At 37.6% G+C, this 72,089-nt stretch overlaps 1 protein-coding gene across 1 annotated transcript; it reads right to left on the minus strand.

Annotated features, from left to right (window-relative positions):
• Nucleotides 1-27,867: 27,867 nt before the first annotated feature.
• tmem161b (transmembrane protein 161B) lies at nt 27,868-48,808 on the minus strand. Its single transcript, XM_079251061.1, has 12 exons — nt 48,618-48,808; nt 41,432-41,535; nt 39,659-39,739; nt 38,295-38,392; nt 38,012-38,168; nt 35,853-36,004; nt 35,689-35,749; nt 35,068-35,208; nt 34,435-34,548; nt 32,057-32,231; nt 30,427-30,523; nt 27,868-30,333 (listed from the first exon to the last, which is right to left on the minus strand). The coding sequence occupies exons 1-12, from the start codon at nt 48,618-48,620 to the stop codon at nt 30,038-30,040; spliced, it is 1,479 nt and encodes a 492-aa protein (XP_079107187.1). The 5' UTR covers nt 48,621-48,808; the 3' UTR covers nt 27,868-30,037.
• Between the last annotated feature and the right edge of the window lie 23,281 nt (nt 48,809-72,089).

The following is a 72,089-nucleotide window of genomic DNA, read 5'->3' on the forward strand; positions in this document are numbered from 1 at the left end:
ATATAAAAATGAAGTTGTTGACATTGTATGTATGCAAACAACGCAAATATGTCAACATACAACTATTTTACCCAACATTGTATTCATTTGCTTGTTTTCTTGAGTGCCTGTAGCGTTCAAGTCAATATCACAACTTCTGTACACAACACATTACTTTGCATAAATATGAGTAGCCTCGAATTGAGGCAAGTGTTGGATGGGCCAAACGTGGACCAGTCTCCTTTGGGTATGGTGGCCAAGAAGTGCAAAACAATATTATAAAGTGAAACATTTTTGCATTGTCATGATGCACATTTACATCCACTGCACACATTTACATTGTTGCAGCATATTTGCATAACAGAAACCCTGTTTGCATGTACAAATGAAAAAGCAGTGCATAAAGACTTTTACTGAGCACAAAGCAACTTTGCTTTTCAGAAAAAAAAAAAACGACTGTGTAAAACAAAAAGAACTTTTACAATCCTTGATGCAAACTTAACATGTGCAACTGCAAAACACTTTTACAAAGTTCTAAATAAATTGACGAAAGATTTTTACCAACGACAGGCACTGATGTGAAAGACTTTTGCAACCTTTGGGACAGCTTTATATCTCACACACACTTGAAGAACTGTGTCTCTAAAGCAAACCACCAAGCACTCATTCAGGAATACAAAATGGAGAAGTTGTCCTTTGTAAAATATTTTGCATCTTGGTAACTTTGTATCTTCAATAAAACCACCATTGTTACACTTTTAAAGTTCTATATATCTGTGAGGCCATCGGTCACAGGTGGTTAAAGAACAAATCAAGCCTGGACTTTCTTCTGTTTCTCTCATAGATACCTTCATGATCTCCAAAAGTGAGGCCTTGCTCATGAGGACCCAGCTCTGACGACCCTCTAATCCTGTCTAAATGAACTGGGAAGAAGGGTACTCTGTGCCATCTCTGACTTCTGGCTATCCAACCCTTCCCGGTATGTGATGGGATTAGTAAAAGCAGACCTCTGGCACCCCTGCTGTCTTAGTGTGGAGCTGACCCTGCAACCCTATGGCCAGGTGGAGCTCTGCAATGGGTGGATGCTCAAGACAGAATTAGCATCTCTTCTTCTCTAAATGAGGTGTCTTGAGGGGCACCAGGTAAGACAAGTCACTAGGGGTCAGCTAACCCCTGTGGTGTGACACAAAAGAGGCCGAAAATCACCTGCCGCTTTACCGATCAAATGAGAGCTTATGGGGGCTCTTTTCTTGTCAAATCTCTCTCCATGACTACTCAGGAAGGCCAGACACTACTGTATAACCTCCCCCTGTCTTGCCCTCCTATAGACCCAAGACCCTGTTGACTGCTAACACTCCTACACTTCGGCCCAGGTCCCCTCACAGTAGCCATCAAGCTCTTAATTCCTACTCTCAGCCCATCACTAAGTACTTTGCGCATAATGGACCTATAATCAACTTCTGTCCAATAGAGCCTTTTCTCTCTCAGCATGTCTGCACTCATGTTGAGCTTGTATGTCGGGTTGCAATGAAATGCTAATTAGACGTCATATCTACAGGAGTAATCTTTGTGTTCACGTTCAGTGCTTTTAATCCATCCATAGTCAAGCAACTTGATAATTTGCTGATAACATTATGAGAGTGGTCGACGGAAAAGGCTAAAAGTATCTCATAAAATATAGTTTTGTGTACAGACTTGGAAAAAAAAAATCCAAAGCTGACAAGAGGGAGTAATTTGTATGTCCATGGAAAATCTTCTGTGGCTCCAAGGTTAGTGGATAGATCTTGTTCTATCCACCAAATAACCTCATCAAACTGCACTGGGCAACATGGTAAGTGAGAGGTGTGGTGATCCAGGTGCCTAACACAATGCCCCTTGTCAGTCAGCCTCAGTCTTGGGGGCTGGAGGGGGGTAAGGAAGGGTGCAGCGGAGGCAGCCGCAGACCCTTGGGTCTCTGCGATTGGCCTTAATCCACCAGCTAATAAGTTCAGAGAGGACCCATATGCTGCGGTGCAATGTGTAGGGAGGGGAGTGTTGCCTCATGTTACTTACACCAGGCCGGTGCTTTCTTAGGTACCGCCCTCCCACGGTCTGTTCCTTTGTGCTGGGGGATCAGCCCTCTCCACGCTGTGAATGGTCCGAATTGATTAAACCCCACCGTATAATTGTCAGCAAATCCTAGCGAATCATTTCCCATCCATTTGAAAAGTACAATGTGCATTTCTCTTTTTCTCTGCACCTCCTTTCTTCTTCACCATCCCCACCCCTCAGTGTCCTTCTCCTCCTATTTTTCTTCCTTTTGGCATGGTCTCAGGTTTGTTCCTGCATGCCACTCTCGGTCCCCTGCATAGCAGTGAAAGCAGAGGCAGGAGGAGGAAGAGGATAAGAGAAGGCAGGGGTGAGGAGCCATAGGGTATGCTTGGCTGGACTGTTGGACATAGATGAAAGTGGGCAAACAGGGCACATGTTTTCATCTGTGGCGTAGGCTTGAGAGTGGGGTGCTTATCTGAACCTGTGTCTGCCTAGGCACAGCCGGGGCCAAATCTGGTCACAGCAGCAGCTCAATGTCAGGTAGTTTTGACTGAAGTTTTCCAAACAACAGAACCAGTTCTTTGAAAAAAGATGCCATGTAATGCAAATAATAAGTAAAGGAAGAATTCAGTCCAAAAACCATAAACTGATGGGTCACTTAAACTTGTGACATAATATAAAAATGCTGTTCAAGCTCAAATAAAGGATACTAGGCTTTCTTCTTCTGTTTCTAATCAAGCAGTTTTTGTAGCAATAGAAAAGACAGGTTTTCGAAAGGTAATTTTATGCTTTTTTATTTTCTTTCCTTTTGAGTTGGCTTGTCTTTCCCATAAAAACACATTGGTTGATGTCTTTCTGAATAAATAGAGGAAAGTCGAATTATTTTGTGACACACTGATCAAAGACCAATCGTTCCATTTGACATTTGTTACCCTTGTGATCCATCCAAATGTTCAACAGCCTTTCATTGATCTGAGTGGTCCCTAGACGGCGGTTCAAACCTCTCTGACCTTGCTCATTTAACCCTTAACCTCAGCTATAGGCTGAGAACATACCCTAATCTAGGGATTCAGTGTATCTTCACTATGTCTTTCAGAGAATTTATCAATATCAAGTTTTGAACCCACATTTAGCCCTTGATTGGTTGAATTTGAAGTTCCAATGACATTTCATGGCAGGAAGTAATGATTATTGAATCCACTAAAGAGATTGCACTATATCTCACATTGGTGTGCATACAGATCTATTAGAGATCTTTTTTACAGGATCAAGTATATACAAGCAGTTCCTGTCATCATAATGTGCCTTAACTTTAACGCTTGGTTTTCATTACAAGCTGAAGGGTGTTGTTTGTGAGGGTGATCTCCATGTAAAATGCTTATAAATGAACAAAGGACATGCATCAGATTTATGAACTCCTCGGCGTTACAAGGAGACATGGGCAATGCAGCATCTCATCTCTGCCCATATAAAGGAAGAGGGTTTGCAGGCAGTGGTAGTGGTGCTGATACTGATGAGCAGGAGATCAGGATCAGGATTAGGTGTGGAGGTAGCGTGCTGCTATGCAAGAGGTCATAGTTTGTTTGCTTTTGGATGCATCCAAACAGATTAGTTGCCAGTTAAAATTGAAACGAAAATGCAAATGTGCATGCATAGTTAAAATGTTAATTTTGAATTTAGTTGTGAGGCAATGTTGCACCTCTCGACCCTTATTTCCATGCAGAATACTCCATATTGAGAATCCGAAAATGCAATTTTAAAAGACTTTCCTTTTAAAGACCCCAAGCAGAAATTTGATTATTGTGTCTCACTTACAGTTCTATGTGTATAATGACCTGCACAGCATATGCTTTCCCATTTTTCTAACACTTTCAGTAAAGAACAGCTATGATGTGTTCTAATTGTTTTGTCTGCCTTAGAACTTAATGCATTGGTCTGTACTGTGACACCTCTCCAAAAACCATCATTGCCATCTGTTGTTAGGGGCAATGAACATGACTTATTGAAGTGATGCTGTTGTTGCACAGAGAACATTAATCTATACGAAGGCATATATTTATGGCTGCAGTTTCTTGACTATTTGCTATTGATATGATTTATTCGCAAAGTGTTTCACCTTTTGGTCATATTAGGCACTGATGGCCAGCTTAGTATCACAGCATGTGTAAGGGCCGTTAATCTGTCACTTGTCCAGGCCAACTTTCTAATAATGTCCACTAACTAACTGGGAGTCAATCAGGAAGAGTCTCCTGGGAATGAGGTCATGTTATTTAGTTTGTGAACTCTCACCCTAAATGACCACAAAGATCTGACCCGACATGTGCCGTTGTACCAGCGAGGTCACCAATAGGACCCTGTCAGCTTTTAGCTAGTAGAGTAGGACCATTGTTTGTATACAAAGTGACCAGCTGTTTTGCCGTCCATCACTTACAAATTTGTGACCCATAAAAAAACAAAACGCTATGACCAATTTATTAGGAATTCAGTTGGTAGTGATCATTTATGTTAAAGTCATGGGAATTTAATGTTTGCAATGTTATTACTTTTTAAAAAAAGTATTTCTTTCTAGTTGCACATGGATGTAAAACTTTTAAAAGCCAAATATAAATTTAATTGCTGTGTTGTACAGTTGAGACAACTTGTAATACTTTATATTAACAAAAGATTTGTTTTACCCCACTCCCACCACTCATTGCTCACTCTTTAATCCAGAACCAGGTTAAGTCAGTTGTCAGTGGTGAGGTTAAGTCAAACATTACTTATTACCAATCATTCCCTTGTTAACCCCACCCTACAACGAAATGACCCCTGAGCATTACACAGTGGCCACCGTGCTGTGTCCACACAGTGCTGCAGGCCCCCAAACCCTCAGAGGGTTAGGTGTTGCTGACCATATCTTCATTTGATCTGCTTCTCCCATATGAAGTGGGCAGTGGACAGATTGAGAAGTCAAAAGGTCAGGGGTTAAATGACCAGGACTGTTTACAAGGCAATTGGGAGATCAGACAGCAGGCTATTTGAAGTTCTTTGTCCTCAACTTGGTAATGACACTCTTAAAGATGATAGTATATCTAAAATGTTAAGGCTATATAACATTAGCTTCATTATGAAGAATTATACATAATGATTAAACCACGTACTGGCAGGAAACTTTTGTAATGTCATATAAGATAGAAATATAAGGAACTACAACAGTTCAAACAAGTCCTCAAGTCTTCCACACCTCAGCTTCTATATATTTTCTCACATGGGTTATGAATCTGATTAACACAGGGTATGCTTTTCTTTAGACACCCTGTGTTTACATAAAGAGGCCCAGTGGGACCAGCCTTTGAGGTCAGGGGGTCGAACTTTGGTTGTCAGAGAGCCTTGTGACATTTCTTTCCCACGTCTCCTGGCAGCCATTGTCCGCAGCGAGAAGCCCCAGTTAACGTTTGGCCCCGGGAGGTAGAGTGGCGTGAGAGGGAGGCCTAGGGCATTGGACCCTCAGTGGGTCCCTGGGAAACGGGCGTAACCAGGCGGGGCTGAGGCGAGCGGGGACAGCATGGGGTCATTTTCCGGCTTGCTGCCCCTCTAAAGGGCTTGGAGCACAGTATTGGCCCCTTGAGGAGTACTGGTGTGGAAGACAGTACAAAGGGCTTTGTTTGTGTGTGCATTTGTGTGTGTGTGTGTGTGTGTGTTTGTGTGTGAATGAGAGAGAGACAGAGAGAGAGATAGAGAGAGAGAGACAGATATGACTAACTGCTCACCTCAGCAGATTTGTCAAAGTGTAGAAATGATCATTTTATGCGTTGTACAGATTCTGGTCTCCGGTTTATTAATAAATTATTGTATTAACATGCAAAACAGGCGAATAATGCACTTTTACAAGGATAACAGCAAAAGCCAGTCACCAAAAAAAGCACCAGGGTGTGCAGTTGCAAACATAAGGATGATGAAGTAATAGTGGGAATTAGTGCTGGTGGAAAATAGAATAAAAATATCTTTTTCCAATATTTTAAAATAAAGAAGAAAACATGAAGATAAAAAATGTAGAATAGTTAGAATAGCAAACTTAGTGTTTTGTAAATGAGAACTAATTTCTTAGATCATACAATGGAGATAAGTTTTAGAAAAAGCATTAGTAAATAGTAAACCGTCTGACCACAGATGCCTCAACCAACCAAACTTAAATTAATTTGGAATTATACTCAATATTTTAGACACATTTAGTGAATGTGTTTATTTAGATTGCAGAATGGTTTCTAACACATTAATCCCTGCATCTTTGCACCTTTTTCTCACTGAGCAGATGCACATTTACATTTGCTTCTTGTTGACTTAGGATATGATTTGGAGCCAACACGCACAGCTATTGAATAATAACTAGACATCCTCAAAATGAATAAATAAAACATATCATCCTGCCATTATCACCCGCCTTCATGATAGAAAAAAATAAAACCCTTCTACTCCTACGTAAAATAAGGTCATCCTTTTTTAATGCTATCCTGCATGTATCTTTTTGAGTCTCTGCTGGTTTCTCACAAGTTTGCATTTTGTGTGTGCGCGTGTGTGTGTGTGTGTGTGTGTGTGTGTGTGTGTGTGTGTCAGGAGCAATGATATACAGCAATGTACAGTTGCTGCTTTGTTGATCTGTAGGGTGTGTGCTGACTTAAAGAGATAATGGCAGAGAAAGACCTTTTTGGCAGCAGACGCAGATAATGAGGCTGAGAGTATACACTAAGAGGATCAGCCAATAAATTTTCATAGATTATGATTCATTGGTTGCTTTAACATCCTTACTTTTTTTAAGGAAAAAAAAGTACAAGTTACGATTACTGCAAATGAAATCCATACAACTTAACCTTCTTATTATTTATTGAGGACATTTAGTCCATTTAGTTCGGTTTACCATTTGTGAAGCAATTATGAGCCTTTACCTACACCTGCAGTATGCTTATGGTTGATGGAATAAATAAATAAATAAATAAAGAAAAAAAGTATAGACAGAGATTGGAGTTTTTAAACATGTAGAAAATCTGACAAGCACTGTGTGTTTGTCTCCAATAGACCATGCAAGCTCTTGAGTGCTATATACACAAGTTTCAATAAAATGTCCATTCATCCCATTGTAAATGTACCTTGGCTGAACATATTACCAGTAGCAGATCAGCCACAAGAACTAGCCTGATAGAATCTCTCCACTCTTCCAAATCGCAGACAAAACATTGCAATCTGCCGGCTGATTGCAGCTATTTTCTTGCTTCTCTTAAGCAGAATTGTTTCCTGGCCCCTCACGAATTGAGTTTATCAGGTGTTGAACAATGGAATAGGGATGGTTTATCAGGTATTAAACAACTGAATAGAATATTCCAGAAAAGGTCACAACTTTTTGCAAAACTCAAAACCAAACTTTGTTTCAATTTTACTGCGGGAAGAGGGGCAAAAACCTTTAGACTGGAAAAAAAAAGAAGAAGAAGAAAAAGAAAAGCAGAGAAAGTAGTTCTGGGTGCGTTGATTCACCACAGTGTTCCCACACATCTTTTGTCAAATAGCTCTGCTGCGTAGGAGGGTGCCATTTTATTTTTAAATGTATTTATTCATGGATCTGACATTTTAAACCTTTGTATGCTCGCAGAGCTACAAACTGAGCTAATTTGCTATCATACATCACATGTCTCAAGCTCGTTCACATTCCACAGCCTGTTAGATCTGAAGACTATTCTCTCGTCTCACCTCCCGCATTCCTAAACCCTGAACCTGAACTCTGTAATGCTGGCACAGACTTGTACGCATACCCTGCTTCTGATGGTAGGGTAAATATTTACATCGCAACCAGATCTCATAGAAATACATGAAATAACCATGAGGTCTCAACACTTATTTACGGTTGTAACTTTTCATCCAACCAATCGAGATGCGTGAGCTATTCCTTCAGCGCACGCAAACAACATGAAAACGTCATAGCTATGGGGTTTGAGGGCTCGCCCAGAAATCAATGCTACCACCAACTCTATGTCTGAACAGCTGGACCTACTTGATATATTTTTGTCAGCTGAAGCTGAAAAAAAACATGTTGTTTATTGATATTTAAACAGAGAAACCAATAAATTCAGTCTGTGGTAGTATGTTTCGACAGAAGTGCATGTTGCAGCAAAATTACGTGCCGCAAACAAGCTAATAAGAGCTGAGCCCTCATGGTTATTTCAGGTATTTCAGTGAGATCAGATTGCACATCGACAGTTAGCGATGTATGCGACCACTGATTTTCTCTTTCGATTTGATACCAAGCAAAATTTAAGCCAGTATCGGCAATAACGATCCAATACCGATACTAAATATATCTGTAGAATCACTGTCAAAGCAGGCTACACTCCGGGAAAAGGAAAGGATTATTCTCCTGTTGTGTAAACATCAACCTAAAACCCTAAACCTTGTAGACAGATGAAAACAGCTCCACATTTTCTCCCTCTATACCTGAATAGTGGCTAGTATCTGATAGTACCTGATAGTACCTGCCTGCACCATCAAAGGATTCCAAGAGCGATGTCACTCTCCTCTCAACCTCATCATAATGTGATTATAATAGTTATTTTCAACTGAATTTGAGTTATTGTTGATAAACTATATATTTATCCCAAACTACTAATATATCAACACTCAAGCAAGAAAATAGATTATAAGACATGACAAGCTGATATCAGAGATATTCATATTTCTGTATTAATCCGGACACCACCACCAGCAGTGATAACAGTGGTGCCCCCTTCAGTACCCTGTGTGTTGTGTGTTTGCCCAACAGTTAAATTCTTTGGGGTGTTTTTTTGGTGAGATGAATAAGGCCAAAGTTCTGAAGGATGCATCAGCGTTCAGCAAACAAAACTTCCCCTGACTGGGGCAGCAACAGTGGTCCAGTGAGCAAAGTTAGAAACAGGATGCAAAGTTAATCGCAACAAGCTGTTGAAGAGGTTTGCTTTTCAATTAAGGGTGCTGAGAATAGCTGCTAGGAGGAGAGCACCTAGCCACAATTGCCATCTCTCTGGTCCTGTCGGGTCTGAGACGATATCACCGAGGTGCTGTTCTCCTCAAATAGGAAAAACCCTGTCAATATTCATCTGTTTAATAACCCTGCATGTGCTCACGGTGCCTTTTGAAGACTGTGGGGGTCTGCATTTCCCTTTGATGTATTTTCATTGTTAGACTCTCTATCTGAAATCTTTGGAGATGGAATTGGTGACATTTTCTCCTTTTTCATTCATTCAATCCAACCTCAAAGGTTTCCAGCTGTAGTTCTGTAGTCCGAGATGCTTTGTTGTGTCAGGGGAGGGCATTCAAGTTAGATGTAGCTTCCTACAAGGATTTCTATCACTGGGTAATAGGGTGCCATGAGATTACGGCAAAGATGTTACAGAGTGAAATTACTGTATATATACAGTTGCACACGTGTGAGTGTTTTTATATATATATATATATATATATATATATATATATATATATATATATATATATATATATATATATATATATATATATATATATGGGAAACTGTTTCTGGTGGTGTATGCCTACATGTATTTACAGGCACACTGACATTACATACACAAACACAGCTCAGTTTTGGCAGCTGACTTTTGTACTCATAAATTCACCAAAACCAAATCGGCATCTAATCAGATGTGATAGTTCCACATCAGGAATTGTTCTTCTGTGGTAGTTGGTAGAGGTTCATCATCACTGCTACATTACACCCTATTTATCATCCATTTATCTCCATTTATATCTTGCTATTTTCTTTTATTGACTAATCTTAACCACTGTGTTTACAGTAACAAGAGGACCCGTCATGAAGCAGTTTCCAGGTTAAGTCTTGTTGCAGTTGTAACCAACAGTGCATCATTTTCACAAGTTTGACAGTAAAATTGAAATTTAGCCAAGAACTGTATGTACCCAAATGTGATATTGTGACATTGTACATATATAATAGCATAAACGGTAATGTGGGATCATGTCTGCAGGACATTACAAAGGTAATAAAATTTAACAGTGTGCTTAGTGACACAATGGTAATTTCTTTCTCTACAAATTTGGTTACTGTATTAAAACATCAGAGCAAAAGGTATGGGTAGATCCAGTAAAGTCCAAGAAGTTTGCCCTATATAGGTTCACTAAATGGTCTTCAGTCTGTTAAAAGCTTTTTCTGGCAAGTTAAAGCACATGGCACAGCTGCTTGCTATTTTTCCCCCTATTGTGTAGTTTCAAAGAGAGGCAATTCGCTACCTGTTTAGTTTGAAGCAGCATTGCAATTTGATAGAAATACACAATCACAAATCACAATCACAACAGACACAGTTTGAGTTGAAAAGCCTTTTTGTTGTTGTTTGTTTAGGAATGTTCCTAACTCCTAACTAAAAGAAAATGCCTCAAAAGTAGCTAAGTGACAGTCATGATAAGAGCCAGTCAAGTTTTCTTAACGCTAAAAGAGGAGCTTCAGTGCTTCCTTTGGTATGTCTTTTACTGCAGGACACATTGGGATATGGTTTATGCTGCTATAATTGCTGGATGTTTTAGTTGTTTCTAAATAGCTTTCTGCTCGTGTAAATGTGGGTTTATATTGCATAAAGATAAAAGATGTAAAACCAGACAGCAGAGGACTTAGAGACGGCCAGCATCCAAACTTCATTAGGATCGACTAATGCAAATAGGAACTTGGAAGTAACATAACAAATAAATATAAATAACATATATGTGTGGATTTTTGGACTGATTTAACCTTAAACCTTTCAGGGTCCTGATATTACCATCAAATGTTGGTTGACTGAGGTATGTTGACATGCATGTTAGATCTAAATTGCCCATAGGAGTGAGCACGAGTTGTCTGTCTCTTAATGTTGGCCCTGCAATGGATGCATTCATACACCTAGTTTCTCGATATGTAATAAGTACAAATAGCAAACTTCTGATCATTGTACAGAAAGTTGAATGTGTGCATTTCATTTTCCTATATTATACATATCAAAATATTCAAAATGATCTGTAACATTATGCCAGTTACACTTACTGTAATTTCCAAAAGCTACATTTTGAGGCACCAACTGTTTTAAGCTTTTAAAAATAAAAAATAGATTTTTTAGAGATGTCAGATATTATTGTCATACTGATATTATCGGACAATATCAACGTTAAAATGCAATACTGGAAATTATTGGTATTGGTTTTTAATAACAAGACTTTTCCACAATATGCACATATTTCATATTAAACTCTTCAGCTTCATCTCTTGTAACTAGAAAACACAAATTATAAGAGATGTCATGTATACTTTTCCAGATATTTGCGTTTGTTTGACACAGGTCGCTCTAAAAATATCGGTGTCAGTTGATATTTGTATCAGAAATTAGGGGTTGGTCAAAATGAGTATATTGGGTATTGGTAAAACAGACAATATTGCACATCCTTATTAATCTTCTATTGAAAGTTAGTTTTTAATTTGTCAGTTGTGTGAGAGTTCAATAGCTGCATTTATTCATTCATTCCTCATTGTTGAACACATTTGTGTCAAATTAGACTCTGATGGAGTCTGATTTTTTTCTAGAGGTAAAATAAAAACAAAACAAAATAGCCAACTCTTTTGACAAAATCCAAAGTCAGTCTAACTAATCTCCCCTGTGCATCTTAAATAGTACTCAACCACCTAAAATATGCTTTATTTGATGGACTTCACTAGCACCACACTAGACCAGGCTATTTCTTTGCAGAATGAAACTTTGGCAAAAGTATGAACAGATGAGAAGAAAACAATCTTCCCAAAGTTTGTCTATTTTACTGTAGCTTTGAGAAAATAAAGGAAAGTGCTTTTCCAATGGTAGCAATCATAAAAATCATCAGCAAAGTGTCTTGTATTTCATTTTGACAATTACTTTACAGAAGGTTGTCATACCAGGGTTTTGTGTGCATAAAAATACAACAAAACATCCCGTCAAAAACTACAAGCAGAGCCTCTTCGTTAAGCCAGGTATGATATAGAGTCTATGCAGAATGAGCAAAATCCCGTAAAAATGAATATCACAGACTTTCCTTCTCCATAAAGTATCTCTCAAGGTCTGTCTTGAGCAGGGCATAACTGCAGAGCCCACGCTCATGAGCATGCGGCTGTAATGTCAAACAATTTCCTCCATTTCTCATATTCAACTAATTTGAGTCTTCCTGACTGTCTGTGGTGCTGTGTGCTCTATACATCTTCACCCACCATCCCCTCACATTTTCACTCCGTGCACTCTCACTGTGGAGGACCTATACACTCTCAGATAAGAGGAAATGAAGTCTCGTCGGCATAATTTGAAGCGCTGCTTTGAAGCTGCATGTGAAATAGCAGCTCCGCTCCTGTCTGCTCCTCTGCTGCTGGTAAAATAAGGGTCCTCTCGTTAAAAGCACTTTACCTGTGCTCCCTCTATGGATCATTGCTCTCATTAAACAGATTGGGGGTTACATTCAAATTACAATTACTCCAAGCACTAACTGTTAATGGGCACAAGGGTTGAAAGAGTAAGAGAAATGTTTCTGACATTTCTTTTTATATCTGTCTTTGAGCTGCAACACATCAAAAGGTGGAAGGTGAAGCATAAACTAACCCAAACCACAATAAGAATTCATTTCAGCTGTGTAAAATACTGAACTGTACCTGATATCATGTCTAAAAAATTCAAACTTCACGCTAGATTTTAATCTTCTTGTCAGCAGGGAATTGCTTCTTACACGTGATAAAATAGTTCAGATGAAGAAATACATTTTTTCTGCAAACTGAACGAGTGAGTGCATTTCAGTCCTTATGTGACCTTTCAATACTTACTGAGTTAGTTTTCTTGAATATGTAGCGTACATTATTGTGTGTTAGTGCACGCATGTGTGTGAGTTTGTCTGGGTAGTGTTGCATGTGTAGACAGAAGAGAACACCCCCCGAGTCCTCCTGCACAGAGCCAAGAAGAGAGCAGGTTAAATGCTTTTCTGTGTACCACAGAGATCCTGCACATGCATGTGTGTGTATGAGAGTGCGTATACATATTCAGAAACAGTAACTATTCCTAATTTGACACTTGACAGATTTTATTATATTTAAGTAACTGTTTGAACTTTGCATCACTGTTCTTCAGATAAAAAAAAAGCTCTTTAAAACTCATATGCACATTGTTTCCTTAGAGAGTTTATTTAATTTAGCAACCTGCTGACTGCCTCAGGAAAAGCGGCTTGTATATCAAGTTTTTCATGAACCACCAAAAGAAACCAGAAAGTGGATTCCTCTTCTTGATGGAGGTGTGTGTTTAAGAAGAAAAAAAAATATATACAATTTTCAAAATTGTGCATACTGGTGAGCACTTGTAAGGTGGCGTGTTATTTATGTGTGTGGTTTTACTGCATGTGTGAGGGCCTCTGCTGGTGACCGCCTTGGGCAATAACACAGGATATAATCCCATGTATACCTCTAGTCTCTTAGCTGCCTGCGCAGATGTAGAGGAACGTTTTAGCCCCTGCAGTGTGCCGTAGGGCACAAGTGCTCACCCTCCCCTATTGCTAACAGACAGCAGCTTGGTGGTGCAGTGCCAGCAGTTTCTTCATGGCTTTCCTCCATTTGTGTGTGACTCTTTCTGCACTCAGTATGTGTGATACAGTTCAATTTATGGCAATGAGAGGTGGCTCAAGGAGGGAGAAATTGACTTTTGACAACCATTACATTAAAGTATGCACATTTTCACAAATTCGTATCAGTCTGGAGGTGACTAGCGCTTTCTTGACTGAAAATCAAATCATTGGCGTAATGTATGGCCTTATCTTGATTGGCAGTTGGTTGTGCAAAACCTGAGAAATATAGTAGGTAAAACATACTTATAGAGAAGCCAAATGTCAAGAAGACATCTTTAGTGCTAAATTCAGGCTCCATGAGAAGCTATCGCATCCCACATGACAAATGAATTCAAGGGAACATCCTGACATGAGTGCCTTTACTCTCCAGGTGCAATGAAATCAAATCACTCTGAGAAAACTTTGAAGCAACCAACCTTTTGTCTGCTCTTAAGATATTTGAATCACATTTTCTGATAAAATCTTAACACGTATCTTTCCCCTAAAAGGTTTGGATGCAAAAGATGGTCCTGCATAGTGATACACAAATAGCCTAATTTGGGAAACTCTTCTTAATTGCTGACATCTTTAATCATTTCTTAATCATGTAGACTTTTTGTGTGTGGATTTGCTAGAATACCCAGAAATATCTCCTAACATCTGGAATTGTAGATTTGGTAACACTTCACAATAATGGTACAAACCATATACTTAAGTGATGTGTAACTCATGATGAACTAATGTATTTATTAATGAAGACTTTATCATGAATTCCTGTTGCTCATCATGAACTAATGATGATCTCAATGTTGATTCATGTGTTTAATTGATCCTAAAATGATAATCAATTAATGCACATTAGTTCACTATTAATTCATCAATATGATGACCTATTTGCCAGTTTAAATAGAAACATATTTAATTCCCTGCTACTGATTTGCTTTTCATTTTTATTTATGCAAGACACACTCAAAGAAGTTCGTTTGGGTGAACATGGATGTAAAAGCCCTTTGAGTAACTATTAATAAAGGTTAATTGTAGGTTTTTTGTTTGTTTGTTTTGTTTGTTTTGTTGTTACTATAGCAGCTGTTTTTGATATAAAGCATTTCCTTAATATACCAGTGTCTTATCTTTACTAAAATATACTTCATTAATGCTGATGATGTTTTAATGATAATAAAACCCTAATAATCCCTCCAAGCATATCCATGTTACCCCAGTGAACTTCTTTGAGTGTGTTTTACTCTCAATAAAAATGTAAAAAAAAGTAGCAGGGATTTGAATGATATATTTGTATCTACACTGGCCAATTTGTGGACATATTGATGAATTAACAGTAAACTAATGTTCATCAATTGATGATCAATTAGGGGTCAAGTAATCACATGTATTAGTATTGAGGTCATCATTAGCTCATGATGAGCAACAGGAAACCATGATACAGTCTTTATAAATTATTGCATTAGTTCATCATGAGTTGCACACTGCTTAGATATGTGATTTGTAGCGTTATTGTAAAGTGTTACTGTTGTTTTTAAGATGAACTACGTATGTTTTTATCTAATTTAATCATGCTAGAGATGCCTTTACCCTACCCGATAGTATATAAGCATGTGTTGCCATGGCGTTGGGCATATACTATATTCAGAAGTTGCAAGAGCTGCATTTAAGTTACACTTCCACTGGTTCTTTCTTTCATTTGCTGTGAAATATGTCAGATCATATTTCTTTTGTGCCTGTGTCTTTATCCTTCTAGTTGGTTTATTTTCGTCATGGCCTGACCTCCTGTTGAGTTTATCGAGAGTTCTGATGAGGTTCTTGATAAAAAGTAAAGGGGTGACAGGTGGTCTTCATGATGGCTATCCATCTACTGCCTTATGTCTCACCATGGTGCAACCCTACTTGTCTGATCTCATCGCTGTCCATGCTCGCAATATAAGACAACAGAAAAGTAGATCAATAGATGCCCTAATCGATAGTTTAGATTGAAAATTTCCAAAAAGGTCAGTGCCAGTTGATTCCCACATTATCAGAGCACAACCTCTGTGCTGCTGGTTGTGGTTACTGTTGGTCATTAACGATGAAACCCTGCAGGATACTGGAACCCCTGTCTAGATTTGATAATATCATCTAATCCTGATTATTAGCTCCACTCTGGCTGAAGAGACAGAGGATGACATTTTCATCATCTGTGTGTGATGTGTTATGATTCAATATCTGCCCTCACACCCCTGACCCTCTACAAAGGTTCCTTGTTAGGAGAATCTTCGCTTTCCCCCCTACTGCTCCTGGTTGTGGCTGCTCAGCCATCATTAGTGAATGATGGTGGTGTGTGCAGTTGCCACACCACAAGGTTCTCCAGGGGGCCTTTCCTCGACCTGTATGGGGACATATTACAAAGAACAGTTCTGGTCCACCATTCTGCTCAGCAAGACGTCCACCTGTGCTCTCAGCTTTGCAGGGGAGGAGGACAAGGAAACGTCAGATTTTCTCCTCTGTCTGTACTGGTGAGGAGCTTGAGAAATGCGGTGTCACAGGGAAATAGAAGTATTTTAAGTATTAGAGTGTTATCATTAGATGGGTTGTAACTTATGTTGATGGTGCACATTTAAGAAAACAGTTTAAAAACTACAAAATGCATGAAGAAAATTATATTTCAAAGCTTTAAACAGTGTGATGGATATGATATGAGGCAGGCTGTTTCCAGTTTGGCCCAACAAACAATAAACCTGAGTGACTGACCAGCATCTTTCCAGAACATCAGAACATCTCAGATATCCCAAGAAATTAAAATTCTTTCTGAAAGAGTTCTTTCTGTTTTGTCTTGAATGTCCACCATAGTAGTTTGTTTTCCTACTACTTGTCCATTTGGGCAACTTCCTGAGCTGTTACAAGCATCATAATTGGATCCTTGACACTCTGGCAATGGTTCACAGCCTTTGTTCACTTCAAGCCAGACAATGGAAACATATATCTGTTTTTTTTTTCTTTTTTTTAATTGCAGATTTTTAATTAATTACTTCAGCTTTACTTTGCAATTATAATTAGCTGGTGTGAGTTTTATAGATAAACCTGATAAAGGTTGACATTTGTCCAACCATGTGAATCATAACCATCAAATGTATAACAAATATGAAGCGCCAACACTAAGTAAACAATCTACAGACATACAAGTACACAGCATCTTTTGACCCTCTATATCTGGTTTGTCCAGTGCTTCTCCCCTGAAGTGGCATTAGCATAAATCTCCAGCCTTTAGAGGTAATGATAGCATGAAATTATGGCAGCCTCAGCAGACCTTATTCCCCCTCTGCACACTCCCTCCCTCTGGGTCCAAGGCCTCAGCCTTCAACTGAGACCTTCTCCCATGCCTTCTTTCTATCCATCCTCTCCCTCTCTCTTCCTCTTTGCCTTCCAGTCCCATTCAAAGGGAATGTGTAACTGAATTTGAAATTGAGTGCCCTTCTTTCAAGGACCACAGCTAATGAGACGTTTTGCCTTGAAATCCAGGCTGGATGGGGGAGACCCTGATGGGCAAGGCCTGGAGATGATAGCCACCCTGTACGTCAGGTGTTAGGTTGTTCGGATCTCTCAGCACTGAAAAGGGGAAAGGTGGTTCCTTTTTAGAGTGTGAAATAAGTATAAGCTTTCATAGAATGAACGCTCCTCTGTGGTACATCTTGGTTTGCCATTGTGAATCCAAGCACAGACCTGAAGTATGCCTGCGTGAGCTATGTCTACAAGAGGAGAAAGAGGCAACACTATTCAGGTTTTTTGCTTATTGCATACGTAAGTTAGAATTAATGATAGGGAAAAAAATAAGCCCACAATGGTCTATAGAGAATTAAGAAGTGAGCTGATGATTAGACTGATGGAAGAAAGCGCTGTAGTGGGTCTGAATGAGTAAAGAGAGGATGGAGCCTGGAATGATAGAGGAGTGAATCAAAGAGATGGGAAAGCGGTAAGGCCTATAGAAGCAGGTATACTTGACAGTTTGCAGTCCAGGGATCATCCAAGTCTCTCTGCATGGGTGCAGTGATGAAAGGAATTGTCCAAGGGATTCTTCTTTTAATCAGGGGCCCTGAAGAGAAAACCTTACAGCCTATGGGCCCCTGGCCGCTGCTAGCCACTGTCATGCTAATGAAAGAGGCTCAGGGTGTGAATAGAGAAGCTAGCTTGTTACCAGTGTGCTAATTAATGCATGTGTCAGGTGTGTACGAGTGACGAGGGAAGATTTTATGCATTTTAATGAAGTGTCTGCATTTGTGTGAGAGTGCATATACATGTCGGGATGACAAGGATTTGAGGCACGGAATGAGATGGATGTGTGACCAAAGCAGCGGCTTAAGAGTGCAGAACACAGCGGATGAATCTAGACATATTTTGGAGATTATTTGTGGAAATTGCTTGATGGAAAAGCTCGACCTTTAGCCTGCCTTGTATATCTTCTATCTAGATTCAAATTTAAATCACCAATGTATCACAGATCCAATACTGTGGTTTCTCCACCAGTTCCAAACCTTAAAATATGGCAGATATTTACCTCCACCGGGGAGGTTATGTTTTTGCTGGTGTTTATCTGTTTGTTTGTTAGCAACTTTACACAAAAATTACTGAATGGATTGTTCTGTTTTTTTTCTTTGAGAATGAGTCTTGGTTTTAATAAAGATTCCATTCAATTTTGGGAGTGAAATTAGTTTTAATAATTTATACATACCATTTCAATAACTTCCTCATCTGTAATGTGTATTGTCTTAGTCTTTGTGTGGTAGGGACAGTCCTGTCCATATGCTCTTCCACATCACATTAACTGCTGCTCATCAGCACCCATAAAGCCACAGACTACTTCATGACAAAAAAAAAAAAAGTTCTTGGAGATGTGTAAAGGGTCTCGCTCCAGACAACCCTTTCACTTTTGTTCATGTTCCCACAGACAGAAACACGGGAGTAGTTTTTGATGGCCTCAGGCGCAGCATACGGCCTTAGGCTGCAGCATTGTCTGAGCTGTTTGGGTAAGATAAAAAAAAAAAAAAAAAAAAGCATTGTTGCATGTGTCACTCAGACAAGACGTAGGGGCGTGTGTCAGAGCAAAAGGAGAGCCATCAAAATCCATGACCTTTTAATTTGCTGGTGGCCTCTCCCACAGATTTCTTTGCTGGCCAGACATGCCCTAGTCTGTGATTTGGGACTCTATCAATTTCTTTGGTATTGACCAGGGACATGTTTGGAGCAGTCAGTTTAAAGTGACTAATATAACCCAAGAGGACAATTTATAAGTAGAACGTCGTTGTATATCTTTCATTGTCTCATATGAAACATAATTTCTGCGGTGGGAGTTGGAAGGAAAAAAAAAGAAAAGGTTAAATGTTTCTAGCTTATGGTGTGTGAATTGTGAAAGATTAGTTAGAAGATTTATTTTCTGGAACATCAACACAAATATCTCAAAGGAGCTAACCCAGTATGGAGGTGATCCACTAATGAAAGATGCTCTCTTTTTCTTCATCCAATCAGATTAGCCATAATTTTCTACGGCCTCTTTGGGTATTTTCAGCGTTGATTTTCCCTTTTTCAGTTAAATCAAAGGTTTCAGGTTTGATGAGAAGAAGTAGCAGCAGATGCGCCTGAATTTTGCAACCATTAAATATGTATGGATTTTTGTGCTGTCCGTTCCTGAGAGTAAAATGCAGAGCTCTTAATAACAGAACGCACCACATGTCACTGACTTACTTCATGAGTAGGAGATACAAAGGTTCCTATATTTTCTTCACACAAGTACAGCCTCGCATATAGCACCCTACCCCCAACCTTGTCCACCCTGTAAAGTGCCATTATAAAAATGTCAAGGGGTCCTTCTCTCTCGTCCTGCCCGTCAAAATCATGTGCCATTATGCAAATCACTGTGTGAACACACATTTTCCAAGATTTACATAGGCTATATGGGCTGGAACTCGATGGAGAATGAAGATTATTGCAAAATTAATCTTGGAGAGATATACAGTATATGTAGATTTATGAAAATAAGAATAAATAAATAAAACACTGTAAATTATGGGACATTTTAATAACATTGCACAAATATAGAGTATAGAATAAGTGATGGAGTCAAACCAATTAAAGGAACTAATTCAATGTTGATATTTACTGTAAATTGTTAAATTTTCAAACTAGAAATATATAATTCAGAACAAAATAGAAAGAAAATGCATGCATCTAATTTATATATTTATTTTCTGCTTTGTATTTATGTATGTAGGCCTATATATAAAAATGTATGCTTTGAGCCAAGAGAATTTCATGTAAATGACACATTGCATGTGATGCAAAACGGTAGCTCCCTTTCATTTTAGCTAATAGTGTAGTTTGATCAATTTTTTATTTCTACATTTTGTTGTTTCACTGGTCTTAAAGGTCTGTGTTTGGAACTCCGAACAAATGGAAATAAGTGTGTGTGTGTGTGTGTGTAAGGAAAAAGGGAAAGGATATAAGAGACAGAAATGTGTCATTATTGGTGGAAAGCACGTGTATACCTGAAATAGAGGTCAACCCTGAAACATACCCATTTGCAGGTTGGATCATTAAAGTCATTTACCATGACTTTCAATGTGCTTCTTCTTGACAGAGGTCCTTCAATCAAGAGCAAATGAAAAGAGCTATGTGTATCCTTCTGCTGCACCTGCACAATACACAACATCACTTTACAGAAAATCAAGAAAGGACAGATAACTTCACTGCTCTGTGACACATCAGGGTATCCATTAGCCGCAGGAAAGAGCAGAAGAGAGCAAAAGACACAGGGGGGCAGAAAAAAAAAAAACAGACACAGGGCCTTCTGTTTTGACAGCCATGAACTAGAATATTGCTCCATTGTTTGCTTCTCATGGATGCGGTTTGAGTGACAGTGAGTGTGATGTACACTGACATGTAGAGCTGCTTCACATTTCCTATAATTGCTCCGCATTGCCCGAGCTTGGCACACATGTAGAGCATGGTAAGAGGCGCCTCTTTTCAGGTTGGAACAGAAGGTGCTGTGATTTGGCATACAAAAAGAAAAGGAGGAGCAGGGGGGGAGAAGAAGAGCATAAGGAGGAGGGGAAGAGGTTGAAGTAAGGCGTTCTATAATTTCACTGAAGGACAGAGAAGTGATGGCCTTGTTTGTACAACTCTGTGGCATAATAACGTCCTGTATTAAATCTCTGGCCAGTTAGAGCTTTGTGCCAGCGTGCTAGATATATGACATTTGGGGACATTCTATCAGTCAATGAAGCAAGGTGGTTTTGTGGAAATAACCAAATTCAGAAACAAAGAAGGGGGTGCAAGGGGTACAATACAGTGGCAGACACAGCGTCAGTTTTGATTCATGGTGTGGTGGAAAGCATTGAGATTGGAGGAAATCCTTGTGAGGGAGGGGAAAAAGCCTCTATCCTTGCTGATGCTATTTTAATTAAATTGTTGCTAGGTTACACATTGCAGAATGACAGAGGTGGGTGGTGTGGCACAGGCGCCTGGGCAAAGGGAATAGCGTGTGAGTGTTATTTGTGTATATGATGGTGTGTGTGATGGCACATGTTCCTGAACAATGAAAGCAAATCCCCCCCTTTTTTTTTTCTTTTACATGGATGACCTATAATAAGGATTTCAAATGTGAGACATATTGACATGAGATACAGCGAGAGCGATTTTACGCTCCCTAAAACTATCTCTTGCTCTCTCCTCTTGCCGTCTCCTGATATCCGTCTGTCTTTTTCATTTTTTCCACACAGATCAGAGGACAGGGGGAAGCCCCCTTTCATCTCAGTGACACTGCTTTTCACCTCCGCTGGTGACGAGTGTTCCTGTGATGCCAGACAGTGCAGAATGCCACAGGCCTGCGTGCCCTGGCAACCACTTCTGTTTTAGATGCCCCCTCCCAGACATACTCACAAATACACAAGCACATACACACCTCCTCCAAGCCTTCTTTAGCTCTCCACTTCGAGCCGTCGTCCACAACTCTGACCACACAGAAACCCAGACGGGGCACTGATGGATGGGGCTGCAGAGAGCAGAGAGTCCCTTGATGTTGGAAATAAATCTGACAGGCCCTACTGGGTAAGGCCAAGCATAATCTCTCTCATTGACTTCATGCTACAGGGTGTATGTGTGTGTGTGTATGTGTGAGTAATGCCCCCCCCCCCCCCCCCCCCCCCCCCCCCCCCCCACACACACACACACACACACACACTCCATTTTCTTTATTTTTAACACCCTCCTCACCTCCCTTTTCCCTCCTCTCTATAGCAACAAAGATGATGCCATAATTTACACATTTGCATTGTAGAAGATGAATGATGGCTGCTTTTTTATTCCGAATGAATTCACCTCTACTAGATAATAGTCTATCTTCATAGGAACAATAAAAGAAATGCCTTCAAAAGAAAATTCGGATTTTCATATTACACTCTCCGTCTAATGTGCTAAAAGACATTCAAGAAGAAAAAAGAAAAAAAATGATAATGATGAGTGTTCTGTTTTTCTTTAGCATTTCCCTTTTCAAATGATCAATTGAAATTTTGCAGAAGAAAAAAAAAAAGTAATCTTTTTTCATCCATCAGTCGTCTCCTTGGTGTCAGCCTGCTTAGTGGGGAAAAACACATGCATACAAACACATAAACACACCTCATTTTTCAAATGTTTCTTTTGCAATAACATCTATTTTTGATACATGCACAGCATAAATATGTATTACTTGTTTCAGTCAGAAATGGCTACTTCCCTTGTGCGTTTACACTTTTGTTTCCCCTACAGATAGCGGCGTAAAAGGGGAATGAGGCTGCAACAAGTTAGACAGAAGGATCAGTGTCCTGGCTAGTGTCCTTTGGAACCACTCCAAAGGACTCCAGTGACCCTTCAACCTCCTCCTCTGATGGGATGCTGTAAGAGGTCAGAGGTCGTTTGAAGTGACAGGATATCATCATGTAACCTTCTCACAGACACACAGGATCAAATGGCAAATACAAGCTCTAAACAAAGCCATATTTTAATTCCAAATTTTCTGGAACTGAACTGAATTATGTTTACATAGTTTCTGTATTTATTTCATATATTGTAGAGTCAGGTTCTTCCTACCTGACGAAAATCAGCAACTTGAGTTAATAAAGAAGCTGAAACACCAAAGACATGGGCAGATAGAATAGCTTTTTAACCATCACACAATATTCCATCAATGTTTAATGAAATTATTTCTTTTTTTTTTTTTTTTTTTGTAATTGTTTTTGTCTTATTTTCAAGAACGTCTATTTTGCTTTGTAGCTCACAAAAGAAATAACGCTACATACGATATCCAGGAATATGTTGCAACCTGAACCGATCTGTAAGAAAATCATGCAGACACCATTCATTTTGTCTTACCTTATTGACTCTTAAAATAAAATTTCTTCTGCCTGAGCAATCTTCAGAATTTACCACCTTCATTCCAGTCACTTTCACAGTTCCTGAAAACAGTGTGCGGTTACACTATTCTAACTAAGAAAGTAAGATGGCTTACAGGTATGTAGGAGGACCTGGAGGTTTAAGTGTTCCATAACATAGTTTTCCTAATGAAATATAACCATGATAATGAATTCTGTTGGACCTGAGGCATGCATAACAACAGGGCAGATGGAGCAAAATATCCAGGTTCCAGCTATATGTATATGCATTCAAACATGTGCATGTTTAGTGCATTGCAATTGTGTCTAACAAAGAAGCAATAAGGGGAAAAAGAAAGTCAGTGTATTTATTCTTTTATACAAGCAGAAGAGCAAATTCCTGAGAAGACTATATACGGTAGACTACTACAGCTCCATTGTCCTAGTTTGAGCTCCTTATTTTCCAAAGTGCATCAAAGTGCCAGCAACTCAAATATGAAAAAGACGATTCGGCATTTCTTACTACTCTTCTAATAAACCGCCAATCAAACTGCTGTATGAAAGACACTAATATCACATGATGCAGCATCCCAAATCAAAGATCTTATGGATGCTCCTTCGTCCCTCTGCTCAATGTGAGGCCTGTTGTCCCCTCGTATTATCACCATCATCATTTCAACATGAAAGGGGAGAAACAAGTGCTGCACCACCGCTGGGAAGAGACCTTGATCTCGTTGCATTTGCATTCACCACCTTGTTCCGTTGAATGTATGAACGAGTTAGCAAGGGGTTCTCTGATTGGACGGCACTGCAAAGCAGGCGCTCTGCTAATGCACAAAACAAGCAGGCTGTCCCCCTCCCCCTCCACACACTGTCACACTCGGCTGGTGGCACTAGAGGGCAGTCCACTCTGTTGCTTTGTGTTGAAAGGAAGGGACACACAGTAAAATTCACATAAACAGAAATAAGATCCAGAAAGAGTTTTTTTTCTTTCTCTTTTAAATAAATAATCAATCTGAATTGGTCGATTAATCTATTAGAATTCTGTGATTTTATTTGGCTGTCTTTCACCTCACGATATTAAACTCTACCAATTCATTTTGAATGCATCATTTATCTTTGACTGATCATCATTTTACTGCTAAAATGTGGGTTGCACATGCAAAATGTGAAATAGTTCAATGGTGTTAATGGGAAGATCTTCTCAAGAAGCATATAGGTCTAAATTTAGATGTGTGTGTTCATGATACAATGTGGATTACTTGACGCAGTTCAAATTAAGAAAAGCACATCTAAAACTGTTTATGGATATGAATGAAATATGCCAATAAAAATACATGAATATTATTCATAAAAGTAGTATTAGTAATGTTTTAAGGTAAAATGAAGGGAAAACAAGTACTTGAACCTAATAGCAGTTGGATACACACAGACAATTCATGGCTATTTCACCATATATGTCATTCAGTAAACTAATAGTGCACAACACTGAAGCATGGTAACCCCAAAGCAACAATGTTTCAAAAGAAGCAAATTAATGTTAGAATGATTACTAAAAGGGGCAGCCAATCATTTCATATTTCAAGCACAGTGCTGCGGACCTCAGATTTGATATTTGATATCCATGGTGATATTTAAATGCAGCTTGCATGCTTAGATACTTGTCATGTCCCCCCACCTCCAACTTTGTTCATTCCTGCTTTTCACCATTCAAAGCTGAAAGTAAGGTTAGGCACAGGAAATATCAACTCTGAAAATATTCAAATAGTGCTAATAATCACTGTGTGCATTATTTGAGAAGCAAAGACAAAGGCCTGCACAATGTTACACCTTGAATGTTACCTGCATCTGATACATATGATAATCAATTGTTTCCAGTCACCTTTTGTGAAATTACATTTGTTACTGTTGAAATATTGTGCTTTGGAATCTTACTGAAATCTTTTGCTTTTATGCGAAATACACTTTATAAGCATTATGTGCCTAATCCTTAAATATGAGTTATAATTAAAACAAGAAAGAAGAAAAAACCAAAAACAAAACAACAAAAGAAAAAAAAAACCCACCAAGACTTGAATAAAGACACTTCAGTGCTTTGTGTTGTCCTTTTCCACTGTTGTCATGGTAATGAAGAGATGATGGATGCATGTTTTACATTTCAGATGCTGGCTACATGCCAATCTCAGTCAACTAATCTGGAACTGGCTCTGCTCAGTATGAAGCCTCTTCATCTTTTCTCATCTTGTTTATAATTAGTGGTTTTGTTGGAAGGAAGATACAATTAAGAAAAAAAAAAGTAAAAATGGGTCAGGTGAGTTTAAGCAATGTAACGTGCTCTCCTGTACCATTTATGGTAGAAGGTCAGGTCAATCATGTAAGTATGGCCGCTGCTTCTTACAATCAGTATGAGGATAAGATCACCCTTGTGTGTTACACAGAAAGCCTGCTATTGTAACATCACCCCTTCAGAAGCTTCTCAGTTCTTCTGGCTGTGTTAAGGATGAGTGGTGGGGGTCTCTGCCTCCCTTCCTGAATCAGAGCTCCACGCCACACTATGAAGAAGGGACCTCTGTGAATAGGCGCCACTCCAGAGGAATAAAGAAACCTCTCCAATGGTTTGTTTTGGACATTGTCTTATTGATCTGTCTACCTATGAATGAATGCATTGGCTCAATTTTCCCGCTCATCCGGACAATGGCACTCAAGGCCTGTAGTAACTGGCTTGACGTTATTCCCAAAGAAAAGCGCTCGTTATTGAATGTTTGGGAGCATTTGCCATCTCATTTGTTTATCTCCTCTGCTAATGTTTCATACAAGAATAGAGATGTGAAAGTAAGACAAGCAAATCGATGACCATTGACTGCCTAAATCAATGCTAGTTAGCACAAGGACATACAATAATTCATTGATAAATTACCTTTACAAACTAAGACCATTTATTTTTGCAGCCAAGAAATTGGTTTAAACCATGTTTGAGGTGGTTCCTTGCCCTTTAGTTATACATGGTCTCTGTGTAAGCAGAGTAAAAAGCTGATTTGCTGATAGTATTCAGCTAGAAATAAAGTACAGAAAAGCTTTAGAAGGGGACATGTGTCTGCTACCAGGCCGCAAAATGATGCACAGCCTGATCAACGACCTAACCTTGTATTACCAGAGTATGAATTTGGCTTTTTCTTTAAAATTTCTTTCTAGCAAATTTGAGTGAGAAGAAACAGTAAATAGAACAATATATATATATATATATATATATATATATATATATATATATATATATATATATGTATATATATATGTATATATATATATGTATATATATATATGTATATATATATATATATATATATATATGTATATATATATATATATATATATATGTATATATATATATATATGTATATATATGTATATATATATATATGTATATATATATATATATGTATATATATGTATATATGTATATATATGTATATATATATATATATATGTATATATATGTATATATATATATATGTATATATATATATATATATATATATATATATATATATATATATATATATATATATATATATATATATATATATATATATATATATATATATATATATATATATAATACACATCTGGTATCACAGACACATCTGATATTTCAATCCAGAAGAGCGCAGTCATAGGAGCAGCTGCCTAGCAAGCTCCCACGTCTTTGGTAGAGGACCAAAACGTGACATATCAATGTGAAAGTGTTTTGTCTCATTCTTCTTTGCAGTCTTCCTACAGTTAATCAAGGTTATATGGAAATTCATTAAGCTCACATAGTTCCAAATACAGTATCTCTATTGGGTTGAGATCTACTCTGGACCTTAATTTCACTTGCTTATATGACAATTTTCCTTTTTCTAGTTGTTCTGTTGTAAAATTGCTGTGTTCTTGGTATTTTATCACCCTGCTCCATGACAGAAGGTCATGGCCTTTTCAACAAGTGCAACATGTCATGGTCATTTGGTAGAAAAACAACAAACCCCAATAATTAAATCTCCCAAGCTGTACTTGACAGTTTGTATGAAAGGTTTTTCTTCTTGTCTGTGACTGGTTTAGGTTTCACCACGCATGACACTGTGGACAACAACCAAAGACTTCCACTTGGTGTCGTATCTCAGACAGACAAAAGAAGTTGTGGTTTGTTCAGATGAACCTAAACTTTTCAGACAAGGTGCTTTTGTCTTTGTCACCCTTTTTTTTTTTTTTTTTACAAGCCATATGTGCTTTGTCTTTTCATGCATTCAACATTAAACATGATAAAACCTCTAGTCTATAATGTCGCTCCTGGGATTTCTAAGCATTTTTTGCTAAACACTGGGCAGCCTGATCTTTTGATACTTACTTTTGAACATTTCTACTTTCTCAATGTGAAATGATGGACTCCATATAGTTTGGAAATGGCCTCAAAACATGCACAAAATAGAGGGGCAGCACAATAAATGCTTCAGACCACCAAACTACCAAAACCTCTACTTGTACACATGCTAATGATCCATTAATCATGAGCATTGTATTAGCAACAGCTGGCTACTACTGAGCCCTTTAATTACTATAGTGGCAATAAAGTTATACTTTGTTTTTACAAATACTGCTCCAGCGTGTTGTTAAAAAATATGTGGTACAAAGAAATGATGCAATACGTTATGCATAGTTAATCTCAAGTTGAATTGTCCAGTTTAAGACCATCTGACTTTTCAATACAATGGCCTGATATGAATACCTATTTGACAACTTGGCTGTAAGACTTTAAAAAACAGGACAAAAGTAAAGAACATAATTTATTTAAGACAAATCTGAAGCAGAAAATAAATACATGTAAGAACAACAATGTCTGTAATTTAATTTGTGAACCCAACAATGAGTAATGAACACTTTCAGTGGTAACAAACTGAACTTCTTTAAGCCTAATTAGGCCAATGAACTGAAAGAATCCCAGCTATCCCAGTTAACTTGTCTGGATCACATAAAAGAAAGGTTAATCTGTAACTGATTTGTCAAACACATTTTAAAATCTGATTTTAGTCATCACGCACTCCATCAATAAGGGTTTGTTGATAAAATTAGAAATGTTTAAAGACCTCAACATGAGTAATAAATACAAAAACAAATCAATACATTAAAAATAGGAAAAACTGGATTTTGTTTGACAAGCAGATAAAACACAGCTAAGCTCTTGAGAAATGCATGGAGGGGGGTGGGAGTGTTAAATCAACTTTTACAAATAATTTTCATGAAGAAAATCAGGCAGGATTAATACATTCATTGTGTGCATACTCCCCATATCTCAAACAGACAAACTAAAGCTAAGATTTTCAACATTAGGAGTTTAGAAATATTGATATGGTGCTACTGGACTTTATGCCGAGTACAAAATTCAGTTCACAAATTCCAGCTCTATATCATAACCAGAGCAATGATGAAACACCAGGCCAGAGAAGCACAAATGTGTTATTTGTAATCAGCCTGACACCATGTAACTCTACATTCTTGATAAGACCGGACAATCAGGTTGGCCAGTGTCATTAGCACAATGATTGTTTGTGCGTACAGTTATCCAACAAAGATTTACACGATACAGAGACTTGGGAAATGCTGAATGTCCTTTAGAGGGTCAAAACTAGCAAATCCCTCTGTACCAAGATGGTTCTACAGAAATCTGAAGGCCGCTTTAATACAGGACAGTTTGAAGCACAACTGAGATCATGGGGTGACGTGTCATATGGCACCTATATTAAGAAAACAATAAAAAAGAAAAAAAAAAAGAAAAAAAAATCAAAACCTGTATAAATGCACAATTTGATCTGTTATAAAAAATAATAAAAATAAAAAAGTTGGAGAATATCAATGTGGTATTCTATCAACAGTGGTTGACATCATCTCCTCTTTTCACAATGCCCTTTCAGTTTACAGCCGACCTACAGCGTAGACACAAGCAGACAGACACACGGACACAAGCACATACCCTGACTGAGCCCTAAGTGCTGTCCTCCCTTTGCGCCATATTTGTTGCTTTTAAACAGCACAGATTTCTCCCATAGCTGCTAAAAATTGCTCAGTTAAAACCAGTAAGGTTAAAATGAAAGTTAAACATAAATCTATTGGAACAGGTAAGTCAAAACACAGCCTTGTCCTCTACAGTAAACTCAGCTATACTAATTTAAACAGATGACCTCAAGTCAATAAGATGGCTTTCCCATAAGTAACAATTCCTCTTGCTCTTCTGCAAGTACAGCTCTTGTTGCCTGCTTTCAACTCTGGTTAGGTACAATCAGGTGTACTATGAATATGTGCAGGGCGTCATCCTCTCCCCAATAAAGAGAGACTTTCTGGTCCATAACAACATTTTAAGACATTTTAGGAAGACAAGTCATCTAATTTATTCAGTCTTCAGCATGGGACCAACATAGACCCCCCCTTCCTCCACCACAATGTCAGTTTCTGCATAATTTAGAAACACCATCCTAGAAAAAAAAAATCAAATCATAAATCCCAAACTGTTTGTGGAATAAATTAACTGCATGCAGTCTTACAAACAATTGATCAAATTTCCCAAATTGGCTTTTCTAAACAGGCTGAGCTGAGCACAAGTGCCGGACCACATTTCAATTGATAAAATTAACTAAAATCAGCATCAGAGTTTTTCCATCTTTCATATTTTCTACAGAAGCCTGAATCATATTTATCATTATTTCCCCAATTTACTAATGACACTGATTAATACTCCTCTTATATACCGTCTCATTAAGATTTATCATTTTTGTTGTCCGAAAAAAACCCCCAAAACAAAACAACAATAAGAGTTTCACAGTCATCTGTAGAGGAAGCACTGGGAGTCAAACCAGGATCTCTGATGATATGATCAGTCATTGTGAGGTGGTTTGAGGCAGGGAGGAGGGGATGTGAAAGAGTCATCAGCAGGCCTCGTTCCCCCCACTCAATCCTTTCTGACCAGGTTGAACAGACAGTAGCGCTGTGGGGGTTTTGATGCCACTACTGGATTGCAAATGCTATGCTGCCATGAGATACTGATGGTAAAACAAGCCGAAGAGGGAGGTGGAGAAAAGGCAGGCAGCAATCCACCAAGTAAAGAAGGAGAAGAGGCCCCGGAAAAGTAAAGGGCTAAAAACAGTCTGCAGGCCACCAAGAGCCATTGAAAGTTGGGCAACTGATGTCCCGGCTCCTGTTCCTGCCACTGAAGCTGGTGTTGGGGGTGCTATTGGTTCTGTCCCCATCACAGCATTAGAGTTCATCTCATGGGTGCAAGGCAGGTCCTCTTCAGGATAGACCCACCAGGAGTGACCACCTGTCATAAATGAAGCAAGAGAAGCAAGTGGCTAAATACGATCAAAGACAACTAAAAGGTCTTACCAGCAAAAATCACAGAGCAGAGACTCACCTAAGGTTTTTAGCAGCAAAGTTGTATGTAGCAACATTACCAGGGGTGCCACATACTGTAGTGCGATTACACACAAGTAGTAAAAAACACGTGCAACCTAGGCAAAAATTAGAGAAGAGAACCATTACAAAAGACTTCTACCTTTGTGTTTAAACACCTGGAACTACAAGGCTGAACCCTCATAAGCCCTGTTTCCATCAATGGGTCTGACTCAGGACAGGATGGCTTTTTCAGTAAATCCTGGTTTCTGTTGCATTTCCACAGCTAACTGTAGCATACCGGATAGGCAGGGCATGGCCAGATATGTTATGTAATGGCATATACCGATGATATGATCATGCCTTCCTGGAATTATGACTAAGTACACGGCACAGAGAGCATGAATGAAAATGATGGCCATCCAGCAGTTTGCGACTTTTTTAGCATGTGGCTTTAAAAAAAAAACAAAAACAGCAACAACATGACAGTAATCCTGCTTTGTTTGCCGACCAAACAGCAGACTGGCGAGTGTCAACCTCCAGCCTTTACAGCTGCATCCATAAACTGGGTGTTAAAGAAATTGTTATATTTTATCATCATTCATGTGCTTTATTAAAGCAATGCTTACACACACCCACAAACCTACCAGAAAGTTTAACAGAAGAAGCTGACATGCGCACACACCCAAACCACAGAAGTTTTGAGAATGCAATTAGGCTCACAAACATGAAAATAGGCACTTGCACCCATACTGACAACACACATACACACACATACAGAACATATGCATGCATATCACACTCACACCGTTACAAAAAGTCAACATCACACGTATGTGCTCGTGTGTTCACGTGTATGCTTATGCAAACTTATTTAATGAAAGGACGTGTTGGGGAGTCGTGGGTTTGGCGTAGATATGCTGCTGCTCCCCACGTGCACGTGAAAAGGCTGAGGTCTCATCCAGCGGGAAGCTGAACGAATCAGCTCCAACACTGGGACCCAATGAAAATGTCCAAAAAGTAAGGATGAGACAGATATTCTGATATTCCATCAAGTATTTGCTAAACAAACAAACAAACAAACAAACAAAAAAATGTGCACTGCCTCATCCCTTACTGGAGCTGCTTCTGTTCATATCTCCACAGATGTTGTACAACACAGGAATGCAATTTTATATGTCTTTTGGCTTGTTGACAAATGTTAGTCTTTAAAATTGTTATTACCTGATGGACAAACATGGAATTACTATCTAAAGTAATGAGGAATGATTGGATTTTTCAGTTCATGCATCAATAACTTTAGCAATAAAAAGATGTGTTGCTTTAAAAAAAAGCTAACTGCATCTGAAACTAAATATTTTAATAGTATAAACAAAATTGTTACTAACTAAACATGTTTACCAATTGTACATCATAGCTATATCATAGTACTTTGTGACTATAATACTGCCTCGTGTAGGGGAAGTGAAGCCTGATTGAAGGGATAAGCAAAGTCAATTAACAAGGCCTACTAAAAAACATGAACACTGAAGAGATTTCTAGTCAAACAGAATACAATGATAACATGTTACAAGGAGCAGTCGCATGTTTTTACGTTATTATGGAGAAGCAACAGGGTACAAACAGATCAATACAATCAAAAACATATTCACCATCTTCTGCAGGTCGACAGTACTTATCCGTCCTGCTTCCTTCTTCATCTGGTCCACACCCTTCTGTGCCAGGTTGAGGTAGGCCTGCAGATGATGTCTCATCATGGCGAGCCGGAGCAGACACATCAGTATGATGACCCATAACCGCAGAGTATCGTACATCTGTTCAGTCATCCTGTCATTAACACAAAGAGAAATGAAGAGGATGACCAAACTCAACACAACATGCATGTATGCAGAGATACAGAATGGAACGACGATGAGAGGAACAGAGCCACAAACAGGTAAGAGGAAAAGGCAAGAGAGGGTGAAATTGAAGAATGAAAAGGTGAAAAGGAGGTATTGTAACATGAAATTAAACTTAATCAGGTTTGACCTTGATGGTATTACAGTCAACGTGAACAGCAAAACAAAAGTCAGACAAGTGAAAGAATTCAAACAATTGATAGAAGCTTTCTAAGAATGAACAACAAGAAAAAAGAAAGATAAAGAGCTTCATCTCAGGTATGACTAAATTTGTTTACAATTTCATTTGACCCAAGCGGACAATGTGTGTATTGTTCTCATTTTATCTACAGCTGAATAGATCCCTTATCTCAAAGCACCACAGCAAACACCATTCTCTTGTAAGAGGTGCTGCTTTGTTTCCATCCATTTTCTAGCACAAACATCAAAATTATGTCCATTTCCACAGTGGGGGAATGTTGTCCCATCCTTTATGTTTGAGTGGGAAATAATTAGCTTGCTAGCTTAAAATACACTGAGTGCAGATTGAGCAACATAAGGTTTTAAGTATACAATGCCATGCAAAAGTCTGAGTACCACTACTTAAACATCTGGTGACAGAGAAGTTAATTTAGCTCCAAATTAGTGATCTAAACTGAGTAAAAAGAGAAGATTTATCATTTTTCTTAGGCATACATGTTCTATTTTGTTTTACACAGCTTTAAGAATAAAACAGTCTGGGAAGCATCATGAAAATTCTGGGCATCAAAATACTTTTTTCTAAGGTCTCAAACATTAATGAGACAGTTTTGAGTGCATTCACATGAGGATAATCTGCTCGACTCGGTCCGATGGGGGACTTGGGTCTGTTGTAGGGGGGTTTATCCATGCGGACTGTGAACATGTTCACATTGCACTTTGGTCAAACCAGCCAAACCATTAGGACAATATATGGGGATATAGCTGCACTAAAGCTGCATTAGCTGCCCTAGTATTTAGAAAAAGAGCGGACAAGACCCGTGTGAAGAAGAAACCTCCACTTGCAAGCTAAACGTGGAGCAATCAATTATCACTGTTTTGGGTTTTGTTTTATTTAGTCTTATGTAAGTATACAGCAGAAATACACAGCAACAATGGGTACAGTATGGACAACAGATGAGGCACAGGACTCTTGTAATACTACGCCAAATGCAGGAAGTGCCTTTATTTGTAGTCCACTTCCTGTATTTGGTCCGCTGGAAATGGGCCGAGACCTGCGTTTGTAGCCTGGCTGAGGCCGCTTCTTCAATCAATCAGAATTTGTTTGGGACATTCACATTTCCCCAAACAAAGTGGACTTTCAGAGCAAACAGACCTGGATTCAAATAAAAAAGGCTGATGTGAATGTGCCCTTAGTCACTTTGCTTTAGTCACTTTAATTATAAACAGCTTTATAAGGCTTTTTGACTCATAATTATCATTAGGAGTAGCTTGTGCTGATCTTGTGCTGCAGCCAATAGAGAGAGGAGAACATTATAATGGTTAATTAAAATTGTGAAAAAATGAGGATGGCAAACAGTGCTTCCTTCACAGGAGGATAAAAACTGCTCAAAATCCACAATAAGTTACACTGAGAGCCACAAAATAAAAGATGTTCAAAGAATGGGAAGCCTTTTATAGGAAGAATAGCTGAAAAATTCCTGAAAAGAACAAAGATACAAGCCAAAGTGGGCAGTAATGGTTAAAAGAAATTAAAGAAAATTTCCTTGAATTTTTGAAAATGACTCATTTTCAACATTATGCCTAAAAAAACAACAAAAAAACATGTAGTTATTTATGCATTTAATTTTTAACAGTAACAATATTAATTTTGATCTCTATAGACTTGATGACATTTATGCAGTCTAATACACACCCCAATCATTTAACATTTAATAGTGATTAATTTGTTCACTTATTTCAAACTTTTATTTAAATATTTAAATAGTTGACGTTTCATTCATGTAGTCGAGCTATTTTAACGCTCTTCTTGAAAGGATAAAACAATAACAGCAGCACAACCAATGTTAACCAAAACCATTCCAATGATAGTTCGCTCTGACATATCTCACATTATCTCAGATGTTGTTTGATGAATTTAACTGTTACAGCAAATGTTTGCTGTTTTTACTCACAAAGGCACACTCTCCTTTCCTAGAGTAGGGTTCATTATGTAGTCCTTGGTTATAGGCTTCACCCACAACAGGACCATGATGAGGGGGGACAGGAAGTTGATATGAAGAAGAGTTCTGGAAAATAATTAGGAAACAGCAGAAATAAATGAGCAATCAGACAATGTCTCAGAGTCATCATGAATTATGATTCAGTCTGCTATAAAAAAATAAACTGTCTCACTGAAGTCAGAATTTTAATCTGTTTGAAGTGAACATTAACTAGTACTATTGACAGCCCTTTCCCTTAAACTGCTGGGAATGTAACCACTGCAAACATTTACAAGGATGTGGAGATAATCCCTGCTAGTGAGAGGGTCCTGAGGATGTAAGCTTGTGACACTTATGGAGGGAAATGGAAGGGGAGCCCATTCTGGAAAGTCTGTTATGCCAAAGTGGATTACGTGACTGCGATGTGCTCCCTGCACTACCACCCCATGCGCTCTGAAATAAAAATCTGACCCAACTGAAAAAAGCCTTGATCTGACTCGCAGGGTGTTTTTTCTTGTGTCAGACAAGAGGAAAGAAATAAATTGTACTCATTTATACATTAATCCGTCAACATACTGACAAGGAGTACCACTTCAACAAACTCACTGTGTAAATTTGGCTGTGGTTAAATTGAGTGCGTCTAGGTGCATCTGGGCCAATCGTAGACCAGGAAAAGTTAGAAAAGCTCCAATCAGTGAGCAGAGCAGGGCCAGGATCAGCTTGAAGGTGAGTTTAGATATGGGACCCCTGTGAAAGAAAAAAAAGACAATGGAGGGATACTTATTAAGCAGGGTGAATTAGGGTGAAGGGTTTAAAAAAAAATTAAAAAAAATAAATAAAATAAAAGAGTGATTTCAGAATCAAATACAGCTGAGCTTGTCTCTGAAGTTACCTGAAGACAAAGGTCAATATAGGGAGGAAAACAAATAAAGGAATGAGAAATCTAAGCTACAGAAGCCACTGTTTGCTAGGAAGATCCTCAGTGGCAGCTATTGAAGGACCCTTTATAGATAAGGACTCAGGGTGTCTTAGATTTCTTATAAAAAATTAGGAATAATGAGCCTTGGTCTTGGATATATATATATATATATAGCTTAAATAAAAGGAAATAAAATTAATGAAGAGAAAAATAAATAAAAAATAAAAATCAAATGCATTCTTCATATTCTCAGCAAATCATCCTCCTTGCAGCACATGTTGCAGCCATAGACAGATAAGTGGACTTACTGTGATTGTAGGCCTTGACGCTCCAAAAATTCTTGAGCACTGTCTGAGAAGTTTGCAAAACCTAAAAATGAATAAAACAGTCAGCGTTGACTGACTGATCTCAAGACAAAGTCCTAAAAGGATATTAGTCTGCTCATTTGTCAGAGGGTGCATGACACACTGACCTGTCTCCAAACCAAACTCTAGGTAGTTTTCGGTAATGATGAGAATAGCCATGGCTTTGACAAAAAAAAAGAAAGCAAAAGTAATGCAGAGTGAGCGTTCACCTCCTTCCTCCAACTTGAAATAATGCGCCGTCAGAGAGAAAAGGGTCTTACTGAAAGGAAAGTGTCAAGGAAAAAAAAAAAAAAAAAACTCTCGAGGCATCCTGACCTAAATAACAAAGCACAACTTTGCAAAATACCACAATGCTTTCTGCAAATCTAAGATGGACCAGGATTGACAAGGATGGAACTTCAGGTGTTTTGTTACCCACTGAACGCTACCAACTTCACAACAGTACTTTTCACGTCCCCTCATCAGGAATCTCATTACTGCAAAAATTTAAATGTCAGATTTCACATTTTAGGGAGCAGCATGACTCCATTACAAGCAATGTTAAGGAAGTTATTCAAGCTGGGAGGATTCCAAATTGCTCTCAGGATTGATAAAGTATTTCTTTATCTATCTTAAAAAAAAAAAAAATAGTAGAACCGTAATCAATGCTGTATAAAAACTTTCTTCATAAGCCAGAGCAAGGATGTGGTTGAATGGTAATATTTAAACTATCATGTAGCCACCAACAATCAGCACACAGCTGAACTGATCTTAGCATTGGCCAAAGGTAAGGACACCTACTTACACTAATAGACAAATAGAAAAGACAGATGAATACCGTAAAATGCAAAGACATAAGCAACATGGTGCTGAAGACTTATAGGTAAAAAGTATTGCCAGTAGAGTTAAAGTGGAACTATTATGTGCATTTCAGGCTAATTTATTTTTATTTCTGAGCCCAGAAGGGCTGGGATTGATCGAGTTATTGTCACAAATCACTTTATTTACTTTAGACCAACCCTCTCCGTAGGCTGTCAGATCAGCCTGTGGGCAAAACGAGTGGATTGGGACTATTCCGCATTAAGCCCCGCCTCCCGCCACTGCACTACATCGGGAGCGCGCACCACAACTGCTTTTGCCGTCATTGTAACATCTCATAAACAGAAGGATTAGGCTAATATGAACTCAATAAAAAAAAAACTAAATACAATGTCAACACATAGCATACAGCCCTACATGTTGGAACCTGAATCAGACCCTGAAAACGAAGTGGAAAACAGCAACCCACAGCAGCGAATGCAGCAGGATGTCTCTCTTTGGTAAACTCACCAGCCATCGCTGGAAATAACTTTATCCGACATTTTCCACCCGACTGATGTATTTGTACATGCCCTTGTTAACCAGTAGAAGGTAACCAATCACCGAACCTTATTCCCCGGGACGTCACAAGGATTTCCAACTAGAAAATAACTCTCTAAAATGACACGCTTTTCGTCGCCACGGAAACCAAACGGTTTCCATGGCTGGAACTCAAACTCAAACATGCGTTTAGGTGATAAAAAACAGTGTCGTTCACATGTCTGATGAGGATTCAACACTGTAACACCGTAGAAAACTCAGAAAACTCCAAATACCATAATAGCACCCCTTTAATCTCTAAGTCAAGTGTCTTCAACATGTCATCAAAGCTTAGAAAAGGGAGCGAAATCAAGCATCCTATTAACACATTTCAGGCCATAAATATCACGTCTTCATAGTCCCATTCCATCAGCTCCCAAACCTGTTCTTTCCCTCAAGCATATCAGTCAGTGGGGCTGAGAAAATTGGGCATCCAATCTGCAGCACAGGCAGGAAATGACACACCATCTGACTGCGGTGAGCTGAGCCCAAGCAGGAGAACTGGAAAGATTGATCCGTTTGGTCAGTGGCAAGGATAATGTATATCATTTAACCATCATTCCGCATAGCAAAATAGCTAGAGGAGGGGATAAATGCAATGGTAAGAGCTGTAGAGTGTTTCTTTCACAGTTTCTTACCACTACTGTCCATCAACACTTTGAATAAAGACTGTGTCACAAAAAATCAATCTAAATGTTTACACAAAAGCATCAGTGAGTACATGCAACCATCTTAAAAAACCTGAAATGTTTTTAACTCACGTACATATACAACATGATCATGTAACCCATTCAGGGGCCAGTTTACAACACAACACTGAGGAGAGAGAGTGAGTGAGAAGAAATAAAAGGAGTATCAAAGATGCAATACATGACTGATGTAAGGATACAAGACAAAGGCGAGCACTAGTAGGCACCAGACCACACTGATGTTCATCTCTCCCGAGGGCTGAGCCACACTGTAGTAAAGCTCTGTTATCAGATACACTCCAGTTGCTGCTACTGTGAAATCTACCAGCCACTGGAACTCAGGGAAGTAGTGCAATGCTGGGGGCAGAAGGAATCATATTAAATCAAAATTATTAAATTACTACACGAAACAGCATGCAGAGAGTCAGAGGGAACAGCTATAATTAAAATCTCTTTACAATGCAATAGTTTTTAGAGTCATACCTAATGTGTCAACTTCTGTGATGTATTTCGTCTCCAGCTGTAAGTCTATGTCCTTTGGAACTGTTAGCGGCTTATTGTCTATGTGACCATTATATTTCCTAGAAGGGGAAAGAAAAGCAAAACAAAAGCAGCGATGAGAAAAACTGAAATGCAATCAAGAGTTTTAGCTCATTACATCATTAAGTGTTTTGACTTATGTTGGAAAACAATCTTTTAAACTCAAATTTATGCTGGGAAGTTCAATAAAGTTCTGGCAGAAAACTACTTTAAATATAAGTAATTACCTTAATTTGAAATACTACTAGACTGTTTCAGAACCTTAGGAACAACACAGCAGGTGGATTGAGCACTACCCTTGAAAAAGTGTAGTGTGTTTCCTCAAATCTGAACTTTTGTTAAGCTCTGTGTGTGCTGGGTTCAGGGGGACAATGCCACTGTAAGACTTTAGGGCCAAACATGCAGAGGACAGATTTAATCTCTGAGACACCTGACAGGAAACAAAGGAAGCTTAGCTCCACCCCTGACTGAGGGAGTGAGTCCGTCAACAAAGAGAAAGGAGGTACAGAAAAGACAGTGGCGCATCTTTTTCTTCAAGAGATTTTTGAGCATGTGGTGCTAGAAAGACTTGTCTTGCCTCATACAGGCACAGAGAAAGGACTTCACTATTAAATCACTTTTAGTCAGGAGACACCATTTAGAGCGGTAAGGATCCACTTCCAAATATGGCTTTGATTTTAATTCACACTGTGAGGGGACATACAAAGCAAATAATGTATTCCAAAGTTGAACTTGCAGCTCAATCTCCACTGAGAGTCCTAATGAATAAGGAGCAGTCTTAGATTTTAAGGTAGTTATTAAGAACTGTCATCTTCCAGAATCAAAGCCTGACAGCAGACCATTTAAAACTTAATGAGGTGTTTGTAACTTTGATATCAGAAGAATTACAGTAGTTTTAAACTGCCATCCCTTTAAAATTGACCAAAATGTATTGGTCTCATGTTTACACGATGAGTTTTAGACATCTATAAAATAGGGCTACTTCTAAGATGAAGGACCAAAACAACAGAAACTTTTTCTTCTTTAACTTAATATTTATAAGAACCTTTAAAAACAAACTCAAGAACACTTTACAACAAGAAGATAAAACAGCATTGGATAAAATCAGCACTGAATAAGAAACGGTTTAGTTTATGGAACTTGTAGTGAGTTGCAAAAAACTTTTGGCTGTTGATATAGCAATGGCTTCCATCAATCTCAAACATCAGGATCACATCTTCCACCATGATGAAAATGGTTCGTCAATACCACCAAATTGTCTCAGCATTCAGCATGTTCCACAATAAATAGCTGCTCTTCTAACCTACCTGTCTTTTCGCTTCTGTCCTTTTTGTTTCCCAGCTAAGCTCCTCAACTCATCTTCTGTGGGGTGCTGGTACCACTGCAGACTGTGAGCACAGAAAAGGAAATAGATGAGGAGTCAGACTCAGACATGACGAAAGAGTATATATTTTAAGTAGCAGAAATTGGGGAAAAAAAACTAACTGAAGCTAGATTTACTCCAACTATGTGATCACTAAGCCAAACAGTTTAAATGAATATATAATAACTGATTCATGGAAGAGTTCATGAATTCATGAACTCATGAATTTGAAACTCATGAAAGAGTTCATGGTTGAGTGATTTGAGTTTGAACTCTATTCGAAACACTGAGATATTACATATAATACTATGATGGTTTACGTTGCCTTTTTATGAAGGAAGAAAAGGATTTTGCTGCCAGTAAAAAAAGACAAAGCTTTTTTGTTTCACACCACTTTTCAAATGTGTATACAAAATATGACTGAAACGTGCATTTTTAAGTGAAAATAAGAAATTCTATTTTACATAAAAATGACTCAAAGATTAATTGAAGTAAGACTTGTGCAAAGACAACTCATGCTTTGAAAAGTCTAAATATACACTGTAACTGATAAAGATACATCATATATGTATATATATATATATATATATATATATGTATATATATATATATATATATATATATATATATATATATATATATATATATATATATATATATATATATATATATATGTATATATATATATATGTGTATCTTTGGTTAGGCAAACCGTGGTATGGTTTATTACTTTATTGAACAGCAAAAAAAAAAAACAAAAAAACACCTGGGGCACTAAAAGAAAAAAAAAAACAAAAAAACAAACAATAGAATAAAATAAAATATTTAATTTATTATGGGGGTACTGACTAAAAACAAACTTAAAAAAGAACATTAAGCAGTAACGCATTATAGTTTTTTGCAGTATTGCTGGATCTCACCTGACGTAGCATCACAAAACGCAGATAGGGGTCAAGAAGTAAATACAGCCTTTCAGAACTCGGTATTCCTCTGTTGACTCGGCTTGAAAATGCCTAAATCCTGTGCTGTGTATGATTATTACAACAACTCGTATCGAGAATCTTTTTCGTGTCCTGACAGTAGTGGGACTCAATTAAAAAAAATAACTTACAGAAAAATAAATAATTTACAAGTCGATCCAAACACATAAAAATAACAGTGGTTTATTCATTGTTAATTCAAGCTAATTAATTAATTATAATGACATGTCACTACTATGAGTTGCCTTGTTTTTGTACAATACACTATTGTGAAACAAGTCATTTAAAGCTTTTTAAAATAAAATAATTGTAGGCACCTAGGCTTTCAATTGTTTTTATTTGGCTGGCAGTATCATATGAGGTCTGCAGAGTAGACAAGATCATTTGTGATGTCAATCATATCATCACTAGGTAAGCCATGCATATTCCATGATTTTGCCATATGTTTGCGCCAGCTCATTCAATCCCTAAGCATGCCTGCTGCCATGGTCTGTGATGTATTTCAAAGCGGAGCAAAGCACTTCCTGCCCCCTTTCTGAACTTTGCGCATTGTCCAGGTCACATGAGTGAAACCCAACAATATAAATAATTTGTCTTAATCTACTTCTATGAAAATTGTTCTTTTAGAATTGATCCGTCTTGTTGTGGCCTTGACTTGAAACATCACTTTAACGAGTTTGGGAAGCTGATGAATACAAATAATTAAATTTAGAAACAATATGTAAAGACTACATTACCTGCCACTGCAAAGTAGCCATCTCGCAAAAGAGTAATGAGGTACAATTTTCTGAATTACACTGGCCATTACCATGGTAACCACCAGCTGCACACCAATCACACCCTATGGAAAAAGACAGAAATGATAATCACATTTAAATGAGGATAATATATGAAAATTCAGAAAAGTGTTAATCATGCCTTAATTGCAAATGACTGGTAATGCTTACTTGATTTTCCTACATTGGAAGGGTGCTGTCATCTTAACCAATTAAATATGATAACATTGAATTCTCATGTTCAGACAATCAAACTAAACTGATCAGCATAACCGGAATGAGCTGACCCTGAATCAGTCTGTCAGTTTTGATTCTTATAAGTAACAGACTGTGTTAAACAGAATGCACACATTGTATTGATTCATAATAATTCATTCTGTACAGTATGGTTAAATTTCTCTGTATAATCAATTATAATATTCTGAGCAAATATCAGCATAACAAGGATATATGAACATGACAATGTAATATACATGAATATTTATATAATGGCTAAAAGGTTCTCAAAATGACTTTTTATCTTCTAAAAACATTTTCTTTTCTTTTTTTAAAAGAAAGAACAAGCTTTTAGGTTTTTATTTTCCAAACTGATGTGAAGATGCAGCACTGACGATGTGCTTCCTGCTGGACAACTCTCAAACACACAGTCTGGACTAGTCTAGACATGATCTGTAGCAGAGGCTTGAAAAAAATGCTCATGTCCAGAACATTTAGTCTGAACTTCATGCTGGGATTTTCCACAAAAAAAAAATCTCCAAATTTCCAAATCACAGCACTGAGACTGCACTAATTAAGGTTTAAAATAACAAATCGACTTAAGCACAAACATCTGCAGCATTTCAGTCCTTGTACTACTGGATCTTAGTGCTGGATTTGACACAGTCAACCAAAACATCTTACTAGGCTGGCTGAAAAACTAGGTAAGACTCTAGCACTACAATTAAGTAGTTTTAATCTTGTTCAAAAGACAGGTACTACTTTGTTTCTATAGGCAACTATTAATTGGCGCGAACTAAAATAACCTGCGGAGTTCCCCAAGGCTCCATTTTGGGGCCACTACTGTTTAACATCTGATTACTCCTACGAGCAAACCATTGTGAAAAACAACTAAATTTGTTACCATAGTTAAGCTGATGACACACCAGTCTACACACCTATGTCCCCACAAGACTGTAGTCCAATCCAATCTCAACGGAACTTTCCTAGTTAAAGCATGGTTAAATAAAAATAATTAAAAAAAAAAAAAAAAAAGAATGCTTTTAATGTTTTAATGTAAAGCACTTAGACCTGTCTTGTACATTAAATGTGCTTTACAAATAAACTTGCAATGTCTTGCCAAATATCTGCCAGATAATCAGCAGGTGAGACATATGAAGATGGATAAGCAGGGTTGGCGTACAAAGCTGCTCACAAGCTCAGGAATGAAATGTTTTAACATCAGTTTAACAGTTTAATACATGACAAATGGGAAAACATCTGGATAACCAGGTCCATACACCCTTTGAAATTATTCAATATGTGTGCAAAAAAACAGGAAATTCACCACGTGACATCTTCTCACAGGTGGAGCCTTGAAGTATCGGATTTGTCTTTTGGCTTGCATTTAAAACATGTTTCTAGAACCACCTTCTTAAAAGCTAAAAATGGCAAAAATAAGGGACATCCTGTCTCAGAGTGATGTAGATAAAACTAGCTCATGCTTTTGCTACTTCAAGATTGGATAACTGCAAGTCCTTATGACAGGGCTGTCCCAAATATGCCCTGAAAAGTCTCCAGCTGATCCAAAATGCTGCAGCCAGGGTTCTGATGAGAACTAGCAGGAACAATGATATTTCTTCACTTTTAGCCTCACTTCACTGGCTTGTTGTTAAATCCAGCACAGAGTATAAAATTCTTATTCTCAAATATAAAGCTCTCCCTGACAAACCACCCTTGTATATTATACATCTCATAGTCACACAAATTCCAACCAGAGCACTTTACTCTCAGACTGCAGGTTTATTTGTGGTTCCCAGAACCTCCAAGAGTACAATGGGAGAACGTGCATCAGCTATCAAGCCCCTCTCTTATCAAACCAGCTCCCAGTTTGGGTTTAGGAGCCAGACACCCCATTTAACTTTAAGATCAGGCTTCTTAATAAATTCTATAGTTGGGGGAGGGGGTGTGAGCATCTCTCTGCTCCTTATCGTCCAAGGAAAAACATATGGCAGTATTGGCATCATTAAAATATTTTTCCTCTCTCCGCAGGTCTTCCTGGCTAAAAGGTGCACTGACTGTTGGTCTCACTTTCCTGTCTTCTCCACTCCAACCAGTCAAGGCAGGTGGTCACTCTCCCTAAGCCAGGTTCTGCCAGAGGTTTTTCCTTCCTGTTAAAAGGGAGGTTTTTTTTCCTTCCCCTGTCAGCTTGTGCACACTCAGGATGGGGAATTGGATTTGTTGAGATTCAGTGGACCCAGTTGGTTTCCTTAACTAGGCTATTTATTATGAATTACTTGAACTGTAATGATGCTATGTGAAGTGGTGCTATACAAATAAAGTTTATTTGAATTGAATTGAACTCAAGAGTAGGACTGGGTGATACAACCTCATTTGAATAACAGGATTAATTGAACAGATTAGCCTATATCAGTTATTGGTTCTGAATGTTGGTTTTGATTTCTTTTTGATTAATTGTTTAAGCGAAGACGCCACAGAACATACAAAATAATGCATAAACTTTGTCACTACAGCACTAACTTTTTTCATCCAAACAATCTTTCAGTAATTGAAACATCTAAAAACAAATCAAAAAAGTTTTGTCTTTCTGATACTGTCAAACTTGCCAAACACAAATGTTAGATATGTGTTTGATGACTGCCACCGATTCCAGGTAAGCTGAACACACTTTCACCTTAACAAACTTTACAAACTATTCAATGAACTTTACATAAAAGCAAGCTGAAACTAACCAAAATAGAAAAAAAAAAAAAACAGTAACCAAGAAGGACACGGCAAACTCTTGGGCAGCAGCTCATCCAACACCCCAAAACAGTTAAACTTTTAAAATACATAAACGCTGTATTTTAAATAAATGTAGTGGTCCAACTGAACATATTTATCCAAAACAGTGTCTGCATCTGCAGTGTCTATAACATGTTTGTAGACACATGCCAGAGGTTCTGTGGTAGCTACCCCAACATTTAACAGCATGAGAAGTTCAATCTCAACCCAGCATACTCAGATCAATATTCACTTAAGCTTAAGGTGCAAGAATCATTCCCATCAAGCTGTGCTTTTATCCACTCACTGTAAGCTTAGATCTGTGGGTTTGCTAACTGCTGATATCTGTTCCCCCACACACGCTTGAGCACTGAGAGCCAATAGAGAAATTAATCAATGATACAAGATGTTTCTCTCTCCCAACTGCCTTAGGTTGGCACTGACTAGTCCTGTGCTGGTTTTCCTCTTCGTTTAACTGAGACAAGGCAGGTTAATGAACATCAGTGCAAAAAAAAAAAAAAAAGAAAAAAGCCAAAAAACATTATGTAAACATGCCATATTATAACAAAGAATGTTAACTTTCATCTATAATTCCAAAGCAGGAAAGAAGATAAAATGAAAACAAGAACCTGAGTATAAATAAAACAATAAGTACTAGTTAGATTTCACTATCAAAGCAAAAAATCATTTTGCCTTTGCAGTTTTTCCTCACATAATGTTAGATACAACTGTATGATGGAGAAAGTGACTAAAACCAGGCTTGAGAAATGATAAACTCAGACCTGTACACTAGACCTAGATTTTGGATTGGTCATAGGGAACCTCAGTCACACCCAGCATGAGGTAAGCTCCAAAAGCTTGAGTCAATACCTCTTCTGATGTTGCACAGTGGAGAGTGGGTGCCATTTATTTGGCAATTATACTCACTCAGATGTGACGCGTGACCAAACACCACCTCTGTGACTCAAGACATTTCTAGTAATGGTCATGCTATATAGGTCAAAAGCACAGTCTTACTTTGGTGGGTGCTGACCATTCTCTGTGGGGAACCTGCAAGGATCTCAGGCCTGGGGGAAATTGAGCCAGCATGGACTCCCTTATCTTGCCCAGTCCGCTTGACCCCCTCCATACAACAACCAAATGAAATCTGTAGGGGGTGGGGAGTGGGAGCTGCAGTGATAACCACCATCCATAAGAGTTTATGTGTCTCACTACAAGTTTACTGAGTGCCTGACTTACTGTGTAGTGGTGAATCCTATACTGATCAATAATCCCCCAGTTTTATTAATCTTGACAAATTTCGGACTTGTTTAATTCTCCTCTAGCTGTGAACAGGTCAAGTACTGAAAGTGCAAGATTACACTGTAGAAGTTGACATAGAACTTAGAAAAACAAACAAACAAATAAATGAATAAATAAATAAAATAAAACTATTTTGTCAGACCAAATTCAAATTGTTAAGAGGCATGTAAACATGTTCGTCTCACCATAAGTGGAGAAAATTAAAGTTTTCAAAACTGGACTAACACCCAAGTAATGTGGTTGGGTGCTGAATCCCTTTTGCATGTTCATGTTAATATAGATTCTACTTGGGCTAATTAAAAAAAATACATTAGTGACCTCTTGACCCAGTATGAACCTACCAGACCATTCAGATCATCTGGATCCAGTCTTCATCAGTTCCCTGAGTCACAACCAGAAATGGGGAAGATGCATTCAGCTTCTATGCTCTACATGTCTGGAACAAACTCCCAGCAAGTCTCAGATAAACTGGACCACTTATAACTAGGTTAAGGACCCACCTGTTCTCAGCAGCATTTCAATATTTTTCACTTAAAAGGCAATATCTGAACTGTGTCTTTCAAGCTTGATTGTTTTTCACTCAATCACGTTTACAATAGTAATTATTTAATGTTCTTTTTTTTTTCCCTCTCGTTTTTAATTTTAAATTATGCTTCTTATTTTCTATGTTTTAATGTTTCGGTAAGGCACATTCAGTCACCAAGGTTGTTGAACTGTGCTATACAAAATGAACTTGCCTTGATCCAACTTTCAAACTTTTTACATATTTTTTGTAAAAGCAGAAAGCATAAATGTGTATTAAAAAAGCCAAATTCCCAACAAGCTGCTCTCAATCACATATTTTTCAGTTGCTGTCAGATGGTTCAATGTGTGAGAACCAAATTACTGAGAACAAGCCAATTCAGATAACCTATTGGCCTACTGTCACCTAAAGCATTTCCAGACAGCTTTGTCTATATAAAACACTGTGCCATCATCTGACAAAAATCACCTCTCAGGTAACAAACAGGCAACGTCTGTGTAGTAATTTAGATCAATTCACATGTACGATGATCACACAAAGAACATTAGAAGTGGCAGAATTTTGTGTTCCATTTTCCAGACAGTCCACAGTGTTTGACATCAGACATACTTCAGTAAATGACTTGGCAGTCCTTCTGCATGTGCCCCGAGGGAAGTATGTGGTTCAAGTAAATGGTAAGAATAAACTATCAACTTGCTGACTCAACTGTAATTCTGAGTTTTAACAAAGTTAAAAATAAAAATAAAAGAAAACAGTTGCAAGACTGCCAAAACTGCAGCAGCCACAACCACAAGGTGACAACCAAGCCCCGCCTCCCCCGGGGCTTTCACCTGAAAGCACCAAGGTTCAGAGACGCTAGAACAGAATCAGGGGAAGAACCAGAACTGTGACCTCCAAATCTACAGGTGACTGGTTATTTACACAAAACAAACACCTGTTAAAACACAAATTATGAAAACTACTTAGATGAAAAAGAGAAATCAAAACGCTCCAGTGCTACAATCCTGTTGCTTACCAACCGATTCTGTGCATTTATAGATTGGCAGTGAATAGTCTGCTGAATTTTTTATCTATTGCTGGTGAGGTAGGGTGACTCTTTCATACAGAAAATAACAGGAATTAAAGCAAGAAGGGAAAAATATATGAAACCCTAATGGACAAAAATGACAGAAAATACACATTTTATGAATAAAACAGAATTTTGGAGATAATAGGTTTAAAAATATATTATCATACATTACAGTACAATTTGAAGTTCACACACCAAGACACAATTGTTACCTATCAACTTATCATTGCCAACAGCTATCATTACTGTGTAATAACTAATGAGATTTAGAGATCCTAATGCATGTCTGTAAATTTATCAAAACACTTAGGATTGTCATTGACATAAAATCTTGCTAAACCATCAATACTCACATGAAGAGCAGGAATGAAAAATAAAGTATTATCTGTTCATTTCACACCAACAATAATCAGTTTCAAATTGCTGATGCTGACATCTTTGACAGACACCCTTTTTTTTCTTTTCTTTTTTTTACTGAAAATTAAACAAAAATCACCTGCTTTTATTTGCTACTCCTTTCGGGATTTGCTTGAAGCGTAAATGTACCACAGCAATAGTGAAGAGTTTGGTTTTATGACTAAAGCACAAAAAACACATAGATGTTAATAGTTGCTCTTTGGAAAGTAAAAAGGCCTAATTATAATTTTTTTCTTTTTTTTTTTTTAGATAAACAGATGATATCAGAAAATCACAGCACAAGAACTCTATAACTAAAAGAAGATGACATATCTGTTTTATCCATATTACTATATTACTACAACAATATATATATATATATATATATATATATATATATATATATATATATATATATATATATATATATATACATACATACATACATACATACATACATACATACATACACACACACACACACACACACACACACACACACATTTTAATACATACATGTATTGGCTAACACTGACTAGTAAGCTAGAATAACACGCTATGTTGATGTGCCATCTCCAAATTGCTGCCAAACGGATCGACGGCAGTAAAATGGGTGTAAAACCACAACACGGCTTAAAGGCACCTGCTGATCGGGAGCACAAATCAATAATACATCGTCTGGAAGCACCTGTCGTGGCTATCAAGCTAGGCTAATATGATTATCCAATCACAATAAAAAATTATTTAGCTGAAAACTTAAATGGACCGGCAAAATCCCAGAAAATCCTTCCATGAAAGCATTATTTCTACGTGACATTTTATCAAACAAAGTACGGTAAATTAGTAAACGCATTGCAATCACTGGCTTTCATACTCACCATGTTGTTGATGCAGTGCAGCTAAAACAGACTCTACCCCAGCAACACAGAGCACCCCTACTCGGAAATCAAACGACGAGGAGCACATAAGCCCTTCTTGGGGTGGTTGTGCACAAAATAAAGCGGTTTCTATTTAAAAATGCCACCGTACTGTTGCAAAGAAGGAGTACATCGTCAGAAAATCAATGGATTCAACCTCCGCTTCCAAGTATTTTCAACTGCTGTAGAGGTCACTCTAAAACACTAGGTAAAGCGCTGTCCTCAGATATGCCTATATAAAAAAGGTGAAAAACAAAAGATTTTAAATGCTTAATCTGCAACCAGTTTAAACCAAATATGAAATATAAGTATTATATATATTTTTTTATTGCTGTTAGTTTAAAATACAGCGTGGATTTAGTAAAACAGTGTGGCTATTTTTAAGTAGGATAAGACAAGACGACCATAAGTGTACAATGTTTCCGCCCCATCCGGAAAAGATCGAAGAATCTGAACAACAAATGACAGACTCATGCGGTCAGGTTGTACTTGGAACTCGTTTTTAGAAAGAAATCTTTCCGGAGATTATTAAGTTATTAAAATTTTAAAAACGTCGAACTTGTAAATTGCAGAGGACCCCGAGATTTAAAGATGGCTGCGCCCGGTACCACCTGTAGCCTTATGTGTTCTTCATTAAACTTCTTTATCATATAGTTTGTGTCCATTATGTTTCTAGTGTAAACAACACGGAGTTGTTGTCTATTATTGTGTGTTTACGTTACAAATTTTGAGTCAACTAAAACGTGCTACAGCCTGTTGCTACCAGGATGGGAGCTTTAGGCACTAAATCACTGGAGAGGAAAATGAAATCTCTTTACATGGGAAGCTTTTAAATCTAAATAAACACTGTACTTTAATATATAAACTAGTGTAACAGTTGATATATATATATATATATATATATATATATATATATATATATATATATATATATATATATATATATATATAATGCTGTTCGACAACAAGGTAGTTATAAATTCATAAATTTATCTATGATTTTACCACTGAATATTCTGGTATCTAAACAGTCCTCTTCAGCATACGGTTAACATTTTGACATGATCAGATCAAGACAACACCTCACACATGACAAGTTACTTAGGCATTTTCATTCTTTGTGTTAGGGTTAGATGTCCTCCATTAATAAGGCATCAGTGTAGCACATACTGTAGACATGTTTTTGATACATTTCACCTAAAAGTCCCCCCCCCCCCCAACTTTATGGACATGTTTTTGATACATTTCACCTAAAAGTCCCCCCCCCCAACTTTATGGAGTAGTGTATGTGCAATGTATATGTCGAAAGACACCAATAACATAATAAACACGTGACTATTTTAGTATTGTTTTGTTTGTGATGATTTTATTCAAAGTATAATGAGCATCAGTTCGACATTATCAGTACTTTTCCCAGATTTTTCTGATTTTATGGAGCAATAGTTTGAGATCCCTTTAAAAAAAAAATCTTGACTTTCATATATAGTGTGCCTTCCCTAAAGTTTACTGTTACTGACTTTAAGTTCAGCTATATCTATATCTATATATATCTATATCTATCTATCTCTCTCTCTCTCTCTCTCTCTCTCTCTCTCTCTCTCTCTCTCTCTCTCTCTCTCTCTATATATATATATATATATGTGTGTGTGTGTGTGTCAGATCTGCACATACTGTATATTAGTTATTATAAAAAGAACAACAGGTAGGAAAATTTTAAATGGAAGTTGTTTAAAGTTACATGATGTTGGCATAAGTTGGAACTTGTTATGGTTCAGGATACAATCAGGTGCAAGATGTTTACACACAGCATAGACGAGACATTTATGGTTGTGTGTTTTCCCCAACAGTTCATGTGCCGAATGACAAGTTTATCAACATGTGGACACAAATGGGCTTGGCTTTATTTGCATATTGTCTAAGCCCTCCTCCCTTATTGCAGGGATACCTCCCCCGCCCCCTTAATGCACCGTGCTAGCCTCTTATGGCACAGAGACACACACATAAACTGCAGTAGTATGCCAGCAAACCGCCTCAACCTGCTCTTTTGTCCATTTCATTCAAATACAAGAAAAGCTATTTCAACTGATTGTTTACTAATAATGATGTCAACAATGAATGTGCTTCACACATTAACATAAAGGGGGAAAATTCTACACAAATAAAATCGAGGATTTTGAGAGAAGGATGCTATTTAACAAAAGTGTCTCTAAAGAGACACCAACACGGTTTTATTTCAGTATCTGGGTTATTCCATACATTTCAAACTGGTTTCTTTTTTATTTATAATTGAAGGAAGTGTTGCACTGTACATTCTTCTCATTCTGTTCCACTTCACACTCAGCACTATGACTGCCGCTGTTTGAACTCTCTGCTCTCTGGAGCCTGTGTTTCTTTATTCTTTTCTTATTCAGTGTTGTCTGTTCTTTTTAGTCAGGCTTGTTATTTTTAGATGAAACATAATAGCCAGGATCTTCAGTGTACTCTGAGAGTTTCACAGCCATTCCTAGTGTTTAATCCATATGACATCTCCTCCGTGCCTACTGGTCCTTTTGAGCTTCAGCTCACATGCCTTAAAATTTAAAGACGATGAGAATATTACAGTAAAAATCTCAGTCAAGTCAATCAAGCAAACTCATTGTTGAATGTCATAATTAATTTTTAATGGCACGGCTTTTTGTGGATGAGTGCTGCTGAGCATTATACATCGCTTCCTTCTTTTATTAATCAAACAACAGTTTGAAATGTGTGTCACTGATCTCAGCAGTATACCTCGAAGCAGAGGAGGAAATAGAACAGAAATCTATGTCAGCTCCTCACCAGCAGGACTGAAAATGGTTCAGAATGTAATTCTCTTTGGTGCAACGCCTCCTTTTTCATTCTCTCTAATCTAAAGGCATGCAAATTACAATGCAAATGCAAATAATACTGAAAAATTTATATACCATGTAGAGTTCCTCCACAGAAACTGGAAGCATTTTGCTTCAATGGATCATTGTGGTATTCTCGGCGTACATTTGGTTAAGCATACATATACCGCAAAGACATTTACTACTTAACGTTTACTATAATAATTTAGCAAATGTTTTAAAAATATTTCGGCCAACTTTTGGAAGTATTTTGTAATCATACAATAAGGTTTTCTGCTCTCTTGCAGTCAAACCAGTCAACAAACCTTTTTTTTCTACTGGTTAAATATTAAAACAAATTTTATGCCCATCAGCCCTACACACATATATAAGTATAATTTTTATTTTTTTTCTGACATGAGAGAAAACAACATTTTACTTGAACCAACTGTCAGTTATGTGCAAGTAAGGTTTATTTTTTTCCCTCAATATTAATTTGTTCCCATGTTCACTGCAGCTAATATTTAAAGAACTCCTACACATGGTATGTAAATGTCAATCCAAACCACTGTTGCTATTAGATGTCAGTCTCAGATGTAATAGTGCCTCTGATCCGACATATCAACACAAGCTATTGTAGTCTCAATTCAATATGTAAAATTTAATTTCTGTAAATGAAACAATTGCAAGGGTGACTTTGTTTTTTATTAAAAGTATGAAAAATGCACCTATTACAGTTAATAACACACATACATACTTGAACACATCCGTTTTGTTGTCTTGAAGAAAGAAAAAAAACCCTAACTCATGACCGTGTTTCGGCTTCTCCCAGAGCAGGTTTTCCATCAGGGATCGTAATTAAGCAGAGGCATTCATGAGTGGGCATGCTCATTTAGCCTGCGTCCGGGTTTAGACAGCTTTAAAGGGATGGAAGAACAAATCCCAGTGGAACAAGGTGATGCATGCTATAGCCAAAGTGAAAACATTGCCGACAGAATAATAACGACTCCAAAGTTAGTAACACTATGTGGCGTGTACACTTTTTCCTGTGACATGCAAAAAATATATTTTGTGGATATGTTTCACTTTACAATGACAGCAGCAGAGGTATCAAATGTTTAAGTATTTGCATCTACATATTCTAATCTGGTAGGACTGTGCTTACCATAGTTAAAAATTCCAATAAGGTGCTGGATGAACAGATATCTGAATAGATTAGAAATAAGATTTGAGATAACACAGAGACAATGCTGCGAACATGCAATGTGTCTGAAAAATCCTCAAATTTAATTTGTCATAGTGAAATTGTGTATTGTGCGGTCACCCATAATGCAATTTTGTTTTCATTTAAATATTTTAAAAAAATTACATGCTGACTGTATTAAAAGCTTGTTTTCCCTCTGTATAAACACTGACATGTTACACTCGGTACTTAGAAAAAAGTAAAAGAAATTAGACTATATTACTTTTGGATTCCAAACAAAAGAAAATTCTAAGATTTTGATATCTCATACTCAGTTATGCCAAGCTGCCTGACTTTACTGAAATATAAAAATGAGCACATGATGTTTAAATACCAATTTCACTTTTTTGGAGCCGGCAGTTTTTGTTTTTGCAGCTCTCCATTTGTTGAGAGAATTTATTATTTTAAGAGAAAGCTGAATGTAAAATTTTCATTCGTTTCCCATTTATGATTCACACAAAGAATGATGAAAAACTCATAGTGGAAGACACAATGGCATAATCTTGGCAACACATGAACCTGTCTTACTGGTAGTGTTTTTACCGGTAAAGAAATCTAATCAGTTAATTGTTGCAGTGTGTTGGCAGGATGTTACTGCTGCACATTTTAATGTTGTAGTTATTATATTTTCATTTTTCCCCTCATCTTCAAAAGCTCTGCTGGCTATTGAACTCATGGGAAAAGCCAGGTTGAGTTCAAGATGGTACAACACCAATTCTTTTCACAATAGGAGCAAAAAAATGTTAATGCTTTCCCCCCCCTCTGTTCATATGAAGACTGATTTATATCAGAATTAGGGTGTACTGTGTATGTGTGTGTGTGTATACAGCAGCAGATACACTGAGCAATAAAGATAGAGCTAGAGGGAGAGAGAGAGAAAGAGAGCGAGACAGAAAAGCTCATTATAATCAGGCAATTATGCTGGCAGAATTAGAGGCGTGCTTATATTCTCTTGTGGCAGCCTGAGTGTGGATGCCGCACTTTAACTGTAGACTAATCCATGGATATGACTGACTGTTCCGTGTTAATATGGAGAATCAGTATTTTTAAGAGAAAGGAAAACTGTGGTTTTGTTTTTGCCTATTTTGTTTTTGGTGAACTTGATGGGTCAAGAAAGTCTCCTCAGGTTGTAGTATCTAATTTGCATTGATGCTTTTTTTTCTTTCCTGGTTGAGGTTTTGGATCAGCGGCTAGCACAGAAACAAAGGTTGAACAAGCCTACAACTCGGGACCATGGCTGTGCACAATTAATGTCTTCCACACAATGGTATCTTACTATAATGCATGTTTTTTCAGGACTTTTTGTCACTATATATATATATATATATATATATATATATATATATATATATATATATATATATATATATATATATATATATATATATATATATATATATATTTATATATGTATGTATGTATGTATGTATGTATGTATGTATGTATGGTTTATGCCGGAAACTGAATATATTTTAAAACTATCATAAATAAGATTACGTAAAATATATTTATAAAATATGTATACCAAATTGTATATGGTTGAAGAGATACTCATAATAAAACTGTTAAAATTGAAATTAAATGTAAATGTTACTTTAAGCATTGTGTTGTCATCAATATAATGCAAAAGCAAAACACTTTTGTTGTCACTATTGAGTCCACAGTTAAGATCGCTGTGATTGACCACAAGTGGGAGGTTCACACTAAAGACTTTGACCTGAGGTCAAGGGTGTTTGACCAGAATTTGGCTCTTGATCTCCAATACATGTTGTATCAACTCCCAGCTTAATTTTTATCGATTATCATTCCCCTGACACTAATGGGTGGCAACATAAGGCTTTCAGCTTTTTACATGACATGGTACTTATTTTTATAAACATAGTTTTAATTAGTTAAGACTTTTCTCAGGATAGGCTTGTACCTTCAGAGATGCAGAGCATAATTACCTGCCTGTTTTCTAACACAAAACACGGTTTATCCTGAAGAAAAAAGTAAAGAGAAAATATGTCTGTGTTTAGGACACACAAAATCAGTGCTAATTAAAAAAATGTCCACCTTTCAACTTACAAAAACGTGGAATTGTGCATGGAGGTGTCTGAGTGCATGTATGCGTGCTGTAAGGGTGGGTCAGATGAACAGAGGAATGACGACTTCTCTCAAGTTCTCAGGGAAGTGTTTGTGTCTGGCGATGGAGGAGGCAGCTGATTTGGGATACAGAGTTAGCATAACAAAGGGCCTGAGCCTGTGAACTTGGGGCACCTTTCGACCCTGGCGCTGTGGGGATGAATAGTCTTTGGGCCTCCCCACAGAGCACCCCACGGCTGGCCTGATCGTGGCAAAATTGTTAATCAGGGTAATTTAATATAGTTTTCAATATGCCTCATCTCTCATTGGGAAAGCATTCTGTGCATTCTTGTCTTCCTGCCTTCCCTCCCCATAAAAAAAAAAAAAAAACGAAAGAAAAAGAAAAAAAGCCACTCCCGCCTTATTCAAGTAGACGAGACAGGCAGCTGCAGGTCCTCTAGCCTTCTCAATTGAAATGTTCAAATATGAACATGAATGGCTAAGCAGTAGGTTTGTGTGTATTGAGGGCCTATGTGAGTTCACCATGGAAGAGTATGCTTGTGTGTAAAAGGACACACACCAATATTTTGCAAATTAAAAGTAGTCTGCTTGAGTGTGAGAGAAGATAAAAATGACTTTCCTATACCAGGCTGCTAGAGCAACTATGGCTTCCAAGCCTGTCTCTGCACAATGCGTGTTGTAAAACAGTTATTTGATGTGCACAGAAAATAAGAAAATTAGCTGGAGGTCTTTGTGATTAAAAAAAAATGACAGACATTCAGCGGCACTTTACATCTCTAACCTGCAACAGCGTGAGGTCGCTGCAAGCAGTAACTCTGTCTCAGGACAGGTGACGTCAGCTCTCCTTGTGGCAGCGTCCACTATCTGAGGTGAGTCATCACACAATAGGTCCTTGTTTTAGGCATTGTGAAAACCCATCCACCCACACATACACTCTTGCATGGACACATAAGGCCCGGGTCCTGACTCTACTGTCTATAAATACATACTGTAATTGTAGATGACTCAGACACTTCATGGCTCTCTATGGGGAGGCTGAGGATGGAGAGAGATGGACAAGGAGTCTGTCGGAACACTGAAGGAAAGAAAGCAAAACACTACACTGGTATCTTAGTGTGTATGTTTGAGTTTTTTACTTGTGAGCACCAACAGTGAAAATGAAAGATGAAAAACAGAAATCCCTTGTTTCAAAACTATTAAGATGGTTTCTAAGGAAGAGTTTTATTAGGAATAAAATACGTTATATAATGAAGTTTATTGTCTTTCATTCATTACCTGCGTTATTATCTCAGAAAAAAACATGGTGATCCTGCAGGCGTGTTGGCCAACCAAAAGTCCAACAATAAATGAAAAAAAATCATCTTAGTAGATCTTAACTGATAACAGGTGAACTATTGACACAAAATTATTATTTTTTTCTGTCAGGAATATATTCTTCTTAGTTTTTTTTTTTTTTTTTTTTTTTTTTTTTAAATTCTTACTCATATTAGCAAATTAGTGACAGACTGCCCACATGATTATTCAAACATTAGCATAACGCTTAGCCACAAGTATACATTAAACAGACACAGTCTCAGGCTGTGTTCCCTCTTCTGAATAGAAGAGTCCTGATCTTGAGAGCTCTGTCTAAAGCTGTATGTTAATTTATGCTCTGTGACTAGATGATAATTCATGTCACCAGCCTTCAACCCCCTAGACATGTCTGTGGGAGCCAAGGATCCCATGTGAAAATCTCTACATATGAGGTATGGCAAGGTGATATTACCTTAATAATCAAAACAAACTAAAACAAAGCGGTCTGCTTTAGTATTAGCATTTCACTTTCAAACCACATTGCTTAATTTGATGAGGTGTTTGTTTCAACAAATACATGTTGCCTAGATTTTATAAGTACAGTATAAACATTTTCTGACATCATAGCAATAAAAATACTAGACTTAAAGTAAAGTCATTGCTTATTGCTATGTAGGCCAGATGCCAACGGTCCAAGTTCTAAAGTTTTGATGTTGCAGTGTATGTTATGCTGCTAGTATGACAGGAAATGGAATTTATCAACATGGAAACAAAGGTGCTTTAGGGCCCCAGGGGGGAAGGGTCTAACTGGGGTCAGGACTGTGGGGCCTTGTCTAGACTGGCTGCTTTTGTGGTTGCAAGGTTTCAGCCTCTCTGTCACCCTTTCAAAAGAAGAACTTGACCCGAATTTGACTGCCGTGGGAGTCACAGACAAGAAGACGATCAGAGACGGGCCGGAAATACTTCAGTTTTTTTTTTTTTTTTTTTTTTTTTTTTTTTACTGCTTTGCAATTTAAGTTGTGCAGGACTCAAATGAATAAAATTAATTAGGAAAGGTAATTCCAGAAGCGTTGTATGTTAATGTAAGATTTTCGTCACTGTTTATATATGTGGTGGCCTAATGTTAATACTGTCAAAAAATGATGATTCCTGAACCGTTATGTTTCAAAGAATTTGTTCATTTTTATCAGTTTACAGGCTGCTGTCAGTTGGTTCAGGTTTCCTTTCTGAGCATCGTCTTTAATTTTTTCCAGTTCTTCTTTATTAGCTCAAGTCTCCAAACAATGTGTAATGTAGAAAATATCTGCTCATGAGGAGTTAAAATCGGACCATCACAGTACAAACACACAGAAACACCACAGGAACACCAAAACACCCATTAGTGGGCAAATTCAAATCAATTCCTCCCACTTGCTTGGCTCCTGTCTTGGTGTATGTAGAGGGTGTAGGGTGCTGCTACAGGGCATGGTATAATTGAAAGGCTGAAAAAGAATACTGCTTGTTTAAACCAACCAGCAGGCAACAAGGGCATGATGGGAAAACAAAGCCGGAGCCCCAAGAGTGGGTAACACAACATCACTAATGGTGGAGCACAGAGGATCCCTGCTTTTGTTTCTTTACTTTTGGTCCTTGTGACAACCAGCTAGTCTGAAATACTACATTATGTTGCTGTTAGAGAATTCAAATCTTAAGTTTAAACAGCTGAACTGAATTTGTTGAACAGGATAGGAGGTGCTCTACTGTGAGCTGGATATTCTTTGTCTTGTGGAAATTTATTTTCAAAATTAGAAATTGGCACATAGAATATGTATTGAATACTCTGTTGATTCTTTATAGCCACAATTTGTGTTGAGATGAACTGAAATCAAAATTTTAATTTTGGCAATAGCGTTCAGAATGTCAGAGATACTACAATGTATTTTATTATATGATGCATGCAGAAGTAGCATGCGTGGTTTCATTTGCATCTGCACACATAAAAGAACGTCTTTAATTTCTGACTCACACTTTTGCATGCCGACCGAAATCTACCATAGAAAAACCAAACACATTGACAGGTACGTTCAGCAGCATAGGCCCCAATATGACTGATTACAACATACACAAGTGAATGCGCAGAACCATTGTTCAGTGCAGTTAAAAATGGTTGCAGTCTGGATGGTTCAGGTGAAATTCATCCCACAGTGACTGATGATTGGTCAGCAAATAAAATACAGTGTCTATTTTGGCCAATGATCAAACTCTGTGGTTACAAAGTGAAGTTGACAGACATGCAGAGATTCAAGATCTGTTTTTCTTTTAGCGTGGTAAAACATAAGATGATTGAAATTGATGCTTACTGGATTGAAAATCAGTTATGCTGCATCAGCAATAAATGAGCATAAAATTGTTTTAGATCACCACAAAAATGGATGGTAGAAGCCATAGGTCCAGTGCAGCTCAAAGAAAAAAGGGAGAAAAGAAACAAATAGAGAAAGAAGCAATTACAACAACAAACATCCTTCTATATGAGGCTGCTTTAAAATAGCAAGTAATGAATGTAAGGATGGTGAGTGAGCTTGTTGCAGAAAGAACCCAGAGTTATTTGTTGGGATTACCCAATGTAAAAATAGGAGGAGTTTAAAGCCAGGACTGGCTGTATACAACTTTAAAGAGAATATAAAGACTAAAGCAAAACATATTGTTCACTTGAAGGAACAGGTTCCAACATTTATTACAATCCAGCAACATCATGAAGGAAATTCCAATTAAAGAAGAATGGGTCTTTCAAAACTGGGCCTCGGAATATCCATGATCCTGAAGAGGGAATGAGGCTGAAAAAATCAACAACAAACAAAACCTTCACAAAATTAATTGTTGACACTTAAACAATGTTAAAATTGTACATAAGAAATGGATAATTTATTCAGCATACATCAGAATGATCATTTCATCGCTTTTGTCTTTAAAGCATTTTTAAAACATGCAAATGCATTTGTTTTTGGCCCTATTTACATGCATTAAGTGTGTTGTCTTGGTTATAGACATTGCTATAATCAAAGAAGCATGCTGTCATGCAATCATCGGAGTGACTTTTATAACTAAAATCGCTGTGCTTAGTCTGTTGAAACTGATCCTGTTCCACCTCAGCTGAGTGGTTATTTAGTCTTTGAGCATTTTGATGTTGATACTAATTTGCTGAATTATAGAAGTCAGGAGTTGATATTGTGTGATCATGTGTTAAAAGATGGAGGTTCCTGAACATTTGTGCCTATGTGTATTAATCCCGCACTGTACAAATATACTGTTATTACACATAGCTGTAGTGATGTGTAAAAGCAGATTTAAAATAGTTAAAAATATATTTTTCCCTAAAATTTGGTTAAAATTTGTTGTCCTTTTTATTTCACATCTCTGTTTCTTGGTACCTACCTGTAGACTGGGATGTGACAGGAGCTATGTCTCTGATGTATAAACTCCAGCAGCTGTGAATTTATAGAAAATCTGCAAGCACGTCTATGTTTTATTGACCCACATAAGGTATGCCCACCCTCTACTTGCAAGATGGCAGCTCATTTTAGCCAGCAATAAATATCAATGCTACGTATCAATAAACCCATCAGAGAGGAGGATAAAAATAGCAATAAGGAAAAAGAGGTGAGGTTGAACCAGAGGGAGATGTGAGGAGTGAGAGAAGGCAGAAGAGCGAGAGAAAGAAGAGGCGAGGAAGAAAGGGAATGCTGCTCTGCTGTTTTGGCCCTGTGGTCTTGCACCTCCTGGAATTGCTGAACACTCTGTCAACATTCTGTACTTCAAAATCAGTCTCTTTCAACTGGACAAAAAGAGCAGGATACACATGTGCATGTTCGCACTCAAGAATAACCCTTTGCTCAATGTATCCCCTGTACTTGTCTAACTTCCACTAGACAGCCTCAGCATGTTGACAGTGTTATGGCAGCTCATTGTGATCAAAGGTAATCGTAATGAAACTGAATGATACGACATCTGACCACCAATATTTTACAAATTTAGGAAGCAACAATGAAATCTTAGTGGTCCATTACATTTTCCAATTTGCAGAGGACTTCTTTTACTTACAACACTAAAGGTCCAAGGCTACGCTCGCCTCTTAAACTACTACAGACTTTAACAAATTCAAGTTTTAAACAAACAAGCAAAAGCTGTTGTTATATTATGGTTGTTGATAACAGGACACTTGAGTTTGTCGTGGGTACTGCCAGGGATGTTTACTCTTTTTATTTCTACTGTTTTTAACTGAAATGCATTTTCTAGACATTATCAGAGCTTAAGTTTACAATATTATTGTCTGTCAATTGTTTGATTCAGTTTTCCATCAAAATTTCATTGAAATGAAAAAAAATCTAGCTTTTTGGGGAAAGTGTTGTTATTACATTGAAATGTGATAAATGAAGGTTTATTAATTACAAAGCTTCTAATTAATTACATCATTTTTTATCAAGTCCCAATGCTAATAAAGGTTTTGTGGTTATTATTATAAAGCTTCATGGCCAAATTAGCATTGTGATCTCATGGCAAACCTGTATGCCAGTTTTATTTAATTTAGTAATTTACAGATTTCAGTTTTTGTCCTGTCATTTTACCTTGGCAGGCCAGTCGCAGGGTAGGGCAACTGTAAAAGGCTGGATGTCATCTTCGGAAAATATATTAGCTTAAATAATAGCTAAAACTGCAAAATTGTATATAAATAAGTACTAAAATGCAATAACTACACTTTTTTAGGGTAACAATAAAAACATAGTCTGTCTTGTCCTTTAGATGCTCGGCTTTGTAGAATAAAAGGCCAATAAAACCTGGTTTATCTGTGCTTTTCATTTGGCAGTATCTGTACCATTAAGTCCCCTAACATCTGCATCCTCAATCAATTTAACTCCATTAATTGTGTTAAGATTTCATAGATAGATTTAAAATAGCTGTTTTTTAAAATCTACATCTCCTGCGATGTATTTCACCATACTGACACACTGAGCAGCTGCCATCAGTATGGTTTCCAGATCTTCTAAAAAAAAAAAATGACCAGAAAATTAAACACATGACAAAAGGTAGTTTCAGAAAGAACTAATTTTTCTAACTGTGAAGTTTCCAGACTCAGAGTTCTCTATCTTGTCGTCTCTATAGGATCATGGGGTGGAGAGAGTACTAGTGAATCTTTCCCCAAACAAAATAAGATAACACAAAGTCCTGCTATCTGTAGATAAAAGTGAAATACTGTGCCGTCTTGTGGAAAAAAGAGGAGGGAGTCAAAGAGAGGAGCAAAAAAGTTCTATCACATAATGGAGTTTAGAAGTTCAGCTCTCTACTTTCCCTGGCAGCAGTTACCAAGGTCATGTTTGTGGACCAAGAAAAAAATTAGAATGTAACAACTACAAAAGTACATTAAGGTATTCATTAAAAGATTTGTGCATATGATTAAATCTTCAGTCTCGCTGAAAAATGAGTAGCTTATTCAGAAAAATTACAAAACAATAATTTTTCAGATGAAAACATTCTTCCAATCCCATCACGGCACTTTTTCACTCAAGGGAAAGTCTGAGATTAAACAAAATGAGGATGCTTGCTCCTCAAATGATTGACAAACCTTGTCATTACTAAATGAATTGAATAATCATCACCTAATAATACATCTTTTGCTTTTAAGACATGTGGTTATGTTCCCATGTCAGACCAAAAAACTCATAATTATTCTTCATCATGTCAAGAAAATGTAAACAACTACCAAGATGCTACCAACATGCCAATGACCACAAACATGTTTAAAGTCTGATTCAGAATTAAGACAAACATGAATAAAAGGTCATTTATTTTCATGAAACTGATTGTATCAATAACTGATTGTGTGTAAGAACAGTCCTGGAGAGTGTATATGTTTTCCTTTTGTTAGCGTGGGTTCACTCTAACTACTCTGACTTCTTTCCACAGTTATAAAAATGCTGGGATAGGCTTGAAATCTGAGGTCCTGGTCCTGGTCTTGCTCTCAGTCGGTCTGGGAATGAATTGCTAGAGATTCACTGGACTTATAGCAGTTGTCATTAACATACCCCATCATAGTCGTCTCATTGAACTCCTCCACCCCCCCATAGGTTGTGTGTTCAGGACAACATTGTGTAAAGTACCGCCTCTCATGTCAACAAGTTACAAGCTGGGTTAAAGTATCAACATTACTTGGTTACTATTGGGACTGCACGGTGGCACAGTGGTTAGCACTGTGGCCTCACAGCAAGGTCACTGGTTCAATCCTTGGCTGGGGAGGGGTTTGGTCAGTGGCCTTTCTGTGTGGAGTCTGCATGTTCTCCCCGTGTATGCGTGGGTTCTCTCCGGGTTCTCCGGCTTCCTCCAAAGACATGCATGTTAGGTTAAATGGTTACTCTAAATTGCCCCTAGGAATGAGTGTGAGCGTAAGTGGTTGTTCATCTCTCTGTGTGGCCCTGCGATGGACTGGCGAGCTGTCCAGGGTGTACCCTGCCTGTCGCCCAAAGCCAGCTGGGATAGGCTCCAGCTTCCCCGCGACCCTGAATTGGATTAAGTGGTTTAGAAAATGAATGAATGAATGTTGGAGAAAGACCCTAACTTGGCTAAAATATATTTTAATAATAATGCCACAACCTCCTCAGACACCATTTTCCTGGTCATTGATCACATTTAAACACACAAAAACTTATACAAAAACTTTGTTATATTCTGCCTGGTCTGTGGTAATGATATCACATGGTAAGAGTTAGATATGAGAACTTATTGGATAGACAGAAAAATTACGAATTCACAAAGTCACCTTGTTTTTCCAAATGAAGAACCCCAAAACTCCAGATTTCATAGACTCTTGTCTATTGTTGTTTTTATTAAAATATATTTTGTGTCTGTCTATTAGTTTGTAGTATAGCTCTGAGTCATTATCTACAATAACCTGGTTATCGTGTCGTTGTTTGTGAAATGGCTTATCAACTGATATCAACTAAATATGCTGGTGTCCTCATGCTGCATGCTAATTTGCTTTTGTTTATTGGTTTATGGTTTTCTAGTTTTATTTAGCATAACTATATATGTATATCACAACTGAGCTATTTTGGAGGCCTAGATATTTTCTGAATGGCTGCAGCTGGACCACCAGTCACCTGACAATGACGTCACCTACTCTTGTGCTCAAAGAATTACAAAACAATTGGAAAGCACTATTAGAAATCCAAACTTTTTATATGAGAACATTTTCCTGCATGGCACTATTTTCAGATTTCACATCCTGTCAATTTCACTGCCACTAAAGGTTACATATTCTTTTGACTATGTTTATATACCACAATTGTTTAGAGGAACACATGACTTATGGAGACTTTGGGAAGAAAAACAGTCTCAGGAATTGCTAAAAGAGATATTGTCCCACATGAGGTGCATTATCTGTACAAAGACATAACTGCTTGTTTTCAGTGTATTTGTTGTGGAGTTTGATGCTTTTGTAACATAAGCTTCTTTAGTTTTGATGGATGTCAAAAAAGGGAGAAAACCTGTTTTTTCTTCAGTTCCTTCAGTGTTTCAAAAACACAGCTTGTGCAGCACCTGACAAGTTACAAAAGCTGGGAGGTGCAGGACCAGGTAGAATAACACAAAAGGGCCTGGTGTAACAGGAACTGTGACCTTAATCTTGGCATGTACCACTGTTCACAAGGTTGTGAACTGTAAGTATAAGCTAGATTGTGACTCTTCAGGAAACTGAATTTATCTCTTTTATCTTCAGTATTACTTTCTTTCTCTAGTAAACCCTGATACTGACCTTTTATCCCTCTTCTTAAATTTTTTTTTTTTTTTTAATCTGAATTTCTCTGAATACATATCTGCCTTTATTTGTTTATCTAACATTTCTTTAACCATGCAAGTCATAAGAACAATATGTATGCAATGCTAGCTAGATAAAGTACAATAGTGAAGGGAGAAATATCAAGGATTGGAGTTTTAAAAAATGGAAGACAAAAAAGGAAAAATGGTTTGACTCCTCATAAACTGTTACTGTGTAAAGTGACAGCAGACACTATATTCCTTTGACTGTGGTGTGCACACACAGTATGACATGTAATTGTAACTTTAACATATCTAAAAGGGCATAGTGTTTGGGATACGTACTTCAATAGTACATGGATTTAAACTGGGTTCACTCATATAATTTTTTTAAATTTGAAGAGATTTTGAGGTTTTCATGGAAACACATTCTTACTTAAAGCTGGTGTAGGTAATCTTGCTCAGGGACATGTTTTTTTTTACTCTGGGTGAAGTGGTTCCTCGTCCTGAGAGTAGTCCATACATTTTGTAATCATGAACAATAGAAATGTTGTTAGACTCCTCAGTTTACTGTAAATCTGTAAAAATTCTGACCAGTCCAAATGTTCGGAGTGAAATGGAGCTGTCCATTTGGATCACGCCAGGAGCAAAACCAGAAGGGGAGGAGCCAAGACAGGGTGCCACTTTTAAATCTTGCTAGCTCCCCAACATTACCTACCCCAGCTTTAATTACTCTTTAGATCGTCAGGTTGGGAAGCATTCTGATTAGAAAAGTGTGTGTGTGTGTGTGTGTGTGTGTGTGTGGGGGGGGGGGGGGGGGGGGGGGGGGGTGACGTACTTACAGGACGTCTATTGGAAATAAACAAAGTTTGCTTTCTGCTTGTCATCTTCTCAGTCCTATCATGAATAACTACATAATAAGTACCAATGTCACCGTTATTTTGATTAGAATTTTGAAGCACAAGCTTGACATAAGCATACTATTTAACTGTGTTTCAGCAGCTGAGAGGGAGAAGGAAAATAGACTACCGAACACGCACAGTATATGTGCATCATTGGGATGGGATAAGAAAAGATCCCAAGAAGCAAGAAGATGTAAAGAAAAGATCAGAATTAAGGTTCACATGATTGAGGAATTTATCAGTTTTGATTTAAAATGCGAATAAACCCGCCCCTTACTTCAGAATTAAGTTAAACTTCATTCAGAACTAGGTGTTTACATAGCCATTTTTCACCACTTTAAGGTGGATTGAACTGAATTCAGAATTAAAGGGGAATTAAAACTTCCATGTAAACGTGGCCATTCTTTCTCTTCCCTCAGCTTCACAAGTTGGTCCTCCATTTCTGAAGTCGACCAGACTTTTACCTTGGCCGTGATTGATCTTGTTTTCATTCTGTTTCCTTCCACAGTCAGCTTTCTCTCTTTATTGGCTACATTCTGTTCCATGCCACAATCCAAAAAGCCGCAGTCTGGAGTCGTTGGCTTTCCCCACGAGAAGATTTTTGGTTGTAAATACTGAACAAGTTTAATACCACAACATGTTTTGAGCAGATTTTTGAGACAAATTTACTCGTAACCCACCTCAGACGACAAGACATTTTTATTGGATAATCTCATAAAATCTCAGATAATCAGTCAATTTGCCATCCTTGGGCAGGAAGGGGGAATATTGGGACAAGAACAGCCCAATAATCCTTATGTGTGTACCCTGCTTTATAGATGAAACCTGAAAAGTGACCAACCAAACTGGTAGAATACATTCTTATCTAATGGCAGTAATATCCTTAAATGCATAAAAGTGTCTTGACAATATGGCCACTGCAAAAATTAGTCCATATGTCTGTCAGAATTAGCAAAGTTTTACTGCATTGGTAACTTTTGTAAATGTCACCTTTCCTGAGTCATCTCTGATAGGATAGGAGGATCAAGCGAACTGCTGTGGTATTTTTGGAGGAAAACATCAGCTAGACTCACTGGAATTGACATGATTTCATCAATATGGGATAGTTGAAGTCTCCCCAAACAATTTTTTGTCTGTGTTTCCTTTATGTTGATATTTACCTGTAAATGCAACACTGCTGGCTCCAGGGCATCCTTTGTCTTTTCACTAAGCCCCTAGCAAATGACACAAACATCACTGGACACTCTTGGAATACACACTGTCTAATCTATCACAGGATAACGATCCCCATCAGCATCGTGCTGCAAATATGAGGTGCAAAAATGTACACAGACACAGCCATCATCTTGAATTCATGTCCCATATGACCACTGACGTGTATGAGCATGATATTTGTGCACTGTGTGTGTGTGTGTGTGTGTGTGTGTGTGTGTGTGTGTGTGTATATATCAGTCTGTACAGGGATAGGTGGAGGCCATCTTTCATGTCTGGCTATGATCAGGTATTCTACATGATATGATATGATGATACAGGCCCAATTAAGGGATGGAGCTGTGTGAAAAATGTGATGACAGGACAAGCGGAAGACTAGACTGTGATCTGACATCTGAGAGGCAAAGAAATTCAAGGGAGGGAGAGGACAAAACAGTGAAGGGGTAGAAAAAAATGAGTATGGTCTGGGAGTGGAGAAGCAAGAATAGATGAGCCTGAAAGACAGATGTAGGGAAGATGGGAAGAATGATGCTGGTAAAGGAAATGAAGATGGGGTGAGTGTTTGAAATATAGTGAAAATGAATGTGAAGTGGGGAGGAAGAGGGGGAATTAATATGACTAGGAAGGAAAAGAGAAAATGGAGGAGCACATAAAGATGAAAGAGTAATAAATGAGCAATAAACTACAGAAAGAAGACAAAATTTTGATTTTTTTTTTTCCACATTTGTCAGAGATTATGATACTCATTTTTACCCTTCCAATTACAAATGAACCAAGTGAACTTTTATATTGTACTTATACTTTTCTTTTCAAAAGAATGAAAGCATATTAAAAAATATTATCACTTTGATTGCTACAAAAAGCAAACAAACAAAAAAAAAACTGGCATTTTAACTGACACACATCAGTGCTTCATGGTGCTTTACTCTGTGGAATGAAGCAGATGTGAACTAGGACAGCTTCTTGGTACTGTCTGAAATTTGTTTCCTCAAATTTGGTAAGTTTACCTGCATGAACTACAACTGTATTTGGTGTATGTCTTTGATTGTGAGGGGATGGTGCTTTGATCACACTGCTAGCTTTTATCAGTGTTCATGCTTTTTACACAGGCAAAAAAGACCCAATTATGTCAAGCACACTGTTCTTTACCTGAAGTGGCACAACACTGCACAAAAATGAGGAAATAACGCACACTAAAAAACATTATCTAAAGTTGAGAAAGTCTTTATTCAGTTGTCAAAAATATACTTGATAAAACTCAATCATTCATATGGAAAAATTTTAATGCACTGAACATCTTTTTCAAGAAGCGCACTCCCAAAGAAACAAAATAAGAGATTGATGCTTATTAGAACAAAGTCACAGTGGGTTTTGAGATTTCTATTTTCAGATGAGAGCATTTGTCAGTTTAGTCAACAGTCTTATAGAAATGATAATCATCAACACAGAAATAGGCTGACAGGATAAATGGAGATCTTGAAACTTCTGTCTTGCAGAAATTCAAGCCCTTGTCTTCTTCATCAGGATGGTGGATCCACCTAAAAGGAGAAACATTATAATTAGTTCCTTCAGTCTAAGCTGATGACTCAAACTCTGACATTTTATTACGAGAAACATTACTATACTTTGATTAAAAAAAGTCTAATAAACAGTTAATAGCAAACATTTACAGGTGAACATTCAAATTGAGGTGGAGAAAACGTCAGTTACACTTTATCCAGCACAAACACACCTGCATCACTAATTTGTTACTGCGAAAGAATTAAGGAAGATTCTTTTGAAGAATTACACCACATCCATGAACACCAGCATTGAATCGAAGGAACACAGTAAGCTGTAAGATTCCAGAGTACTTGAAGGCGACAAAGGCAATATCTGCCTGGTACCCTCATATCACACTGCACTTTCCTCCTATTGTTCTCTCTGCCCTTCTCACATGTATTGTCTTACACGATATCCTTAGAACCTGATAAGACACCCAGCAAAGGTTTTGTAGCTGACACAGGCCTGGGAGTGTCTTAGGGTTACAGCTGCTTATTATTCTCTCATTGAAGAGACTGGAAGACTGTAGGAGTGGGAATGCCTTATCCGATTCCCTGTACTCTAACCTGAGTTACCTGTACGGCCAGCCCTTACTGCATTACTTCTGGTGTACTCAACACTCCTTTCCTCTAAAAGGGCATTATAATATTACATTTCTATATAATTACAGCACTTGCTGACATGCAATTGAGTGCAGCAACATGGTAGTATAGGCTGAGTGGAACAGCTGGGGCTATTTGAGATAGCAAGGATGCCTGATTGGCTCAGTTATATCTTCATTATGTGGTGTCATTGCCTGGATCAGACAACAAAAGCAAAATAACATGTCACATTGGGATCCAATTACATGAACTGAAATCTACTCTATACCTATTTGCTAATTTAAGTGGATGACTCCTTTCCAAGGTATTGTCTGTAGCTCTCTTATGCTTTTTTTTCTTTAAGAAAACTTGGAATATATAGAATAACTTCTTTTGGTCAGGCTGCATCAACAATGTTCTCTGATGCTTGGCTGACAGCACAGAACAGTGCAAGATTGACCCCGGGGGTCCCTAAGCCATCAACAGCCAAACACAGCCCAACTCAAAAGATGAAGGGATGTGAATTCGGACAATTCAAGCACACCACCCTGTCTACTCACAGCACCTCAAAGACACACACTGTCTAAATGTGACAGCTGATTACAACATAAACTATGTGTGCCTTTCAATGTACACTCCTAATCTGCCCTACCATTACAGCAGTTTACGTTGTATGGGCACTTTCAGTTACTAAATACAGGCAAAAATCCAAAGGGTAAAATGTTTTCACATTGCATTTTGTGCAAATTGTCAAAGCATTGAAAGTTGTTTAAAGCAGACTTTGAGTTTGGGAGCACCAAAAGATCACTTGGTACCATTGGTATTTAACTTTTACTGGTGCGTCATTGTGTTCTACACTGTAAATGTGTACTAATGTGTACTACTAATACTTTAGCTACAAACTGTAGCCAGTTTGAATATGACTTCTTATATTAGCAAAATATTAGAGAAGGATTTTCAACACACGACTACACTGTACAACAGATTACAGTACAGAATACAGAGTAGATTATAAAATCAAGTTTTTGTGTGTGCTTCCATTTTTAGTTATTTAATGATGTTTTGTCAATAAAAAACAACAAAAAAAATCTCATGTTTCAAGCACGCCTTGCAGAGTGCTCCCTAGTGACACAATGGTATTCAACCCAAGAGGACACATTATAAGATCACATGTTATGATTCTATTGGAATTTTTGCTATTTCTTGCTGCCATTTACTGCTTTTCTATGTTTTCTTTGATGCACATGTGATGCATTTAATGCTTTATTAAATGCACTTTTAAAGCTGGGGAAGGTAATGTTGGGGAGCTCGCAGGATTTGAAAGTGGCACCCTGTCTTGGCTCCTCCCCTCTGGTTTTGCTCCTTGGTGATCCAGGGCTTTTTTTTTTCTTTTTTTTTTATAAGAAATGAACAACTCCATTTTGGTCCAAACATTTGGATTGGTCAGAGTCTTTACAGATTTACAGTAAACTGAGGAGTCTAACTATATTTCTTATTGTTCATGATACAAAATGTATAGATTACTTTTAGGATGTGGAACCACTTCACCCTGAGTAAAAAAAAAAAGTCTCTGAGGGACATTATCCACCCCAGCTATAAATGTCCTGTACATGAAATATTCTGTACATAAGTTTTCCTTGTCCTGATGTACAGGATGTTTCACATACACAAGAATCTCAAAGCAAGGTGGTGAAAATGTTAAAATTAGAATGGGAATTTTTTGTTTCATTTACCAGTTTTGCCTCCAGTTTATGAGTTTTCCTCACAATTACTTTTTTGGTCAACTGTAGAGAGAAACACTTAACGACAACTCCAAATTTACAGCAAAATTCATAAAAAGGGCATTGTGACCAGTTTGTGAAGAGTCTTTGATAGATTTAATGATCAAAACCACAAGAAATAAAGAATTACAATGGCACTCCAATAAGCAGATTGAACTAGGTTAAACTGAAATAAATAAAATAATCTGTTCCATCTTTTTTGGCCTTCTTTTCTTCTTTCTTTTTGTTAAATCTCTTCTAACTTTCTGCATTTTATTATATATGTCTGTGCAGTAGGGATTTAAGATTACAAATGAAAAATATATGTAAAAAAAATAACAAAATAAAACACAAGTTTAACAAAAATGTTTGACAGCAGGTCCATAATAAAACAGATACTTGTGCTTTTTATCACAATGCGCATTTAAGTAGAAAAATACAGGAATTTTTGGGAGTGCTCTCTATTCATCCACAAAAATGGATTTTATGTCAAAGTGTCCCCCAGGAAATTGAAAAAGGCAGAAAGTAGAGTCTGGTGTTGCCCCAAGTCTGAAAACAGGGTGGAGTTGTATGTCTTTGTCTCCCTCTGCTAACTATTCCCAGAAGACGGCAGTCATATGCTACAACTTTCCAGAGAAGGAAACTGATGCTGTTGATCTGCAGAGAATAAGACTCGACTGAAGCCTAACAGAACAACTTATAAAGACTTTGTGCAGGAGAAATATGTTGCACATATGTAGAGGTACAGAAGTGAAGTAAGATTACTATATTTGCACAATAAACAGTGCAAGGCTGCGTAGAAACTGTATGTTTTCAGACACAGTATGTTTTTTCATCTATGGTTGTAACCAGCCAACATATTCTGTGCACTACTGTGCAGACATGTGCACAGTACCTGCACAAAGTAGTGACACAAACAAATACATATCCCCCCCATCCCATTCTCTGCCTCTCCTTTTTCTATCTCTGTCCATGCCTCTGAACCTTTGGGAGACATATTCTTTTTCATCTGTCAGTATGGATGGAAACAGACATGCTCAAAACACACAACAATGGCCTCGCTAGCACCAAGGAGGCTCTGTGTTTTGTATGCTTGAAGCACTGCATTATCTCCTAAGTGTCTAGCAACCACAGTATGGTAAATAATGGATGCTTCTCTTCCTTCAGAAAAAACCCTCTTTCACTTTAGGGACTGGTCATGGTTTACCTGTATAAATGCCCTTTCTGTGTCTCTAGAGAAATGGATAGCACTATTGGGTGTCGGTCTGATGATTTCATTAGCACAGCATTTCTCACTGCATCTGCTTCAATCAGTCATTTGACAGAAACAACGTCACTCACAATGCTTCACAGAAATTTTGACATAGCATCTTCTGAAAAAAAAAAAAAAAATCAAAACTCTCCTGGTTCGTTGCAGAGTATTTGTGAAAAATAGGTCATATAACAGGAAGATCAAAAAAGCAAACTAAGTTTGAAGAGAGAAAGCTCATTCACCTATAAGATCAGCTGAAATGTCTTGACATCCTCACTGTGGGGGCTTCAGTCACTGATGGGTCCTGATCTTCGTCCAGCCTGAAAACACAGGAAAGGTGTAATGTTAAGCTATGTTAATGTATGAGCATAACTGTATATACTTCAGAGATAATTCATAAAATCAGACTGTCAGAAGATGAGAGTCAGGCCTAACAACTATTTTCTCGATATTTCTACAATCAAATCAAAACAGTAAGTAGGACTGGGTTGGACTGCGGTGTGCCACTACATAACTAAGTCTCTTAGGTCTCCCTCCCCTTTTCATTCTGAGGTTACATTGAAAGAGTTTCAGCTATTGTGAATTATTTACTTGATTCACCATTCGGCCCTTTAACCTCTTAGAAAATGCACAGGCAGCCGGGGTTAAAAATACACTCCCACAGGATCTTAGTTTGACTCTACATCCATGTGTGAGCTTGTGAGAATGTGTGCACGTGCGCAGTCACAGAGGTGGGTTTAAAATATAAAACAGTATATACCCTTGTCATATAAAGCATCCTTTTCTCTGTCTCTTTCTCTTTTTGTTATACCCCCCTCACACACACACACACACACACATACATATAAAAATGTGCACACAAGAATTCATCAGTGCATGATTATGTGGGTACTTTCTGAGTGAGAAACCAGGCCATCCCAGATGGGATTATTATA

The sequence above is a fragment of the Telmatherina bonti genome (assembly GCF_933228915.1).
Source record: "Telmatherina bonti genome assembly, chromosome: 13".
NCBI lineage: Eukaryota > Metazoa > Chordata > Actinopteri > Atheriniformes > Telmatherinidae > Telmatherina > Telmatherina bonti.

Excerpts from the sequence above, each read along its gene's own strand:
- tmem161b (XM_079251061.1), bottom strand. Across the intron at positions 39,740-41,431 it reads TGGCTACTTTGCAGTGGCAG|TCTGCAGTGGTACCAGCACC; the intron begins GTAATGTAGTCT and ends CTGTGCTCACAG. Across the intron at positions 38,393-39,658 it reads GGACAGAAGCGAAAAGACAG|GAAATATAATGGTCACATAG; the intron begins GTAGGTTAGAAG and ends TTCCCCTTCTAG.